Below are 64,398 nucleotides of genomic sequence, written 5' to 3' on the forward strand. Positions count from 1 at the left end.
CATAACCTTGATCGCCAGAAGCATCTTAAAAAGACGTAAGGCGTGAAGAAAATAAATGTTTAAATATGTATTTTTATAGGTTTTTTGCAAGTATTGTTGGGAGAAGAATACGACAGCCGGTTTCCACCTAACTTTGACCATGGTAAGCCATTTACTGCATTCCTTACCCTAAAAAAGTGCTTATGACATTATTCAATAGCGTAGCCCCGTCTTTCTCACATTGTCATTGGTTTAGGTTTTTAGATATGTTGGTCTTTTGCCACAATTCGTAGCAAACTAAATTTGAATTTCAACAGGAATGAGGTATATTTAATTCATTGAAATATGTAAAGAATGGATGAGATTTGATTAGACCAAGACGAACTGTGAGTCCAATTATTTAACTCTCAATACAGGACCATTACTGTACCTCAACATATGCAAACAACTCAAAATTGATTTCGGTATAGTTTTATATAACTGAAGGTATGAAGAACACACACTGTACCACTGCTGGCAGACAGCAATATGCGTTTGTTTAACGTTTCTCCCCCGAGAACAAAAAGTTGCTGTGTGCGACTACTACGTTAAGAAAATCAGACTGTGGTGTTGGAAAAGAATCTCTAGAAGTTTCGTACCAACCATTCACCTTTAAGTGAACAAACCTTTTCTGCAACTTAAGCTGCTTTTTGTAAGAGCGTGAGTTTAACAGTAGAGTTTGTGTAAAGTATTTCCCATGGTTCTTTCAGAAGCCATTTATCCCCCTTCAAATGAAGGACAAGCCAGAATAAATATAAACGCATGAGTACAATAGCCTATATTTTCCAAAAGGTCAAACTACCATTTCAAACAACTTAGGATAAAAAACTGTTTGTTATCTCATTACAGATAAACCGACGATTGTCGAATGTCAGCTTTACATATATAGTTTTGACTCGTTCTCAGAGGCAACAATGGTAAGACTGGATTCTGGTGTTTGCCTGTTCGTGATATTGTATTATATTTATTTGCATTACAACTGAAAAAGGTTTGGTTTGTCATACCATTTTAGCCATCAACATGTGAACAAGTGAAGAAATAATTCTTTTGATTGTTTATTGATGTTGTGCTGACAACACAGCATTTTCAGTATTTCTAGACCAGTGACGCCTTTTAAATTGCAATTAATATCATGGCAGTTTACATCAGTGCATATTATAACACTGAATTCTTCTTACCTACTTCTGTTTAAACCATGGCGCCAGGAGGCGTGTAAATAGATACTTTTTAACAATTTACATAAACAGAAATAAAAACCTCACTGAGGTAAACTGACAAGAGGCCGAACTTTACCTGTTCAGCGTTATGATTTCCAACTATGTCGATGCAGTGGCTGGCTCTGGTTTTACTCTCTGTGTTGTAGTCTTATGTTTCATGCTGTAATGAATGTCTGAGAACGTGTAAAATTGCGTAGTTAACCAGAGCACCTAAAACTGACGATGAAAGCTGCCCTAGTCGAAGGTCACATCTTGAAATGGCTTTCGTTATTAAGTTCAAGTGACAGAAATAAATTGACCATCAGAAACGACATCGAGGGTTCTAGAAGCATTTGTAGTGATTCATGCGAGAAAATAATCGGATTGTTGACCCAGGAATTCCAGAGAGAGAATTTGTCGCAGCGGTGTGATTCTGGGGTGACTGCTTCATCCAGAATACATACTATTACAGACCTGTGGATAATACAGTTTGTACACAGGGTGGCTTTTAACCTGTCTCTTGAATTGCTATCTTGGGTTGACATATACATTTGCATGACCGGACGGCATGTGATCTGTCATTACTTTCGAATTGCTATCTAATACAATAAGACAATAGAATCTGCCCACATTATACAGTACAGACTTCAGATCGGTGTAGTTTGCCAAACATCATGTACCATAAAATAGCCTGACTTGTCCGCATTCAGTGAAATTGTTTTAAGGACTTCTAAAACACGTCAACGTTTTCAGCGGAAAATTAATAAAATCGAAAGCGTCGCTCTGAAAACGCACCAGCCTAGCTAATGTCACGCGGATTTATGTTACCAAGCAGGTAAGACGAAAATGGATGTGGTCATTAAGTTTATTTTCATTTCTCTTCCGAAATAAATAAGGCTATGTTGTTTATTGTCCTTTACTTTAGAACATTTACTGTATAATGTGGGCTGTGTTGATAGTAAACAAAATGGCATCATATGTTTATGCGCCGGAAGCAATATGTCCAGCGGAGGACCAATGGTAATTGTTCAAATTCGTTTTACTCGTTAGTGTTGATAAAAATCGATGACCCGATCGCAAAACTCAATCATCCTGAAATTTTCTAAAGACAAAATCATTTGAACTACCTTTACACGTTTTGCTGGTGATGAATTGGCTACGATAAACTAAAGGACGTTTTTTTTCTGATTCACACATGTCAAGGGTTCTGAAGTTCATTTGATGGTTTAATGGAGATACTTTTGGGTTTGTGGGTCGACATCAATAAATCAATGTAGAGTATCGACAGCAGAAACAAATCATGCATATTACCGGTTGATGAGCTAAACTGTTATATGGACACATAATATGTATAAAAGTACATGTAATATATAGAATTCTGGCAATTTCTTGTTCTGATCGTAAACGGTTTTTCTTAACTCGGCTTTTTTCTTAATTCACCTTCTCTTAGTATATTCCAGGCCTGTGCTCCTCTAAGTTTCCACAATATGTACAAATGAAGGGTGATTTACACATGTTAACTCATGGCTCATTGATACAAAAAGATTGCAAGAATAGAGAAAAACTAATGTGATGAGTTGGAGAAACAATTACGTCAGTCATATCTACAATAATACGAGCCCTATGCACACGATCATGTCACTGGCAGACAAAAAGAAATCCTTGCTTACAGCTATACCCGCTTTTAAGCTGTTCATCCTGTTGCTTAACTCTCCACTAAGCTCATTCATTACTCAGGACAGCCCGTTTTCAGCTTCTTGTAGGCAAAGTTGTTACCTTCCGTCTTTTTTGGCAGGTTTACTTGCGAAGTTTTTGGAACCTGCTGAAGCCTTCAATTTTTTTTGACATTCTGATTTCAGGATTTTACTGTCAACATGTTTCTCAAGCAGCAGTGGACGGACTTCCGGCTGCACTTTCATGACCTCGTTCCCACCCAGATTTTTGAGCTGGACTCACGATTTCTCAGAGATATTTGGATCCCTGACTTGTATTTCGTCAATGGGAAGGGCGGTTCGATTCACGACATTACCACTCCCAACAGACTTATTCACGTATACAGAGACGCAAAGGTCAAATATAACATTAGGTAGGTACCAGCAATCAGCATCTGGAATAACATGTACCCACCTGCACAATATGCACGGTACTAGTGCATCACGCCTCATGATAGTGGACGAAATAAAAAATTGAACGGAAACGAACATTCGATTTTACAGTAAAAATTCAACCAGTTTTTTCCCTTACTACCAAAGCTTTTAAGAAACGTTAGACTCTGACACCACCCTGGCATTACACTGTATAATCCACTATTCCTATCTCCAAGCCGCGCAAAACATCTTAGGTCTTAAGTGCAGATAAAATAAGAGCAAATCCTGTCACCATATTGTTGCCGCACAAAACATCTCGGGTCTTAAGTACAGAACAAATGAGAGCAAATTCTCCTACCATTACAGCCAGTATGTGGAAGCTGAGACAGCTACAGGATACAGTTTGGTGTAAATCCTCGCATACTAGCTTTTGAGTTTGCCTCAAAATGGTGAATATCTGGAAACAGAATGATAACTATATCTTTTACAGACATGGAATATGCACCATTGAATTTACAAATTACATGTGAATCGGTTATTTTTTATGTGAATAAATAAACAATTTCGACCAATTTCACTGGTTTCTTCACTTTCGGTGACATTTTGGAATATTCCTGTTTAAAACATTGCCATATTTGGATTCAAGGAACTATATTTTATCGGAAGTAATCAAATTTGACTTGTTTTAGGATAACTTTTCCAAGAAAATGGTGCGTAGTTAACAGAATAGGTAACGTGACCTATTAATCATGACCACAAAAGTCTAATTTGCAAAGGGATGAAAATAAACAGTGCTACAAACGGTTTTGGGGAATAGTTTTAAGTATGTAGTCTGCTGTTTACGATGATACAATTTTAAAAGCATGACTGTAATATTTTTTATCATATAACTATCTGCCTATGTCATCCGATACGAGCCGTCTGATACAAAGTTTTGTATCAGCTGATGGTGTCAGCGCTCTTTCTGGGGCTTTGAACTTTCTGAGCTTGCCTGCGCCCTCTTCCAGGGAAACCCCTGAGCTATTATTGAGATTTGAAACGCTGAAAAACATGCGAGCAAAAAATATGTGTTTGGCGATCTTGCGAATTCTTTCCACGCTTAAATTTCAGCTTTGTTGAAAACCGCAGTAGTTTTTTTAGTTTTAGTCAAGTTAGTTCAGTTATGTTCCATTTTGACATCTGATTCGTTTGCGTTGTTGCTGTGAATCACACAGTAGTGACATTTTGACGTAACCGCCATGGTGACGTCAGCACTGTTTCTGGGGATCCCGTGTGGCGTAGGAATATCGATTGAAGACGTCAAATTGTTTAAAACTATGAGTATTCACTAGACATCACTAAGTTGAAAATTTTGAATTATTTTCGAATAGTTTTCAATCAGTTTTAATATCGCATTCACTTTTCGTTGCGTAATTTAATATTTATCACTGACTATGTTTGTTTGCGGTTTTACTAGTGACGTGATCCGGCACTTTGGTGCCAAGGTGGACGTTTTAAAGTCTGCCAAATCATTTTCGTTGATATCACTGAATAAAAAGGTATACATATGATAAATAGATCATCAAGACTGCGCATGTTCCGCAAAATTGTATCACGACCGACCTCAGACATCATGATGTTGAAACATCCTCGCGGATCACGCACTCTTATGATAATCTCTTTTGACTGGATAAGTGGTGCCAAATTTTGAAGAATAATAATCTTAGCATAAACAATAAGGCTGTAAGCCTGAATGTTTTGTATTTTACTACCACCGGTTTAATACAAAGAATGGGATTTTTTTATATGTGTCCTATCATAAAAAGGCAACATTGTTTTTATTACAATCCAGAGTAACAATCAAGAAAAAATCTTGTTTACTTCCCATAGGAATAATAGGAATAATATATTCTAGGAAGAAAGACTGTATTTATTAAACGTAATATTTCCTTGGAAATTGTACTGTCGTATCACAACCGTAGGGTCATTTAGTGATATCAAGATACTGAACCAGAGCAGGTATCACTTCACTGCTGACTATAGGTTCCAAGCAATAAAACATATTGCGTGACTCGTAGCTCGATGGTATTTTAAGATCTATGCAGGTGGTGTGTTATTATGGGTGTGAATTATCTAATGGCTTAATGGGCAGTATCACATACTTATAAATTCACCCATACTAAGGTAAGAGAACAATAAGCTGCATAGTTCAACCTCAGCCAATCAGAAATGTTTCTTGATTAAACTGATTCCTAAAAGAATCACCTTACGGTTACTTTCAATTTTGCCCAATCGTATGAATCTTTCTGTGTGGGAAGTAAGGTTTCATTTAGATTTTCAACATGTATTACAACGTACCGTATTCCTCCTCAGCCTTTTTTAATAAGAGTGAGTGAACATGGATTCTTATCGTCTGCAGTAATTTACTTGTCCGCGGTGCTCATGAAGTCTCCGTTTGGATATAACTGCGGAATGTCAAATCCAAACAGTACAATGAGAACAATGAGTAAGTCGGAGCAGTCGGCTGATGTACCTGTAATTAATTGCTAAAAAGTCGTCATTACTTTGAAAAGCCGACGTCAGAAATCGACACAGTTCTGTGTTCATTTGTCAAGTTTCAATAAATTTCTGCTGAGGCGTAGAATAAAATCGTTCATACGAAGAAACAGTTGTAATCTGGGAAACTGAGATTATTGACGAAGAAAGCTTGTGATTTCTGCGGCGACTCTAAGAATAAAGGGAAATATGAAAGCTTTGCTTTCTTTTGCAGAGTGTCCATGTCGTTTAGCTGTCCCATGGATTTGACGAATTATCCTCTAGACCGCCAAATCTGTTATATTGACATGGCTAGCTGTAAGTATATATTCAGATCAAAGAGAATGCTAATGGTGTCGAACATGTTGATTTCACAGGGCTTGTTTTGTTTTGCGACATCCTAGCGTATAGACATAAGGCCTATGTTCGACAAAAGTCTGGCACTCAGAGTCTGACCGTTGTAAAGCAATCGTAAATCAAGATCCTGAAAATAATTTAAAAATTCCTGGTTAAAAAAAACTTTAACCTCATACTTTTCATTTAACAGCGGAAATAGTCTGGTTAGAAAAAAAGAGTTGAAGACTTTATCCGGAATAAATTGGCAAACAATGTGCAGAACTGCTTGTTTTCCGTTTTGGGTGAAAGAAGTTTGACCCATTTTATCTCATTAGGAGAATTTTTGGCTTTGTAAGGGCACAGACGCTCATGAAGGTATCGTTAACCTATTTCCCAAGGCTCCGATCGATCACAATTCGTTGCGCCCAGTGTTATGTCGTTCGTTCAGTTTTTATATCGTACTTCCTATCATGTGTTTAAGTGTAGTTGAGCTAAACAAAATTTTTGGCTTTAAGGTGGTTACGTATTATTATATCTGATAGCAAAATTTTATTCCAAGGATGCTTTTTTTAGACCTGTTTAATCGTTTTTGTGTTTTCCATTCCTTCCACCAGTCGCCTACACAAAAGACAAACTTATATTCCGCTGGTCTCCAATACAACCGATACGAAGAAGTCAAAATATTAAACTACCTCAGTTTGAACTGATTGACATCCGAAACGCCTCCTGCGAACATTCCCTTGACGTTGGTGAGTATGTGGGCTGTTATCCTTAAAATTGTGCGGGTTACTCCGTCCCTAAAGCGGGATAATAACTATGTCAGAGACAAATAAAAACGGACTGTTGTTGGTTAAAATCGATTTTCATTTCCCCCTTCAATTATATATGTTTGTGGAATTTATTCCAAGAAATTAAGCTGTCTCATGTGAATTGGACATGGATTTCTATAATGTTCATGTACAAACTGAGTTCAGTATGGAATTCCTTGTAAATGGAGCTCATTTCGAATGATGCCACGACATCATTCTTGTTTTTTCTTGCAACGGTGCTTTAAACCTGATGGTTATGTTTATGTAACACCGGGTTGAGTCGAACGAGATGGGGGGAAACACCAGATCAAAGAATGGATTGCCCATGATTTTACGCGACTACAGCACAGGAGATCATCAAGGACTGGAAAGTAGGTTGAAGCTTGTATTTTGCGTGATTGCAGTATGCATTCGTGTCCACGCACAGGTAAATGACAATAGTAGCCCAATGTTTACAAAGGCCAATATCTGGATATATTTACAGATTTCATGTATTTGCGATGACGTTGTGGTGTCTGCAGTGGCATAGCACAGCTCCGGGTTACATATTTGGACCTTTCCCGACACGCGATAAGCTGTTGTGTATACATCCTGCTGAAGCCATCATGCGATGCGACATTTACAAGATTGGGCATGTGCATAAAGCATTTGGCCATCCCGGTTCCAGGGCTTCAATATCATAGCGTTTGCATTTGACAGGATCAGGAACCGGGGGATAGTGTGCACCATGACAACGTGGCTGAAGAATGAATTTTAATACAAAAATTCTCGTAGACAAAAACCAAAAATGACGCCTGGAGATGTATACAGTGCAAGCACCCGCAGCAATGGGCAAAATCTCCTTTTGGGAGACTTTTTTGTCCCATCACAGCATCGCTAGTTTCCGTTCCGCAATATCTCAACATATATAGAGCAGTGATTTTATGACACTTCTAGTCCGTGTAGGCCTACTTTGCCTAGAGCTGCACCATATTAACGTACTGCCTGGCGGTTTGACTAGTTCCAGTTATGATAGTGCATGCATTTTAAAAACGATAAGACGACTTTGGTCACATATTCATGACTCTTTGATGTCGGCTTGCCTCCCTCTTGTGCCTTGGTTCAACCACAAAAAGCTTACTTTGTCCTTTGATACGCCTGCTATTACATTTACAGCTGTTTTCTGATAAATCTGTAAAAACCTTTACCAAATCAAGGCAGATGAGCAGAAAAAGCCAAGCCGTAGGACGGTAAGGCTTGGACAATGAAATTCTGCATAATGCGCCGAGAAGCTTATGGTGAAGTCCAGACAGGCCGCTGACAGTATCAGTGTAATGTTCATCTCGGTACAGTACATGCTATAAGCTGTAACACGTCAATGTCAATGCTGAAGAGCTTATGTAGTACACTGCCGACGTCGACACATGCCTTGTGCGTTTCCTCGGAATGAATAACCTTTGGGCAATGTAAATGTCGCTAAATTCTCCATGTAAACCCTTTTCACGATGAATGGTCGAATTTCGCATGTCTTCAGTGAGCATAAATTTTATCTTCATAATAAATAAATTAGGATGGCAATGTCCTTGGCATGCTCCTCGCCCTCTCTGATCGCTTCATATTACTGCGAATACTAGCAAATTTTGAACAGAAATGTCCAATACCACCTAGGTTAATGGGTTCCCGGGAATGAGGCAGGAAGTGATACAAAGAAAAGTTTCGAAACCTCTGCGCCTATCTTGATGAAGGTTCGAGCATGAAACATGGTGAACGTCGGTTCGGCTTTTGCATTTAAAAGCTTCAACGGCAGGATGATTGGTTTTCTAGAAAGGGTGACTGCGGTATTCAGTGCATACCAAACATTAGGACGGGATGGAGTTGAGGTAGGCCCTACGTCAAATATTCCCCTTGGATATAAATGTGACCTGGATTTACGTAGTGTAGGTGCTTTCGATGGTATACTATAGATCTTGTCCAGCAGGAAAATGTTATAGGCTTATATAACTGGAGTCTGTGATCCTACTGTTTTGGTATACGTTGAATCCACAAGTTGCCGCGTTTAATGTCAAAACGTACACCGACAAACCTCTGTTATAACGGTAACAGCAATCCGGACCTTGAGAATTTTGAATCGAATCCACCTGACGTGCGTCTTGTTTCGTGCTCAAACCTCTGGCAAGTAAAAGAGAGATAGACTTATTTTTCAAGGAAAAAATAAAGCAAAACATTGTGAGGCCTAAATTCCGAACGAAAAGTCGCGTTCCCGTAAATTTTTGAACAGCCAGCTCTAGACGGTTCCGAGTTTGCTCTGGCGTTATATTTGTCTAAAGAGAATGGTCCGAAATTATCTCAGCGCGCTCTACTTAAAAACCTGGTGCAGTTGCCGTGGCAATTTGTGATGGCGATTGATACAAAAATTACCCATTAAATACAGCCTGAAAGTTCCATAAATTTACTTTCCTTGTCGTTTTATCTGTCGATCGCAAGCACAACGTCAATCGGCTATTTCCCAGGCCTCATGCGCCCAAGTTTCCGTGGTGATGCTCGAATCTACCTCCTGTATTATTAGCCTCGACATATTGGACATAGGCATACAGCTACATCATGTTTTAGTGGAGTGACATTTGCCCAGGAGCCCGTTCTACGAAGCAGTCGCAAACTGCGCTAGGTAGGACTGTAAGGGCAAGGTCTGTAGGTCAGAGATGCACTTATATGTAATATATAAATTCTGGCAAATATTATAATACTTGAGTCGGCCCCTATCTCTCAAACAACATGGTATCTCGTGCTGGTTTCCTCTCCGATTGTACGTGCGAAGGTCTTTCAGCAACCTGCGGATGGTTGTTTCCCCTGAGTTCTGACGGGTTTTCTCTCACCATAATCCTGACTACCGTCGTGTTAGTGATAATTTTTTGAGTATTGAGTAAAACTGTAATCATATAAATCATACAGTATGGCGCGGATTTCAAAACATCGCCTCCTCCCCCACTCTGTAATTATGTAATTAAAGCCGCACAGCATGGAGTAAATCCAGAGCAGCGACAACAGAGTGATAGCTGGCAAATGGTCACAGGTAACTCGTGAAATATGGCATCTTGTCAGTTTACCTGAGTTAAGGTTTTATTAAATTGTACATGGAATCCTGAAATAGTAGCACATCACTCTAGCACCACGGCTTAAGTAGAAATACTTATCAAAATTAAATGCAGTGGTGTTAATTTCAATTGATTAGACGCCTCTGGACTGGAACATATCCTATTACGCTTGAATTTCAAAAATATGTTTTTAATTTACTACTGTCCATGAAACCAACTAAGCCGTTACTATGACATTAATAGCATCATCTCGTCGTCGACACCTTTTTAGAAAAGTAACGTTGCCTACCTGTGGTTTCTGAAAAGTAACTAGGGAAACAACTTGAAAACTAATATTTCCATTGCCGCCTATGGGCCTAACTGCAACAACCTTCAGAATCAAACAGAGAAAAACATAGACCATAGAGAAGGACAACTTTCATTTCTTCGAATTCTCTGTCCGAGACCAGTTTTGAACCCGAGCCTCCTACATTCCAACGATTGAAAGGGAAGGGTCGCTATTGAATAGACTACGGCCCACCTTCCAATTATGTAATACAGCGCAGTTCTAGGACTGTATGCTCATTGCTGACCTGACCACCCATTTACAGTAGCATTCGTACAGTTGCAAGTGGTTTATTTTTCCTTCATTATATTAATATTATTTAGTTTTCTCCATTATGTGCATTTGTCAACGACTAAAATGCTATATAATAAAAGCATGAGCCACTTTCTAATATTATGGCTCTGCCTGATTTACGCTCACAAGCAATTCGTAGGGTGAAAGTTGCTCTATGTAATTGCATCGCTAGGGCTGCGCTTCGTAGCTCCGTATTAGATGACGGATAAAGCTGGTAATGCTGAAGATAAGATTCTTTCACGGTACTAGAAAATGGAAAAGATGATCTGGCTTAAGTAGTAGCGGGTTCCTGGGATTCGCTCCACAAATCCCCCTGGACAATTACTAAAGGCGGAAAATACGTAAACTGAATCAGGCTTAAGATAGTCGAGATGTATGTCAACGGAAAGAGTGAACTTCGATGTAGCTTCGTTGTCACCTAGCTTCGGTAATGTTTAAATCCATCTTCAAGACGTTAGTGTTCTTACCGAAACTAATTTGAGAAAAGTAGGTCATCAATATGATACACCGATATCATCACTGATAAACGGAAAACAGAATAAGAAACAAAGAAGAAACAAAAAGCGCTAAGATATTTATTTGTATATAAATACAGTCTGAGTCCTTTTGTATGCTGATTCATAAAGGAATCTTGACACGATACCTGGGGTGTGGTGTTAATTCCGTTAAACTATCTGCACTTCAACAGATCGTTACACTTATCTGTACCTTTGTTATGTCATATTGTGGGTTGTATACCATCTTTATGTCCACCTCAGGCCGTTGTATCAAATTACTAGATTAATTTCACAAAATATTACATAATGCCAACTTGGCTTATAAAATAGGTAAAAATTGGAAACATGCATCAACTTGCACAGAGCCTTCTCGTCACCTTTGACCGTGCTTATAGTACAGCATTCTGCTGAAAGTGATTGACACAAATCTCCTTTACTGATGTTATCAGACACATTCTGATGTTGTGTAACAATTCAGTCCAGGCGCGTTTCCCCCAAAAGGCACATCTCGGCGGCATTCGGCTTCCCGCCTCGATTAGAATTTCCTGAGCATTTCACAGTCTCATATCAATTCCAGAAGGGACCTGAGTTAACTACAGCTGTGTGGGAGGCCTCGTAATGCCTGAAAATACACGTAAATGCCTGTGGTTAGGTGTAAGTTTGTATAACATGGAAATCCCAGAATGGATCTAAAGTACTCGTCGGGTTTATTATCCAATCTCTACAGCTTTTTTCTGTCCAATGTTCACAAAGACCTCACATGGTAATTGAAATTCCGAATAAAACCTCCCAAGATTGCGAGCCACTCCTTTCTGCAGTCTTTCTCTTTTGAAGTCCAAGGCTTCTTCTTTGGTTATTTAAGGAGTGCCGATGGTATTAATATGGTATTAATTACATTGATAAAAAAGCATTATTTTAAAGAATAAATGAATGAACTCTGTAGTCTGTAGGTCGAGATATGAACATTAACCCTATCTAAGTCATCGGAAGCTCATCGGTAGTAGCTTGAAACAGTATGTATTTTGTCTGATACTAAGTAAACACATTCTTCTTTTACAGCCTCGTTTGCTGGGGATTTCAGCTGTGTCCGGGCGGAATTACATCTTCGACGTCAAATCGGATACTTTGGCGTACAAGTTTACGTCCCCAGCGCTTCAATCGTTGGCATTTCGTGGATCTCGTTTTGGCTTGACGTGGACGCCGTTCCCGCGAGAATCTCCTTAAATTTGTTGGCCGTCCTGACCATGACGACACAGTTTTCGAGCGTCCGTGACAAACTACCGAGTGTGATTTACATAACGGCTCTTGACATCTGGATGTCTGTTTGTCTGCTGTTTGTCATTTGTTCCCTTGTGGAGTTTGCCTTAGTCAATGTACTGGTCCGACAACAAGTCAAACAAGTGGGAAAAGTTAGCAAACGTCAACGCCTCAGCAAGCATAGTGACTCCACCAACAATGTTGAAACCATCGTAGAAAAGGTAAGGATATGCGTTTGTGACGAATGTGTTTTACGACGTCAACTCATTTACACAAATGTGCGGGTTCAACCCCGGTCATAGCTTTGAAATTTAGCCCTCGCTCTCGCTGTTGCTTGTGGAGCCTTTGTGACAATAAGGTGTGGACAACACTTCTGCTGTCGTTTGCTCATTCTAAAGTTTCTCGAAAACCACTTCTGTTCAACCATACCTGTATGTCACATGCCACAAAGTTCGTCTGTGACTGGTTGGTTACGCCGAGCACTAAGGTGTTCACCACCCATGAAACTCATGCCATCGTATAAATTATATAATACATGTATAAAAGTATAGCCTAAAGCAATAATCAAAATGAATAAATAAATATACGCACAAAGAGGCACCCGATGGCTTATATGTATAAAGTGTTCTCGCCACAGCCGACTGGCCCTGGACTCGAATTCAGCTCTGGTATGACAAGTTCGCATACACGGCTTGAAGCCAGTACATTTATCAGGTTCATATGGAAGTGTATTGCGGGCGTTCTGCTTTTGTCTACCTATATACCTGATCGCCGCATTGCAGGTGAATAGGCCTACTTCTAACAGCGTTTATATAAATAAGTTATACTTATTTCGAGACCTGTTTAATAACAGTGTTGAACACTAATAAAAAAACCTTAAATTTCAAGCTATCATTTTGAAATACTAAGTGCGAAAATATGACATGATTTTGTCAACAGCATGAATGTGCCCCAGACGAGACGTTCGTAAGCGCCACAGTGACAATTCTTCGAGGGAAGCTCAGAGCGAAGAAAGTTGACAAGTCTGCAAGGATCTTCTTCCCACTTGCGTTTGCTTTCTTCAACCTGGCTTATTGGTGCTCGTATCTGTCACCCTAGGCGAAGAAAAAGAATATGTCTACAAATGTGACCACTTTGCCTTAATTCTGGTTTCACAGAACTTAGTCACGGGAGATCAACGTTTGCATTATTACAAGAGGCCTTAACTGGTATTCATTGTTCGAGGGGATTTGTATCCTCAACGCAGATCACTGCCAGCAAGAACAATTATGCTGAACCACTGGAAATTCATACAGGGTAAGTGGTGTGTGTTAATTGCTGGCTTACGTCGCTTGATTTTACCACAGGCCTCCAGTGACTCTTCAGCAAAATATAGGGAAGGAATTCGCAAAAATATAGGCTAAATATAGGGGGAAATAGCATGAATATATGGCTGACATATAGGGTTAGTAAAAGTTAGCGTGCACATCTTACTATAGTAAAGCAACAGGAATATGCAACTGGGTGGTGTGCAAACAATTTTTTTAAACAGATCACCTACATTTTTACATGAACAAAGGGAGAAATCATTTGAGCCCCTTTCATTGTCCAACTTTAAGAATTCCAGCTACTATAACCTGGTTCTTTAAACAAGGCTGTGCAAATACTCTGCTTTGTGCAGCTGATTGTCTATATGAACCTGCAGATGCTGACCTGATGTGCACTGCTGACAGTTGCAGAGGCTTCTCGTGAAGTGCTGGGCCTTGCTAAAACCAAATGGGACTGAGTACTGCTAAATCAGATCTCTCATGAGGGGCTGCATGTTGCTTTACTTGCACAGCTCCGGAATTATCACAAGAAACTGGCTTGTAACACACAATGCAACAGCCCTTAAATTCTGGCAATACATCAGGTCCTCAATTCACTTTCAGTTTTATCCGGCTGGTCCAACCAGCTGCTTTGAAACTTCGTTTTTCTATGGGGCATGCTGACAAAGCATCAGTTTCATGCAGGCCTGGTAGTTTATAACAAAACCTATTATGACCAGAAATCACTCACTGTCCCATCGGTAACAATTACAAAGAGCATTTCTCAGACACGCACTTCTATAGCTGCTCTTTTTAAATTCACTTTAAAACCATAATTATCGATACAAATATATGCTCACATAGCAAAGCTGAGGCATTGGAAAAGAACATGGCGTCAAAATAATAAGACCATATATATTCCTGCGGAGCAGGCATCTGTGGTTTAAATAGTTTTTTTATTATGTTTCATTTATGCTCTGGGTAAACCTTGCTCTGCACTGAAAAAAGAGATATACAGCCTGAATACTGGTTAAATGCACATAAGTGCACAGTTTGTTACTATATATGATAAACAGAATGTTTATATAATTGGACAAACCCTGAGTATTTGTGCAGCATATTGGTTATAATTTGTATTGTCAACACATCATTATATGATGATTTTCAGAAATGTGCGATCCATTCTTGCAAAAATATAGGAATTATACGGTAAAATCGGACAAATTTGTGAAAATGTAGGAAAAAATGGGAAAAGGCTTAAAATATAGGAAAATAGGGCCACTGAGAGGCCTGTTACTACGGTGAGATGCTGAGGAACGTCTTAAATCATCACTTGCCTTTTCAGTTCAGAACCACTCTAAGCTTATTTATGCTATATATTGCTCTACCAAACGGCTTGACCTGCCATGACACTTTCGGTGTGACAACATTCAACAAAGCAGTCTCAAAAACATGTTGAAACAGATCTTTCAATCCGAACAAACGACACAGACCTGGTTTTCTAAAAATAATCAAGGAGAAGCTACAGAGGTGTCTCTGTACAGGTAGGGTTTATAAATCTCTCCGCGAAAACTCTTGTGGCGTGGTAATTAATGTGTCAGAGATGATGACAGATTGTCTCTGTTGCTTTCGTCTGTCCATGTCATTGAGAGTAAAGATAGCAACTAAGAGCAGTACAGTAGGACTGGAGTTGGCTGGAAAGAGCGGTATATCTCGTGATGCTGCTTGATCCTTTAAAGGAGAAGAAAATTTAAGTTTCAATCAAATAACATTGAAGAAAATATGCATTTCCTGGCAGGTGCATGCCATAAAAATTCTAATATGTACCTCAAGTTGATAAATTATAAATGCATTCCGCGCCAACATCCACTGTGGGCGACTCCGTTTTGCCTAAGAATTAGTCCTGAAGTCTTCTGTGTTAGGAGGAGAATTGTCGTCGGAAAGCGCCGAAGTGCAGTTCGTACATTTCCGGTAAAGCTCTTTTTCCGAACAGCGAACAGTACAGTTCTTTTTCCGCTTGACGATCGGGAAACCGGAATGTTGGACGTAGGTTCCGAGATTACAAGAACAAGCCGGCTGTTTTAACGAGTCTCATTGGATGAGAGGCAACATACCCCTAGCATAAATTACAGGGTGTTTAAGATGGAGGACGCGATGGACTGAGCGATTTATGCCAACTTTCTCAAATAACATACGAATTTAGCCAATAATAATGCAAAGGATGAAGCCAATACCTCCAGCATAGATTACAGGGTGTTAAAGATGGAGGACGCGATGGACTCAGTGATTTATGCCAACTTCGCCGTATTCAGGCTTTACGTGTATGGCGAGGAAAAAAATTGCGAAATTATACAGCAGGCACCACCAGAGAGAAAAACATGTGCTTTCCTCAGCCTGTAAATTCCTTGTGAATAAAAATTTTTTTAAACTCAGTCATTGTAATTTTTTTATTTCATATGGACTTGACTTTCTATAAAGTTTTGTTATCCAACAGACACTTTAAGACATAGGTTGGGGGATAATGTCTATTGACCCTTTCTCAAATAACATGTGAATTTAGCCAATAATAATGCAAAGGAGGAAGCCAATACCCCCAGCATAAATTACAGGGTGTTCAGGCTTTACCTGTATTGCGAAGAAAAAATCGCAAAATTATGCAGCAGATACCACCAGAGAAAAAACATATGCTATTTTCAGCCTGTAGTGCCATGTTTTTAACTTTTCTTCTCCTTAATGAACTGTCAAAAGTCCTTGTCAAGCCAGTGGAATTTTCCTGGTGATTGGTCTGGATTCGATTAATAGCCACTCCCATCATGGCGAGTCCTTAACCCAGCAGTGTATCGTGATCAGAATGTAGCCCATTGCATTGTTTTTATGTTACTGTTTGATGAAGGTGAGGACAGGATGTGGAGTAATTCTAGAATGGTGACGTCTAATGGAATAGCTACATCTATTTTTAAACCCGGTTCTGCTTAAGTCATTGCACTACAGGCGTGTAAGCTGTTATTATTTAAGCACTTACATGATTGAAACTCTTACGCCTGTAAATTGACAAGTCGCCAGTTATGTGTGATCATTTGTCAGCTGCTCGCTACTTTGGTTTTATGCTCCACCCTGTGTGTTTTATGTTATGATTTTTACGAAATCACAACTACCTGTGAATTTTACCTCTATGGTGGTCAGCTGTTGTGGGATCATGTATTTGTTATATAAATGTACGAGTGGCAATTCGACATTGTGGAATTGTTTATATTTGAATTCTAGCCAGTATACCAAAAGCATTGACCTTGTCTAACGTACAAATTAAAATCCCTTCCACGAGTGGACCCGATTCATACAAATAGATTTAAAGACTCTTCAAGATATGTCTTATATAATTTTCATTTATGTGTTATGGTGTAATGATGTGTATAAATACTCATGTGCACATACATGCAGTGTAAATATTTTAAAAACGTCCGTGTCAAAACACAGAGTACCAGCACCGTTTGTGCGTTTTCCTCGGAATTGGCGTGCCAATGTAAGGTGAACTTAAACTAGGTATACTTGAAACAAGACGCCTTTCCAGCTGTTTTCACATACATTTTCATAATTTAGGGTGGTACAAGAGGTCTGCCATATATTCCTTTCATCACGCACATGATCTTGATCTTCAAAGGTATATACTGAGGATTTTAATGAATTTGTAAACTGTGGAATGAATGAAAAATTCACTATCCGTGAAGGCCAAAATTAAAAATGAATAAAGATGTTTTTAAACTCAGTCATTGTAATTTTTTTCAATTCATGTGGACTTGACTTTCTATAAGTTTTGTAATCCAACAGACACTTTAAGACATAGGTTGGGGGATAATGTCTATTGACCCTTTCTCAAATAACATGCGAATTTAGGCAATAATAATGCAAAGGAGGAAGCCAATCCTGATGTCTACGCAATCTCAGCTAAATTTTAAGACTTGAATGATGGTTCATTGCGGTATGCTATATTTAGGAGATAGACTGGCCATGTTCCGGATTTGCTTACAGATTAACAGCTCAGGCACCGAAATTACGAAGCAGTTGATAATTGCGTCTGATATAACGTCCAAGACAACATATATTCATGAACGTCGCCAAAGTAAATGCGACAGATTTCTAAAACGGGCGCCCGAATCCTTGCCTTTACTAACCTGGGCCTGTGTCGTTTGAGTGAGTGAGTGAGTGCTTGGGGTTTATCGTTGTGTTTGAGGGAAAAAATTACAGGTTTATTTCAGTCCTGGAGTAACGCTGACATATGACCCTTCGTGCGTAAATAATAAGGCCTCAAATAAAGCAAAAGTTACCAGAGCATCGACTCTGACAGCATACGATCTTTGTTAACGGCGATTTCGAATAACGTGACAGCGCTGCCCTTCTCAACTTAATAGCACTTTCTGTTATTACGGTGGGAAATATGTTTTTGTAAAGTACAAGTAGTATACAAACCTGTGCCTTCTGAAAATGGATTTTCATATGCTGAATTCCTTCCGGCGTTTGTATACACCCTCGTAATGACAGCAAATTGTATTTGTGGTTGTTGCCTACATCTGTGTGCATTATGCTTGTGATTGGCTGCCATACAAATGTTCCCACTTGCCAACATCTGTAACTATGCTACAAAGTGGAATTCCTTTGAAAATGTCAGTTTATTCACCCAAAATCGGGATGGAAGCCGAACATTTCCACACATGACGACGGGGTTTCATTGATTATCACCTGGGCGAAGACAAAAACAGAAAAAAAGGGGATTATGCCTGGATTCGTGCCCTAAAAAGTAGGTAGACTTATAAGAAAGTGTGACTCCGCCAAGGGCGAGTATTCCAAATATATTCTAAATCGTGACGTCAGACTATTGTGCGAACTCCACATTATTTTTTTCACGGATGTACAATGTTGTTATTTTACTCTCCGGCCATGACTACACCTGCCCAGAGATGTACGCGAAGCGGCAAGCTAAAAATAGCTGACGTATCCTGCTTTTGGTAAAAGTCTCAGTAAGGTATAACATCCCGAGTATGGTTACAATTCTTGTAAGTAACCACCGCTATGTGATCGAACATGTCGAGAATAATGTAAGTATGATCAACCATGAGCTAAAAACTAGCAAATTAAAGAAATTACTTGTAGATCCGAGAATAAACCGAGAGTACGCATAGATGTCACAAAACAACCACTGGTGATATAAGTTGGAATAAACAGAGCATGGGCAGACGACACAGCTGGTCTGGATAACACCCGATTATCAATACAGCCCGTCAAGCAATATTCGAAAGGCGAGATAACCTCAGCTATATATGTTAATACCCGTGTTAAATATCCGATATTTAATTACAGATTGCTGATTATGCAATACTTATGGAAAAAAAAAAAAAAAAAAAACAGAAGACGAAGCTAGAAAAATATTCAACAACTTTACAACAAAGGGACTGACTTTTAAGTAGGAAAAACGACAATATACATGCCCATAATCTGAAGACAGATTCAATACGCATTCTCGGAACCAGGCAGTGTTGTAATGATTAATGGCTCTTGCTTTACAATCGGCAACGCTTTCAAGGCGAGCGTGTCCAAACAGACTATGAACAGAGAGATTCATCACACCATATTTGTAGCAGACGAGAGCGGTCTCCAAGGAAGGATGGGATACCCAAACGGTGACACGAGAGTCATCGACCACGTATTGTCATCACGGCCCCACGTGTAGAGAAAGTGGGGGAATTCAAGCTGGATCTGAACATTCGATCTCGTTGTATATGGTCCAACGATGGAAGAAAGAGGAGAAAGCCCAAAGCGTGAACTTCTGATGTGTGAAAAGCATTAACACGCCATCAAAATGAAGATTACCCAGAACACCGTTTTAATCCCACCAACAACTTTAAAAAGTTAAACTTTTAAATTCAATAAGCTTTTCACAAATGGTACTCGTTTATTACCTTTTATTTATGGCAAACCTAACATGCAAGACATACATTTATACCATTGGACGTACTACTTAAGCCATAATAGAACCATCACAAAAGCTATTCATGTCTGATCGATTGAAACAAGTGGCCTTTAATGACTTAATTCTAGACCTGTGATGCCTGATAAATTGCAGTTACCATCACTGCATGTTTTTTTTTAGCTAATTCTGCCTCGAGCATGATGTTGTCTGGCGGGTAATTTGCTGCTATTTATGCATTTACATGAACAGTTACAATAAAACCCTAATTGAAGTGAATAAACAAGAGGCAGCATTTCTCTAGTTACGTATGACCATTTGCCAACTATCACACTGTCACCGAAGTTCTTGTTTCTGTCTATGTCATGCGTATTTAGTTGTATTCATATCTAAATATTTTAGAGGTTACCTGTCGTAGCTACTGGAATGGAAAACGTGACATCAAGGTGTTGACACGTGATCCCGCTCAGACCACTGTTCTCACGGATTCTAACGGCCTTCTGAGATTCATGAGCTACATCATACACATCATAAAGTTGCGGGGGACATCTCCACTCCGTAGTTTCCTGAAAGTTCCCATTTCTCTCAACCTTTCCTTGAACGGGTGCTATGTCAAAAACGAACGCAGTGAAAATGGCAAGGGTAACTACTAGTCAATTCATCTTGCAAGAATTCTCAGCAGGGAGATTTCCTTAGGGACACCCCGGTCGTCGAGTTCCGGAGGCTGTGTAACGAAGGGTTCCGGAGGCTGCGTTTTCACTGCGGGTCACGTCTGATGACGTCATTTTCGCCTGCACAACACACAATGGCTTTTCTCACGTCGTGTTTAATGCCAAATTACTCTCATCCCAGTCTGGGATACACATTTATTAAGGAGAAATCCGTCTGAGGGGCAGTGTTATTGGTCGTTTTATTTCTTTTTATTTCTTTTTTGGCCACCAGCCTTCATCTCGCTATTTCCTTTTTTTGATCTTTGCTAAAACGAGAGACTGGTATCGTCTCTTTATGAGTGTTTAAAATTGATGATGGTCAATTGAAAGCGGATGTACCCAGACTTAAAAAAATTACATATTTGTACACTTACAAATAGTGACTTGATTGGAAATTGCAGTAACATATCATAGTTACCTGGTTAACACGCTATCGCTCTCAGAAGTCTGGTGTGGCTCGTCTGGCTTTGACTACGGAAAGAGAAACACTTTCTGTTACGATCATCTGTTGTCAAATCCCTGGTTTCCTGCTTTTTAGTTTATCTGTTAACGGAGTGGTTATGATAAAACACTGCGTGTTGATTTTGCAATTTTTGAGTGGGAAGTCTCATGTGCTCAACTGAATGTCAAGTTGAATGTCAAGATACACTCCTGCACCCACTCTTTCTTTCCCCATCTTTTTTGCCTTGTGATTTTTATTTAACAATCTGGTAATCGATCGTTTCCATGAGTGCACATCATCGAACACGATACATACATCTTACTCTAGTATTATTACCTGTCTCTATTTAAAAAATATGTAAACCCCTCATGCGTTTTGGGGACGAGCAGGTTAGCGTGCCATCGAGTAGTAATGGTCCAGAAGCCTCTCACGAAAGCAGTCGCTGCTCATGCTGGCTTCCTCTCTTGTCGCAGGAAGCAGGTTCTGTCAGGAACCTGCGGCGCACCCCGGTTTCCTACCATCATAATGCAGACGTTGTATAAGTTAAATATTTTTGAGTACGGCCTAAAACACCAATTAAGTTAATAAATAAATATAGCCACCTCCCGAGAACAACTTAGTAGTCACGCAATAATTTAACGGATCAAATGGAAAGGCGGTTCTTCCCCCAAAATCAGATTGCGGCTGTCTATATACATATGTATGATCACCAAGAAACTAAAAAAAAGCAATATTACTTAACCAATGCAAATTTTCGTGTTTGTTAAACTGCATATAGGATAATTAAAAACAGCAACATCCAGTCATGTAATTAGATAAGCCCTGTCCATAAATCTTATTTTAGTCGGAAGATCCAAGTTGAAAAAAACTGATTTTGTTTCCATTTTTACTTCACCAAAAAAAAAAAAATGACCACTGTGGTGTAAGTGAAATCCCGAGTTAAACGCCAATAAAATAAAGAAATCAAATTAATACAGCATTACGAGAGTCTCGGGTAATTTCTAATAAAACAAACAACGCTTCCCGCTCAACTAAAAATAATTCTTGACAGCAGTTTCTTGGTCAAGCAGTTTGTTACAGACTACATCTGAGACCAGTTTCATTCTTCCTGGTTCAGCTTTCAGAAATACAAATCTGTGCTCTTCCGTTCACTAACCCGAAACTCGATCTTTTCTAGTGTGCTTTCCGGGATGGCGTTAAGCCATAACCATTCACTGATTAAATATGCCATAGCCATATGCAGCAAAAAAAATATGTTTTCTTAATTAATGCGGTAAGTTTGTCTTCATATCACTGAGTTATTCGCGAGTAGTACAGACCATACCACCACAGTTATCAAATATGTACCACACAGATCGGCAGCCAGCCAATCTTTGCTCACCACCATGCTCAGCTCGAGTGAGTGAGTGAGTGCTTGGGGTTTAACGTCGTACCTAACAATTTTTCAGTCATATGACGACGAAGGAACCCTTAGAGTGCATGTAATGTGGTTCCTTGATGCATGACGGATTTCCAAATCTCTTTTATCTAATGCTGCTTCACTGAGACGACTTGCCGAAGGCAAGTAAGCCGCCTGTCCGAGCCATTATACTGATGGGGGTCAACCAGTCGTTGCACTATCCCCTTAATGCTGAACGCCAAGAGAGGAAGCAACAACCCAGGATTGACCATGGATCTACCTCTCCCGACGCAGATGCTCAGTTCGAATCGGTCGCACTCGCCATCGTGCTTTAAAACATGGAACGTTTGGATTTAAAATAAAAACATGTACAGCATTCAGAAGACAAATGGCAACTTGTATGTGTGGGCGTCTTAACTTGAATTTTTCTCTAATAATGAACAAGTTTATGAAGTTCTGATGCTGTCCTAATGAATGTGTCAAATGCATTTGTGTTATCTGCGATGTTATAGTCTGTATTATAGCTTTGGCATTTTGAGGACAGTACAGGTAAGAGTTCCAGATCAGTGAATGGAACGATTCAGAGCTGTAAGTTTTAAAGCTGAGCTTGGTATATGGTCAATCGATCTCGGAGCTAGTTGCAGATTACAGAAGATTGTGTTCAATCATTTATGCCCTGTGTCATCTGTACCACAAAGTAAGGTTGAAATTAAAAATTCGTGGAATTCCCGAGTTTTGAGAACCGATCCAGTCTGGTTTCTCATACTAGTACTGGCTGCTCTGTGAAAGATAATACGACAACAGTCACTCACAAAGGATGCAAATGAGGATAAAAACACACATATGCATCAAGGCTTGGTGGAGCAAAGGATAGAGAAAGGAATTTTGAGAAGTGCGTACATTCGTCGTCATAGTCCTTGCGCTGAAGATACTGCGTGGTAGATGGCCTTGTGCCACAATGACCCTACTTATTCTCACTGGACTGCATATTGAAATTCTGATGCAGATGATTTGTTGAAAAATCATAAAATAATGACCGAAATGCCCAATGAAGGTCTGGAAAGTAACTCATTACGGTTTCAAGCACGGGCGCACAAAATTATAAAAGTACGATTTTATGTAAATGAATAAATGAGAACGAAGTTCATTCAGATACCTTCTTGTAATGTATCAATGGTCAGATGTAAACTGTGACCAATCTTTACGACATATTGGCTATAAAGTAATCATCAATCTCATCCAAGGATCTGTGTTTTCCTGCAGTTTGTTGTAGTGCTTTATTCTTTAAAACATATCCACACCTTAGGAGAGGAAGCCTTCGGACTTTTCCTTAATCCCACTGGCGTGTAAGAGAAACTTCCTTAATGTGCCCCAAAACGCAGTAAGAGCTGGATTTGTAAACTCGACCTGGTTGTAAAATGGTCCATTGCTTGAATTGTTAAGGTCGGAAAAATCACTTCCACCCCCTTTGACACGTTAATGATTTGACAGTAATATATGTAGACCAGTAAAGCTGTTTGTTCTATAACGACCTATGCTCTGAAGCAACTATATAAAAAACATCAGTCCTTCCTCAAGCAGGGGTACGTATACGCACCTTTCCGTCACACCTCTAAACCACAACTTTGCTGGATTTCAAAAATGAATAAATCCTCTTACAAAGCTCTATTTATTGCGGGGTAAAGAAGCTGTACCATCAAACCTGTATCTACTCTCTCAACGAAGGCACTACAAGAGGTACAGCCATTCTGGAAAAAGTACTGTTGCGCAATTGCAAAAAGGCCAAACTGAAGAACTAGATGCTTAAATACGCGTATCGTATAGGGATATCTCTACGTGGGATTTCTCCTCTCTCTTCACTCCTATAGCTCAAACACATTTAATAGATAAAATTTCATCACTAATTGTATTAGTGTTCAACAAAACTGGTCACCGCTACATTAACGTCACAGGCAACAAAGCTTTTTTTCAGTTTCACTACATACAAGGATTACCTTTAATGGGATGTTGCGTTATTCATCTAGTTGCTTGGATTTCGCATTAATAACATATAAGTGAAATTGTGGGAAACCATATATTAATAGTGTATAGGTATTCCAATGGGTACAAATTGTGCCCCTATTGGGCTGACCTATTCCTGTTCTCATACGAAATATAAGGAAATAAGGCCCCTCACTGGGCCCGATATTCCCTTTCATTCACTAAACCGCATATTGATGATCTGCTACCTCTAAAAAATCCATATATAACACATTTTCTTGGAAGTAAACATGGACATGGATGGGCGTTCAAAATCTCTGGCACTTATCATCATGATTGTGACAAATTCAGCTTATCCTGGGGCTAGAGGTCGTCTATCCATCGTGTTAAATTAGAACGCCACATAGGATATATGATCAGCTGAAATCTTGGCCCATTCGTCTAGAACATACCCTGTGTCTTTCCAACATCACTGATGACTGATGCCTGTTTCTCTTTGCATGAATCCGTCTTATGTTCGTATTTAATATACTGCCTTAGTTCTTTAACAGTGTGTGTTAAACATCGTTTTGGGAATTGTCCTTGAGATTATTCACGTGGAACGTTCATTTTCGTTGACGGCTAGTATACGAATGTCTGTTTCAACTCATAGATTTTATAACATATATAAGTTAAATGTCAGGATAACATTCTCCGTTAAAATTGTTATTTCACACAGTTAGGTAGTTAGGTCAGGACAGTTAGGTCACTTTGTTATTACATTTTGATATTTCACACTCAGGCGCTATGACGTCGAAAAAAATAAACATTTGGTGTAATGAAATTATGAAGCAAGAACCCAGCGTCAATGTTACATTCCTGTGTCACCCAACATGAATCAAGGCGTCATATAACGTGTCTGACAACACTACATAACAACGGCTATATAGCTATATACTGTTGTGTATATAAAAACACTGTTTAAGTTGTTCAGATATATAAATTTTTGATACTTTAAATATTTAGAAAATAATATATAATACTGCAGGTGAAAATTGAATACCATAAATATTTTTCAAGTGAAATGTTGAAACTAACCCAATGTACCTTTTGCACTGGGGAGTAGCCACTGTTCATTCGTTATGTGTATGTGTACACCTATTGTGTGGCTGGCCCTCAAATCATCATGCGTGTAAAACCTTACATGTTCCTTCCAATGAGGTCATACCATGCCCAATTAAAACTGTAAACATGAGTAGAATAACAGTAAGTTATTCCTTTTTTTCTCTCTGTCAGATTCTGCCACCCTGGTATAATCAGATCATGTCTAGTACATTTGTTCGTCGACAGCGCCTGTCGTAGCTACCTTGTTAAGACGTCATCGGGGTGTTGACACGTGATCTCGCTCAGACCACTTTGCGCACAGTCAGGTTGGAAGCAGGGTTTTTGGTCGACTGCAAATTACACACAGGGTCCATTTTAACACAACTGTATACAGAAATGCTTACTTGCGAATAGCTGGCATCTTTTCCCCATAGTAAGCTTTTATTAAGTCATGTCTACTGTAAAGGAACTTTGTATGTGACAGATTTTTTTAATTTTAATGACATCAACCAAACATTGATAAGAGATAGAACATCCTACAACCATACACCTTAGTGGAGTATTAAAACCTTTCATTTCAATATGTCCACTTCTTAATAATTTTTAAAAAGAGACCATAAGGATATGACCAATCGCTGAGGATAACAAGAAGCAGGTGTTAAGAAAACTATTCTCCCCACACTACAACAAGTCATCTTTTAAACTCAAATTTCTTTAGCTAATTTAAGACTGCTATTACACTTTTTCAATTTTTTTCCCAGTAATTTGTGCTAGCGTTTGCAATGATTAATCACAAACCACCCTTGACAAGAGTGTTACAGGAGTTAACTAAGGTGTGAGCAACGGGAGTCAATTACAGGTAAACAAACCGTTTAGCGTGACACAACCAAACAACCCACAGGGCAGGCTGGTGTGCCATACCTTAATGACCTCCCCTGAGTAAGGCGGGAACACTATACCGTTTGTAGTGTTAACCGTGTACAGAGGGGAAACTGTGATCTACTGCAAACTGCGGCCTGGTCTTTATCAGCTCGCTTTAACATGACATGTGAACTCTCCCTCAGACGAAATCAGCTTGCAATTAGCCCGAGAAATACACCATTGGCAATGGGTATAAATCTTGTGTCGGTAAGGTAGAAGGTCAGATTGCCTCAGCACCTCAGGTGAACACAACGCAGAAAGGCTTAATAGAAAAACTAGGAACACCATGACTTTGTACACCGACAACTTGGCGATCACCACAAAGAGTCCTGATTCAAATGAGAGAACTTGTAAACAAGAGAAAGAAAGTTTGATTGAATCAGGTACAAAACCCTCTTGTTTACCGCAGGAAGATTTTGCCTACATCATAGACAAGGACGCTGCTTGTGCCGAGATCGAAAAAGCAAAAAAAAATCCGGAAACAAAACCTGACCTGTCTTATATCGCTCTCATCTCCATGGCTATTCAGAGTTCAGAGGAGAAACGATTGCTTCTGTCAGAAATCTACCAATGGATCTCAGAGAACTTCCCCTATTATCAGAGCAAAGACAAAAGTTGGAGAAACAGCGTCCGTCACAACCTTTCCCTGAATGAGTGCTTTGTGAAAAATGGGCGCAGTGAAAATGGCAAGGGTAACTACTGGTCCATTCACCTTGCAAACGTCGAAGACTTTGAGCAGGGAGATTTCCGTAGGAGACATGCTCGTCGTCGAGTGCGAAAATGCGACGAAGAGTTCCGAAAACTGACTTCGGCTTTGTGCTCCGATTCCAATTCTTCACAATGTAGCTCCGGGACAGTCGCAGAAACGTCGAATACTTCCCAAATATCTCCTCCTTGTAGTCCTTCTGTGCAAGGTTACGTTCCAATGACAAGTGTTATGACGGCAACGAGCGAGTTGATTGCTACTTTCGGGATAGACGCCATTTTGTCTGAAGAGGAGCAGCACATGTATTTTCAGAGATCTCCGCATGCCCAGAATTTCCAATCTAATTCACTGCAGTCAGGTCTGAACGGAGAATCATTTCACTGTGGGGCACATCAGATGACCTTGTTTTCGCCTGTAATACACACAGCGCCTTCTCTCAACTCTTATTTGATGCCGAATTACTCGTATCCCAGTCTGATATACACTTCTAGTCAGGAGAAATCAGTCTGAGCAACAGTATTTTTGGTGGTTTTTAGCTTTTGTTATATTTTTCCGTGTGATTTTTCATTTCCACGCTGCTTTTTCCTAATATGTTAATTTTCTATGTTAAATAAAATCTATTCTCCTGGTCTACATCATCATATCAGCGTTCATTTTTGGGGGGTGTAAAAAGCTCATGCCACACTGTCTGAATAATGTGTGTATGTATATGTGGAAACTGTAGCTGGTAAAGCCTTATTTTCTCTTTGAAATCTGCTCCGTGTAGGCAGTTTATTCTCAGCATTGTAGTTATGTCTGTTGCAATCACCAGAACTAACCCCTTTCTATAGGGCACTAGCTTTATATAATCAATGTCCCATTGGACGTTTGTCCAACAAGCGAAACATTTGGTTGGATTCAGTTGGATTTTTTTACCATCCATTGAATAGTATTCTGATTGCACAGCACATTTCCACTTGTTTGAAACTTTGGTAAAACGCGAGACGACGAGTGTTTTTCATAAGTGTTTAACATTGATGATGGTCAGATAAAATCGGATTTACCCAGTCTTCAAAAAGCATCTACAATCGCGACATTATTGAAACTCGTAGAAACCCGTCATAGCTACCTGGTTAACATGTGTCATCACCGTAATCCCTCTCAGACGTGTGTCTCAGAGACTGGTGGCAGAGCTTTGGGGACCAAATACTTACTATTACCATCATCTGTTGTCGAATCCCTTGCTTCCTACTTTTTTTTTATTTATCCTTTTATGGAGTAGTTATGATAAAACATTGTTATTTTGATTTTGCGTTTTGTCAGTGGGAAGTTTCACGTGGCCGTTTGAATATCAAAAAACACTCCATCCTAGCTGCCTTGGGAAGCCGCGCACTGAGAATTTAAAAAAAACCTGTGTACTGTTCTTAGTAAACACCAAAGGAGATAAATAAATAAAATCAAAGTGAATGGAAAGTCTCCAGATCAGATCAGTTTTTTTTGTAAGACAAACTGTCGCTTGTGAGTGCACAATTTCGAGCTAAACACAAACGCCTCCCTCTCTTAGTAAGATCTTTCAGGCGACTACAACCTTCTGGCAGTGACAGTTTAGTAGAGTAGTTTGTTACAGATGTGTTTTGAAAAGCAGATTGTCTTCAAGCACATGTCCAATATAACATCTGTAACTGAAATAAGGCCGAACTAAAATCCTGATGGAGTTGTAGAGTTTTAAGGTAACGTTATCCATACCAACTCACAGTTAAGAAGCATATCTTGCGAGGAACATCAACTACGACCTTTTCATTATTAGTAGCATACTATTCACTGAAAATAAAAATGGTATAAAAAATGAACAATATTCGGTAAAATACTAATGGGTTGTTGTGTTAACTAAAACAATGATAATGCACAGAAACTCCATAAAAGTTTGAAGCAGTCTCATTAAAAAGAAATGTATTACCTACTACACATTCACTTGAAGTGTATTTGTGGTATTTAACCTTTGCTATGTAATATCCTGTGTAAAAGCTATAAAGATACGTATTTTGTGGCTGGACGTCAAAATCCTCATGCATTCCATTCACTTCACTCGTTGTGGACTGTAAGTATAAATAGAACAATTGTGAGTTACTTTTGTTTGTTATTGTTTTTTTCTCTTTGATTCTACTATCCTGAATAAATTACTTCGTGTCTGGAATATTTGGTTACCACCAGTTATTACGCTTTAGCCGTTTTCCATATGTTCAGATGTCTGAGTTAGCTGTCGTAGCTACCTGGTTAACACATCATCAGGTGTTGACACGTGATTACGGTCAGAACACGTTTCTCACGGACAGGAAGGAACTAGGATCTTTGGTAGACTGCGAATTACACCCACGATGCATTTAAACACAACTGTATACGTTAATGTTTACTTGCAAATGCATGGCAAACATCTTTCAGCTACAGTTACTTATTAAGCCCAGTCTGCCTCATAGGTCCTCTTCATGTGAATAAAAAATGAGGACATCACTCTGAACGCAGTTGCAATGAATCATTCAAACACTGATTGTAACTAGAACAGCGTGCATATATGCACCATATTGTAGTATTAAACCAATCTTTTTAAACAGCGACCATGAGAATATTGTCCTCCACAAAAATATATATTTGGATTTGACTGATAGAGGAGAACAACAACATTCAGGTTTTAAGTTCACTATCCTCGCCACACTTCAATGAGAAAAGCCATGTCTTCAAATTCAATTTCTTTGGTTGATTTAAGACTAATTCGTAATGACGTTGAATGAATAATCAGAAAATAACCTTGCCAAGAGTGTTACAGGAGTTAACTAAGGTGTGAGCAACGGGAGTCAATTACAGGTAAACAAACCGTTTAGCGTGACACAACCAAACAACCCACAGGGCAGGCTGGTGTGCCATACCTTAATGACCTCCCCTGAGTAAGGCGGGAACACTATACCGTTTGTAGTGTTAACCGTGTACAGAGGGGAAACTGTGATCTACTGCAAACTGCGGCCTGGTCTTTATCAGCTCGCTTTAACATGACATGTGAACTCTCCCTCAGACGAAATCAGCTTGCAATTAGCCCGAGAAATACACCATTGGCAATGGGTATAAATCTTGTGTCGGTAAGGTAGAAGGTCAGATTGCCTCAGCACCTCAGGTGAACACAACGCAGAAAGGCTTAATAGAAAAACTAGGAACACCATGACTTTGTACACCGACAACTTGGGGATCACCACAAAGAGTCCTGATTCAAATGAGAGAACTTGTAAACAAGAGAAAGAAAGCTGGGTTGAATCAGGTACAAAACCCTCTTGTTTACCGCAGGAAGATTTTGCCTACATCATAGACAAGGACGCTGCTTATGCCGAGATCGAAAAAGCAAAAAAAAATCCGGAAACAAAACCTGGCCTGTCTTATATCGCTCTCATCTCCATGGCTATTCAGAGTTCAGAGGAGAAACGATTGCTTCTGTCAGAAATCTACCAATGGATCTCAGAGAACTTCCCCTATTATCAGAGCAAAGACAAAAGTTGGAGAAACAGCGTCCGTCACAACCTTTCCCTGAATGAGTGCTTTGTGAAAAATGGGCGCAGTGAAAATGGCAAGGGTAACTACTGGTCCATTCACCTTGCAAACGTCGAAGACTTTGAGCAGGGAGATTTCCGTAGGAGACATGCTCGTCGTCGAGTGCGAAAATGCGACGAAGAGTTCCGAAAACTGACTTCAGCTTTGTGCTCCGATTCCGATTCTTCACAATGTAGCTCCGGGACAGTCGCAGAAACGTCGAATACTTTGCAAATATCTCCTCCTTGTAGTCCTTCTGTGCAAGGTTACGTTCCAATGACAAATGTTATGACGGCAACAAGCGAGTTGATTGCTACTTTCGGGATAGACGCCATTTTCTCCGAAGAGGAGCAGCACATGTATTTTCAGAGATCTCCGCATGCCCAGAATTTCCAATCTAATTCACTGCAGTCAGGTCTGAATGGAGAATCATTTCACTGTGGGGCACATCAGATGACCTTGTTTTCGCCTGTAATACACACAGTGCCTTCTCTCAACTCTTATTTGATGCCGAATTACTCGTATCCCAGTCTGATATACACTTCTAGTCAGGAGAAATCAGTCTGAGCAACAGTATTTTTGGTGGTTTTTAGCTTTTGTTACATTTTTCCGTGTGATTTTTCATTTCCACGCTGCTTTTTCCTAATATGTTAATTTTCTATGTTAAATAAAATCTATTCTCCTGGTCTACACCATCATATCAGCGTTCATTTTTGGGGAGGTGTAAAAAGCTCATGCCACACTGTCTGAATAATGTGTGTATGTATATGTGGAAACTGTAGCTGGTAAAGCCTTATTTTCTCTTTGAAATCTGCTCCGTGTAGGCAGTTCATTCTCAGCATTGTAGTTATGTCTGTTGCAATCACCAGAACTAACCCCTTTCTATAGGGCACTAGCTTTATATAATCAATGTCCCATTGGACGTTTGTCCAACAAGCGAAACATTTGGTTGGAATCAGTTGGATTTTTTTACCATCCATTGAATAGTATTCTGATTGCACAGCACATTTCCACTTGTTTGAAACTTTGGTAAAACGCGAGACGACGAGTGTTTTTCATAAGTGTTTAACATTGATGATGGTCAGATAAAATCGGATTTACCCAGTCTTCAAAAAGCATCTACAATCGGGACATTATTGAAACTCGTAGAAACCCGTCATAGCTACCTGGTTAACATGTGTCATCACCGTAATCCCTCTCAGACGTGTGTCTCAGAGACTGGTGGCAGAGCTTTGGGGACCAAATACTTACTATTACCATCATCTGTTGTCGAATCCCTTGCTTCCTGCTTTTTTTTGTTTATCCTTTCATGGAGTAGTTATGATAAAACATTGTGTATTGATTTTGCGTTTTGTCACTGGGAAGTTTCACGTGGCCGTCTGACTATCAAAAAACACTCCATCCTAGCTGCCTTGGGAAGCCGCGCACTGAGAATTAAAAAAAAACCTGTGTATTGTTCTTAGTAAACACCAAAGGAGATAAATAAATAAAATCAAAGTGAATGGAAAGTCTCCAGATTAGATCAGTTTTTTTTTGTAAGACAAACTGTCGCTTGTGAGTGCACAATTTCGAGCTAAACACAAACGCCTCCCTCTCTTAGTAAGATCTTTCAGGCGACTACAACCTTCTGGCAGTGACAGTTTAGTAGAGTAGTTTGTTACAGATGTGTTTTGAAAAGCAGATTGTCTTCAAGCACATGTCCAATATAACATCTGTAACTGAAATAAGGCCGAACTAAAATCCTGATGTAGTTGTAGAGTTTTAAGGTAACGTTATCCATACCAACTCACAGTTAAGAAGCATATCTTGCGAGGAACATCAACTACGACCTTTTCATTATTAGTAGCATACTATTCACTGAAAATAAAAATGGTATAAAAATTGAACAATATTCGGTAAAATACTAATGGGTTGTTGTGTTAACTAAAACAATGATAATGCACAGAAACTCCATAAAAGTTTGAAGCAGTCTCATTAAAAAGAAATGTATTACCTACTACACATTCACTTGAAGTGTATTTGTGGTATTTAACCTTTGCTATGTTATATCCTGTGTAAAAGCTATAAAGATACGTATTTTGTGGCTGGACGTCAAAATCCTCATGCATTCCATTCAGTTCACTCGTTGTGGACTGTAAACATAAATAGAACAACCGTGAGTTACTTTTGTTTGTTATTGTTTTTTTCTCTTTGATTCTACTATCCTGAATAAATTACTTCGTGTCTGGAATATTTGGTTACCACCAGTTATTACGCTTTAGCCGTTTTCCATATGTTCAGATGTCTGAGTTAGCTGTCGTAGCTACCTGGTTAACACATCATCAGGTGTTGACACGTGATTACGCTCAGAACACGTTTCTCACGGACAGGAAGGAACTAGGATCTTTGGTAGACTGCGAATTACACCCACGATGCATTTAAACACAACTGTATACGTTAATGTTTACTTGCAAATGCATGGCAAACATCTTTCTGCTACAGTTACTTATTAAGCCCAGTCTGCCGTATAGGTCCTCTTCATGTGAATAAAAAATGGGGACATCACTCTGAACGCAGTTGCAATGAACCATTCAAACACTGATTGTAACTAGAATAGCGTGCATATATGCACCATATTGTAGTATTAAACCAATCTTTTTAAACAGCGACCATGAGAATATTGTCCTCCACAAAAATATATATTTGGATTTGACTGATAGAGGAGAACAACAACATTCAGGTTTTAAGCTCACTATCCTCGCCACACTGCTATGAGAAAAGCCATGTCTTCAAATTCAATTTCTTTGGTTGATTTAAGACTAATTCGTAATGACGTTGAATGAATAATCAGAAAATAACCTTGCCAAGAGTGTTACAGGAGTTAACTACGGTGTGAGCAACGGGAGTCAATTACAGGTAAACAAACCGTTTAGCGTGTCACAACCAAACAACCCACAGGGCAGGCTGGTGTGCCATACCTTAATGACCTCCCCTGAGTAAGGCGGGAACACTATACCGTTTGTAGTGTTAACCGTGTACAGAGGGGAAACTGTGATCTACTGCAAACTGCGGCCTGGTCTTTATCAGCTCGCTTTAACATGACATGTGAACTCTCCCTCAGACGAAATCAGCTTGCAATTAGCCCGAGAAATACACCATTGGCAATGGGTATAAATCTTGTGTCGGTAAGGTAGAAGGTCAGATTGCCTCAGCACCTCAGGTGAACACAACGCAGAAAGGCTTAATAGAAAAACTAGGAACACCATGACTTTGTACACCGACAACTTGGGGATCACCACAAAGAGTCCTGATTCAAATGAGAGAACTTGTAAACAAGAGAAAGAAAGCTGGATTGAATCAGGTACAAAACCCTCTTGTTTACCGCAGGAAGATTTTGCCTACATCATAGACAAGGACGCTGCTTGTGCCGAGATCGAAAAAGCAAAAAAAAATCCGGAAACAAAACCTGGCCTGTCTTATATCGCTCTCATCTCCATGGCTATTCAGAGTTCAGAGGAGAAACGATTGCTTCTGTCAGAAATCTACCAATGGATCTCAGAGAACTTCCCCTATTATCAGAGCAAAGACAAAAGTTGGAGAAACAGCGTCCGTCACAACCTTTCCCTGAATGAGTGCTTTGTGAAAAATGGGCGCAGTGAAAATGGCAAGGGTAACTACTGGTCCATTCACCTTGCAAACGTCGAAGACTTTGAGCAGGGAGATTTCCGTAGGAGACATGCTCGTCGTCGAGTGCGAAAATGCGACGAAGAGTTCCGAAAACTGACTTCGGCTTTGTGCTCCGATTCCGATTCTTCACAATATAGCTCCGGGACAGTCGCAGAAACGTCGAATACTTCCCAAATATCTCCTCCTTGTAGTCCTTCTGTGCAAGGTTACGTTCCAATGACAAGTGTTATGACGGCAACGAGCGAGTTGATTGCTACTTTCGGGATAGACGCCATTTTGTCTGAAGAGGAGCAGCACATGTATTTTCAGAGATCTCCGCATGCCCAGAATTTCCAATCTAATTCACTGCAGTCAGGTCTGAACGGAGAATCATTTCACTGTGGGGCACATCAGATGACCTTGTTTTCGCCTGTAATACACACAGCGCCTTCTCTCAACTCTTATTTGATGCCGAATTACTCGTATCCCAGTCTGATATACACTTCTAGTCAGGAGAAATCAGTCTGAGCAACAGTGTTTTTTGGTGGTTTTTAGCTTTTGTTACATTTTTCCGTGTGATTTTTCATTTCCACGCTGCTTTTTCCTAATATGTTAATTTTCTATGTTAAATAAAATCTATTCTCCTGGTCTACATCATCATATCAGCGTTCATTTTTTGGGGGTGTAAAAAACACATGCCACACTGTCTGAATAATGTGTGTATGTATATGTGGAAACTGTAGCTGGTAAAGCCTTATTTTCTCTTCGAAATCTGCTCCGTGTAGGCAGTTCATTCTCAGCATTGTAGTTATGTCTGTTGCAATCACCAGAACTAACTCCTTTCTATAGGGCACTAGCTTTATATAATCAATGTCCCATTGGACGTTTGTCCAACAAGCGAAACATTTGGTTGGATTCAGTTGGATTATTTTACCATCCATTGAATAGTATTCTGATTGCACAGCACATTTCCACTTGTTTGAAACTTTGGTAAAACGCGAGACGACGAGTGTTTTTCATAAGTGTTTAACATTGATGATGGTCAGATAAAATCGGATTTACCCAGTCTTCAAAAAGCATCTAAAATCGGGACATTATTGAAACTCGTAGAAACCCGTCATAGCTACCATCATCTGTTGTCGAATCCCTTGCTTCCTGCTTTTTTTTTTGTTTATCCTTTCATGGAGTAGTTATGATAAAACATTGTGTATTGATTTTGCGTTTTGTCAGTGGGAAGTTTCACGTGGCCGTCTGACTATCAAAAAACACTCCATCCTAGCTGCCTTGGGAAGCCGCGCACTGAGAATTAAAAAAAACCTGTGTACTGTTCTTAGTAAACACCAAAGGAGATAAATAAATAAAATCAAAGTGAATGGAAAGTCTCCAGATCAGATCAGTTTTTTTTGTAAGACAAACTGTCGCTTGTGAGTGCACAATTTCGAGCTAAACACAAACGCCTCCCTCTCTTAGTAAGATCTTTCAGGCGACTACAACCTTCTGGCAGTGACAGTTTAGTAGAGTAGTTTGTTACAGATGTGCTTTGAAAAGCAGATTGTCTTCAAGCACATGTCCAATATAACATCTGTAACAGAAATAAGGCCGAACTAAAATCCTGATGGAGTTGTAGAGTTTTAAGGTAACGTTATCCATACCAACTCACAGTTAAGAAGCATATCTTGCGAGGAACATCAACTACGACCTTTTCATTATTAGTAGCATACTATTCACTGAAAATAAAAATGGTATAAAAATTGAACAATATTCGGTAAAATACTAATGGGTTGTTGTGTTAACTAAAACAATGATAATGCACAGAAACTCCATAAACGTTTGAAGCAGTCTCATTAAAAAGAAATGTATTACCTACTACACATTTACTTGAAGTGTATTTGTGGTATTTAACCTTTGCTATGTAATATCCTGTGTAAAAGCTATAAAGATACGTATTTTGTGGCTGGACGTCAAAATCCTCATGCATTCCATTCAGTTCACTCGTTGTGGACTGTAAATATAAATAGAACAACCGTGAGTTACTTTTGTTTGTTATTGTTTTTTTTCTCTTTGATTCTACTATCCTGAATAAATTACTTCGTGTCTGGAATATTTGGTTACCACCAGTTATTACGCTTTAGCCGTTTTCCATATGTTCAAATGTCTGAGTTAGCTGTCGTAGCTACCTGGTTAACACATCATCAGGTGTTGACACGTGATTACGGTCAGAACACGTTTCTCACGGACAGGAAGGAACTAGGATCTTTGGTAGACTGCGAATTACACCCACGATGCATTTAAACACAACTGTATACGTTAATGTTTACTTGCAAATGCATGGCAAACATCTTTCTGCTACAGTTACATATTAAGCCCAGTCTGCCGTATAGGTCCTCTTCATGTGAATAAAAAATGAGGACATCACTCTGAATGCAGTTGCAATGAACCATTCAAACACTGATTGTAACTAGAACAGCGTGCATCTATGCACCATATTGTAGTATTAAACCAATCTTTTTAAACAGCGACCATGAGAATATTGTCCTCCACAAAAATATATATTTGGATTTGACTGATAGAGGAGAACAACAACATTCAGGCTTTAAGCTCACTGTCCTCGCCACACTGCAATGAGAAAAGCCATGTCTTCAAATTCAATTTCTTTGGTTGATTTAAGACTAATTCGTAATGACGTTGAATGAATAATCAGAAAATAACCTTGCCAAGAGTGTTACAGGAGTTAACTAAGGTGTGAGCAACGGGAGTCAATTACAGGTAAACAAACCGTTTAGCGTGTCACAACCAAACAACCCACAGGGCAGGCTGGTGTGCCATACCTTAATGACCTCCCCTGAGTAAGGCGGGAACACTATACCGTTTGTAGTGTTAACCGTGTACAGAGGGGAAACCGTGATCTACTGCAAACTGCGGCCTGGTCTTTATCAGCTCGCTTTAACATGACATGTGAACTCTCCCTCAGACGAAATTAGCCCGAGAAATACACCATTGGCAATGGGTATAAATCTTGTGTCGGTAAGGTAGAAGGTCAGATTGCCTCAGCACCTCAGGTGAACACAACGCAGAAAGGCTTAATAGAAAAACTAGGAACACCATGACTTTGTACACCGACAACTTGGGGATCACCACAAAGAGTCCTGATTCAAATGAGAGAACTTGTAAACAAGAGAAAGAAAGCTGGATTGAATCAGGTACAAAACCCTCTTGTTTACCGCAGGAAGATTTTGCCTACATCATAGACAAAGACGCTGCTTGTGCCGAGATCGAAAAAGCAAAAAAAAATCCGGAAACAAAACCTGGCCTGTCTTATATCGCTCTCATCTCCATGGCTATTCAGAGTTCAGAGGAGAAACGATTGCTTCTGTCAGAGATCTACCAATGGATCTCAGAGAACTTCCCCTATTACCAGAGCAAAGACAAAAGTTGGAGAAACAGCGTCCGTCACAACCTTTCCCTGAATGAGTGCTTTGTGAAAAATGGGCGCAGTGAAAATGGCAAGGGTAACTACTGGTCCATTCACCTTGCAAACGTCGAAGACTTTGAGCAGGGAGATTTCCGTAGGAGACATGCTCGTCGTCGAGTGCGAAAATGCGACGAAGAGTTCCGAAAACTGACTTCAGCTTTGTGCTCCGATTCCGATTCTTCACAATGTAGCTCCGGGACAGTCGCAGAAACGTCGAATACTTCCCAAATATCTCCTCCTTGTAGTCCTTCTGTGCAAGGTTACGTTCCAATGACAAGTGTTATGACAGCAACGAGCGAGTTGATTGCTACTTTCGGGATAGACGCCATTTTGTCCGAAGAGGAGCAGCACATGTATTTTCAGAGATCTCCGCATGCCCAGAATTTCCAATCTAATTCACTGCAGTCAGGTCTTAACGGAGAATCATTTCACTGTGGGGCACATCAGATGACCTTGTTTTCGCCTGTAATACACACAGTGCCTTCTCTCAACTCTTATTTGATGCCGAATTACTCGTATCCCAGTCTGATATACACTTCTAGTCAGGAGAAATCCGTCTGAGCAACAGTGTTTTTTGGTGGTTTTTAGCTTTTGTTATATTTTTCCGTGTGATTTTTCATTTCCACGCTGCTTTTTCCTAATATGTTAATTTTCTATGTTAAATAAAATCTATTCTCCTGGTCTACATCATCATATCAGCGTTCATTTTTGGGAGGTGTAAAAAGCTCATCCCACACTGAATAATGTATGTATATATATGTGGAAACTGTAGCTGGTAAAGCCTTATTTTCTCTTTGATGTCTGTTCCATGTGGGGAGTTAATTCTCAACATTTTAGTTACATTTTGTGTCTGTTGCGATCACCAGAAGTAAACGGTTTCTATACGGCACTAGTTTTATATAACCAGTGTCTTATTAGGCGGTTATCCAAGAGCCGAAACACTGCAATTTGTCTTGTGCAGTTCATCAGTTAGATTTTTTTTACCATGCGTTCAATGATGTTCTGATTGTACACCCTACTTTTCCATGTTTGAAACTTTGCTAAAACGCAAGACTACTATTTTTCTCATGAGTGTTCAAAATTGATGGTGAAATATAATCGGATTTGCCCAGTCTTGAAAAAATATTTACAATCGTGACATCATTGGAATGGGGGGGCTCCAGCAGATTAATCCGGCAGTGGCGCTTATGCCATAGCAGTGGTCAGGATGTCGTCTGGGACGCGGCAAGTACGCTCGATGGACTGTTACAAAACTACAATCCGAGCTTATAAAGAGATTTGCGACAACTGCAGGCCGAAAAACAGAATTGATTTAAAGGTACGCACTCGCATAAACTTTTTTATTCAGTAATAAGCACGTTTGGAAGTAATTACCGACAACCGAACGTGTTACAGTAAGATACTTTCAGTACGTCAAAATGACATTTTAGCTGATACGATGAAAAAAGTACGTCTTTGTAAAGAAAGGCGGTTTGACAGAGTTGTTAAGAGTTATGAAATGTAAAACCATATTCACTAAAATTAGCCCGTTTTATTTGTGGGGAGGGGAGGTCATTGTTAGGAGGAGGATTATGTACATATCTTTCAACGTAGCAAAATCATAAGTTCTCATCACCATGTTGAGGTCAGTAGAACATCTAAAATAATTCTGTTGTGGCCGCTGCTGGTGATGGAATAATTTAACAGTAAATAATGAACTTATAGGGTATAACATAGAAATATTATATTAAACTGACAGGTTTGCGTGCATATGGCAGAAATCATGATTTTAGGGCCCCTGCCTTTCAGATACCTGAACCGCTTGAGCCGGAATCGTCTTCAACTGGTCTTCAGCAGCTTACAGCACAACATGGGGTTTTGTTCTCTCCGGTGACAATGGAGCATATTGAAGGCTACTTTTCCAGGATTTTGTACAGACCGAAGAACAAGTACAATGGTAAATTTTATGTCACAGTTCGAGAGGATTGCTACTTTGTCAGTTGTCTGGGAAAAGTGACCTGGATTGTTCAGAAACTAATAATTGGCAAGTTTATATTTTATGATATGTAAATGTTGAAAAATTTGAGTGATTAAATATAATTGAATTTCAAGTGACTACAATGGCAGATGTAATTAAGTTTTTTTTCTAATCTGGAGAACTCCTCGGATAGTATGATTGCTTTATTTATTTGAGTAGTGTTGAAAGCTGTATTGAAGAACATTTCACTACAGAAAGCCAAAATCATCAGGGGTAAACCATTGTAATACTTGACACACCTCCTGTCTTAAATCCACACCCAAAGCAGGGATTGTTGTGTTCAAACAGGCGACCTTATTGGTTAAGACCCTGACAGTTGAAGTGAACTAGTGCCTTCATACACCTAAGTGCTGAAATTCCCTGAAATGATGACGGCAACGAGTCATTTTATTTTGCAGGATCTCCAGTTAAGGCAGAGAAATTACCTTGCAAGAGGAAATTCTCTGGCAGAATGCTGGATGACCCAAGACCTGCCAAATACAGGAACATGGGAGGATTTAATGATCACGTGAGAAAGATGAGGATTAACTACGGCTCCATTTCATCTGTAGATCTTGCCATGAGGCATCTTTATCCTAGAGCAAGCTTGCAGGCCTCAGCTGCTGACCATGATTACCTCCCTTTGCCGCACACAGATAACTGGGTGGACGCAGCATCTAGGGTAATTTTCTTTTAGAAATTACTAGAATCTTTGAGTGAACTATCAGATCAGAAAGCCGTCTGCAACATGCTTTTGTCCAGTCCGTTTGAATTTTAGATTAGATAATATTTAAATATGCAGTAGGCAGTTGAAAAATTGAATTATTCCAGGTGCTGACATAACTGTTTAAGCACCATTTTTACAATGAAACATTTCTGCTTTTCTTGATAACCACCTCGCAGGCCGAGATTGTGGAATGTAATACAAGAAGTGCCAGCCAGACCTGGTATTGGGAGATGGCGTCGTGCAGTTTCGCGTTTTGGAGAGATCATCGAAATGACAAGCCGCAGAAACAAGCAAAATTTGTGTGCCTCCTTTCTTAGAAGACAGCAAATCACAGCAAAAGCAATGCTTCACGGGAAACAGCATGAAGGCCATTTCTGAGTTTAAGAAAAAATTAGGTGTGAGAACCCGTAGAGCGGGCTTATTTATTTGTGTTGATTTGCCTTACTTGACACCGACACCAGACGCCAGTATTATGGTCGGAGAAAACCGGGCAGAGGCCAATGGAAATCCACAACAATCCGCGGGTTGCTGGCGGACCTTCCTACTGGTGCTTAATACTATACTAAGATTTATTCAAATAAGTACATTGTAAGCAGTCTGGTTTATATGGAGAGGAAACCTCACAGAGTTAAAGGGGTACTACCCCCATTTGCCAGGTACCTGACAAATCTCCTGAGGTAAAGCAGTAGTAAAACCATAAGAGTCACTTGTGTAAGAAATGGAACCTCTAGGAGTGCATCCAATCACTGTTTTAAGGTGTTACGGTGTTTATAGGAGGACTAAGTTATACACTGTGTATCAACATGGGAAGGTTTGTTAATTGGGGTTTCTGTTGCGTCTAAAATGACCCCTGTGTTTCTAAAGTTCCTCTCAAAATCATCAGTAATGAACTTATCTATTACCTCGGACGCTTTACCAACTGTGTGTCTGGAGAGAAAAAAGCAAAAGAAATCACAAAGCAACAGGAACAAAAGCAAGAAGCAAAATAACAAAAATTAAACCTCGAATTTAAATCAATATAAGAAGTTTTTGACTTGGATGAAAGAGTGCTTTATTCAATACTAAATTCTGAGGACAGGGAGATCATTTAATTTATTACTTGGAATTTAATTTAGTAATTTATTATTTGGAATCCTATTTACAATCACTAAGTGGAAAAAAGGTTTAAAAGTAATTGGTATAATGACCATTCTGTTTGTACGGTACATTTTTGTTTGTTTGTTGCCCGGTACAGTACAACAGTGTTTTTGTACTTCTGAAAACAACCACCAGAGCAACAAAATAACAGCCATATCCGACAGGATTATTATCACAAAATTCGCCGTCGAAGAAATTCTGCGAGTCGGCTACATTTTGGTTAGTGGTAGAACTGCAGCAGCAAGTCTTAACGAATATATTTCACAAAGAATTTCCCACGGTTACCAACCTAATTTGCACACTACGTCTTTTACTCCAGGTGTCCAAAGCTTTTTTGTTGTGGGATTTATCCCCCAAAGAGCAGCTCTGCATTTCAGTTGAAGGTCGGAATCAAGTGGATACTTATGTCCAATAAAATTTCTACAACATCGTACCGAACAGTACTGAGGCATGCTTAAACAATGTTGGCAGTGGCTGTCACTTCCATTGAATTTCATGCACATCCGGCAACACAATCAAGCGCGAACCACTGCTATGACACGAACGCCATCTAGCGAGAAAATTCGTAACTACCTGGTTAACATTTGTCGTCACGGTGTTGACACGTAATCCCTCTCAGACGTCTGTCTCACGGGCTGGTGGCAGGGCTTTGGGGAGAGAATGAAAAACACTTACTATTGCGATCATCAAATCCCTGGCTTCCTGCTTTTTTGTTACCTGTTATTGGAGTACTTATGATAAAAGATTGTGTATTGATTTTGCAATTTTTTCCTTGGGAAAGTACGTTTATTGTACTTCATGAATGAAGATGAATAAAATGGGTTGTTGTAGAAACTGCATGAATTTGTGAAGCAGTCTCATTAAAGACAGGTTTACGACCCGCTATTTGACTTGTTAATACCTAGCAAGTATAAAGAGCGGTTACTACATCTGAGTTAAGACTTTTGAGGCATCACGTGATACCCATGATGACTGCTCAGGTAATAAATGTTAGGCGATATACCCTAAGAGTCGCAGATTACAGTTTCATTTATGCAGACAAAATGAATTATTGTACTCTCTATAAGAGCAAAGGTCAACCCACAGTGACTATTGCTAGAGTTATACTTTGACGAGGTAAACTAACCGGATTACACCAATAATACGTTTGATATTGCGTGTTGGTTGGCCTTGCGTGTTGGTGTTAGGTACAGCGTTTTGGTTGCTCTAGTGATAAAGAAAACCGCGTGATGGTTGGCCTAGTGGTAGATACTGTGTTTTGGCTGGTATTTGCGATACAGATACTGTATGATGGTTGGCCTGGTGCAAGATACTTCATTTTGGCTGGTCTCGCTCGCTTTGCCGGTACCCTATGATAGCTGGCTTAGTGTAACAGCGACATGACGACCCGCTGTGAATATAACTCAAAGAAGTTATAACCACTGGATGTTCCAAGGTGGTTGTAACAGTGCAGATATGTACACTGTATCAACCATTGTCCTCAAATAAATTCCATTGTGAGAAAATTACTGTATTCCTAAATAAATCAATAAGAACAAACTCAATTAAGAACGGTGAAAACGATATCCCACTGGCCGTTTTGCGTCGCGTCGATTGGGCTATAGTTTACACCTTTTATTCGAAAAGAAGTTGTATTTAACCTTTAATATGCATAATCCTATGCATAAGCTATATGCATCCCTATTTTGTGGCTGGACGTCAAATGCTCATATATTCCATCCTCTTCACTCAATCTGGCTGTGAACATGAATAGAACAATTATTAGTAGTTTCTGTTTGTTTTTATTTTCTGTTTTTTTTTCTCTGATAGATTCTACTATCTTGAAAAAATTACTTCGTGTTTAGAATGTTTGGTTACCACCAGTTATTACGCTTCAGCCGTTTCCCATATGTTCTGAGTTACCTGTCGTAGTTACCTGGTTAACACGTCATCAGGATGTTGACACGTGATTGCACTCAGAACACGTTTCTCACGGACAGGAAGAAACCAGGATCTTTCGGTAGACTGCGAATAACACCAACGATGCATTTGTCACACAACTGTATACATGAATGTTTAATGACAAAGGGCTAGAATTGTTTTCCTAGTTAATAATTAAGTCCAGAGTACAGAAAAAGTACTCATGATGTGATAGAATCATGAGGACACCACTCTTTACGGAGTTCCATTGAATATAAAATAAAACTGTTCAACGCCCAGCACTATTTTGAATTTTAACATCATTCAAAAATTGATTATAGCTATACGCCACAAAAATATATTTAGATTTCACCAATCCACAAGTACAAGAACAATCAGGTTTTAAGAAAACTCTCCTCGCCACACTACAGTGAGAAACGCCACATCTTAAAACTAAATTTCTTTTCTTAATTTAAGACTGTAATTGAACTTTTTTGCTGTTCTTGCAGTAATTGCTAATCACGTTTAATGATTAGTCAGAAAACAGCATTGTCAAGAGTGTTACAGGAGATAACTAAGGTGTGAGCAACGGGAGTCATTTACAGATAAACAAACCGTTTAGCGTGACACAACCAAGCAACCCAGAGGGCAGGCTGGTGTGCCATACATTAATGACCTGTTCTGAGTAAGGCGGGAACACTTTACTGTTTGTAGTGTTAACCGTGTTACAGAGGGGAAACTGTGATCTACTGCAAACTGCGGCCTGGTCTTTATCAGCTCGCTTTAACATGACATGTGAACTCTCCCTCAGACGAATTTCACTGGCAATTAGCCCCAAAAATACACCGTTGGCAGCTGGTATAAAACTTGTGTCGCTAAGGTAGAAGGTCAGATCGCCTCAGCACCTTAGGTGAACACAGCGCAGAAAGTCTTAGTAGAAAAACTAGGAACATCATGACTTTGTACACCGACAACTTAGGGATCACCACAAAAACTCCTGATTCAAATGAGATAACTTGTAAAGAGGAGAAAGAAAGTTGGACTGAATCAGATATAAAACCCTCTTGTTTACCGCAGGAAGATTTTGCCTGTATCATCGACAAAGACACTGCTTGTGCCGAGATCGAAAAAGCCAAGAAGAATCCCGGAACAAAACCTGGCCTGTCTTATATCGCTCTCATCTCCATGGCTATTCAGAGTTCAGAGGAGAAACGATTGCTTCTGTCAGAAATCTATCAATGGATCTCAGAGAACTTCCCCTATTATCAGAGCAAAGACAAAAGTTGGAGAAATAGCGTCCGTCACAACCTTTCCCTGAATGAGTGCTTTGTGAAAAATGGGCGCAGTGAAAATGGCAAGGGTAACTACTGGTCCATTCACCTTGCAAACATCGAGGACTTCGAGCAGGGAGATTTCCGTAGGAGACATGCCCGTCGTCGAGTTCGAAAATGTGACGAAGAGTTCCGCAAACTGACATCGGCTTTGTGCTCCGATTCCGATTCTCCACAATGTACCTCTGGGAGAGTCGCGGAAACGTCGACTACCTCTCAGTTTCATCCTCCCTGCAACGCCTCTGAACAAGGTTACGTTCCAATGACAAGTATTGTCATGCCAACGCGCGAATTGATCGAAACCTTCGGCATAAACGCCATCTTGTCTAAAGAGGAGCAGCAGATATATTTTCAAAGACCTCAACATGTTCAGAGTTCCCAATCCGGCCCATTGCAGTCAAGCCTGACCGCAGAAGCATTTTACTGCGGGTCACATCTGGTAACGTCATTTTCGCCTGTAAGGCAATCACTAGCTTCTGTCGACTCCTGTTTAGTGCCAGATTACTCTTATTCCAGTCTGATATACACTTCTAGTCAGTAGAAATCCGTGTGAAGAACAATGTTGTTGTTGTTTTTTTGTGTTTGTTAGTTGTTTCTGCGTGATATTTCATTTCCCGCTTTATATTTCCATAATTTGTTTTCTATGTTAAATAAAATATTTGTCTGCTTTATATTATTACGTCAGTGTTGATTTTGGGTGCTGTAAAACGTTTCTGCCACAGTGTCTTAATACTGTGTGTTAAGGCGTACGTGAAAATTGTAGCTGGTAAAGCTTTATTTTCCTTTTGAAATCTGCTCCCTGTAGGCAGTTTATTCTCATCGGTCTAGTATTTTACGTCTGGATTACTAAAACTAGCCGTGCCCATACTGCACGAGTTTTAATTAACCAGTATCCCATTAGATGTACAGCCAACAATTGATAAGATAATTAGGATCTTGTGCATCAGTCTGATTCTTGTGATCATTCGTTCAATCATCTTCTCATTTTACACCATATTTCCTCCTTTTTGAAAGTTTGCTAAAACGAGAGACTATCGTGGTTTCTCTGAGTGTTTAAATTTATAAATACATGTAAGTAAGAGAGGAATCCATTAAGTATTTCGTTTTACCTGCGAAGACTTGACAGACTTCCTTAACGCAAGCCACAACAAAGCATCCAGAACTGGATTTGAACATCCATAAAGGCTGTAAAACTATCAACAGTGGACGGAAGTTGGCGATCGCTTAAATAACTGAGGCTTGGAAAACCAAAGCGAATTGAACAAAACATCCTGGTTTCGACATGTCATTAGTTACATTACCTTACACATGTTTATTCATTATTGGTATAACATGGCTCAAGAAGTTCCATCTTAGAAATCATGTGCATGTGAAACCCGAAATGCCCGCCTTTGACGCAACCTATTGTTTACATAAACATTAATAGAACTACAATAAAACCAACCTTATGCCACTCGAGTTTTTTTACTGTATTTCTGTTTCATCGACTGTGCTGTCTTCATGCAATCACTTATTGTGCAAAATGTTTGTTTTGTAAACAGTTATTACGCGTTAAGCGTTTACCATACGTCAAGAATTCGGAGTAACCTGTCGTAGTTGTTAACACGTCATCAGGGTGTTGACACGTTCCCGCCCAGACCAATATTCTCACGGCTGGGTTCAGAGGCCTTCGGCAGATGTGAATTACATTTAGGAGGTATAGCACCGTAAACTTACGGGGACATTTTCATACAAAGTTTCACGAAAATGACCTCGAGCTCATATTTCTTTACGATGTATATATTAAGTATAAAACTTAAGTGCCCTTAGATCTCTTTTAACCTGTATTCCCTCATGCCACCCAACATAAAAGTACTGGTAACGTGATAAAATGACGGTGATAATTATCTCCACGTAATTCTATTTCGAATAAAATTTAAACGATAAGGTAAATCTTCCTAAAACCTAACCTTCCTAAAAAAAGATGTCAAAGTCCTTTAGATTGCTATTTTTTGGTTTAATTTATGATCGTTATTGGAATTATTTACTTACTTATGCTATGTATGGTTGATTCCCCCGAGCTCTGCCCGATGTCCTCCCACCATAATGCTGACCGGCGTCGCAGAAGTGAAATATTCTTGAGCTCCGTGTAAAACACCAACGAAATACAAATAAATATTTACTTATGTGATTGCAATGACATATCCAAGAGGCAACAGTATAACATTTCATTAAAGTGTGAACAACGAGAGCTAATTAGAGGTAAACAAACCATTTTACGTGACAAAGTTAAACCCGGATGTGCGTGTGGAATTCGTCTGGGCTAGATTTCACATGTCATATTAAAGCGAAGTGATAAAGACATGGCCGCAGTTTGCAATGTATCACAGGTAACACCAAACACAGTACTGTATCCTTGCCTTTACTCAAGGGAGGTAATTAAGACTTGACACACCAGTCTGCCCTCTGGGTTGTTTGAATCAGCCACACAAACTTGTTTATTACCTTAATGGGTTGTTAACCTGTAGTTAGCTCCTTTTGTTCACACCGTAATTATCTCTTCTAATACTCTTGACACCGTTTTGTTATCTTTTTTTTTGATTCGTCAATGTCCACGTCATATAAAATAATTAAACAAAGATTCTTCCCATACAAGCACAAAACGCCGAGATGGACTTGAATAACTGATTCAGTATTTAAAACATGTCATTATAAAAATATACTTTTTTGGCACAATTCGCAAAACATTCTGATTCACATTACATGGAATAGAATGATGTGCTCACCATTTTATTATGTTAGACAGTACATATACGGAAGATTGTTATTTCAGCTTACACAAGGGACAAAATTCTATCGAAAATGCCATAACCAGTTTCACCTTAAAGAAATACAAATACGTGGCCATTTTCATGAAAATGTGTCTTCATAATGATTTCCTCATTAACATAAAAGTGGTTTCTGAGTGCAACTCACAGGAGACCGTTAGAACCGTGAGAATATTTGTCTGAGCGGGATCAAGTGTCAACACCCTGATGACGTGTTAACCAGACAGCTTCGACAGGTTACTCCGGCTTCTGGACAGATAGGAAACCCCTAACGCATAAAAACTGGCGACCAACAAGTATTCTAGACATCGAGTCATTACAGTAGGGCAGCCCAGTTGACTAGAAATACCCGTGATAAATACCATAGTTTGTTTCTTTTAACTCGGGGAGAGGGGTGGGGGGGATGTTATGTGGTTCAGTTGGTTAGCGCGCTAGCGCAGCGTTATGACCCAGAAGCTTCTCACCAATGCGGTCGCTGTGAGTTCAACTCATGCTGGCTTCCTCTCCGGCCGTAAGTGGGAAGGTCTGGCAGCAGCCTGCGGATGGTCGTGGGTTTCCACCGGCTCTGCCCGGTTTCTTCCCACCATAATGCTGGCCGCCGTCGTACAAGTGAAATATTCTTGAGTACGGCGTAAAACACCAATCAAATAAATCAATAAAATTCTTTTAACTCGTCACCTATATTCAGCTCGCTTCAAAATCATTCATAATCACTAGGAAAATTTCCTTTGAGCTCCATATATTGATGTGCTGGACGTGCATATTATTGTAAGGAAACGCAGTTAAAAATATGTCTATTTCATAATATTAAACTTCATCAGCTTTTTTCGCGAGAAAGACTTCATTCTCTTGGGTATCGTCAAAAAGAGTTGGAATGCTGGATAATTGACGGATTCCAGTATACTTTGATGGAACGCTACACCAGTTACATTCGACACAGCCATCTTAGAAATTGTTTTCAAGTTTTAGAATAGCATAGCTTGAATAAATGAAATTAAGTTTATTTTTTGTAGCTCAGTATATGACCTCATGAGAGTAGTGCTTCAGATTTCAATGTTATGAACTTGTGTTATAAAAATATAGTATATTTGCGGAGATAATAGTGCAGCATTTGTTACTCTGTGGAATTTGTTCCAACTGCATGCTATCCTGCTGTTCTAATACAGTACACTTGAAATGCCCGGTATCCACCAAACCACTGGTTTTGTAAATAATCATGACGTGACCTGAGGCAGTGAGTTGTTGGTATGGAAAAAAGCGTCCACTTCCAAAATGGCTTAGAAAAGCAAGGTTCTCAAAGTCCCAAAGTGTAGTCAGTGTGCCATACCGTAAAGACATCCCCTGGCTAGGCGGGTATACTTTACCCTATGAAAGGTTACCTGTTGATACAAACATGTCTTCCTCTCCGGCCGTACGTGGGAGGATCTGCCAGCCCGGGTTTCCCCCGGGCTCTACCCGGTTTCCTCCCACCATAAGGCTAGCCGCCGTCGTATAAGTGAAATGATCTTGAGTACGGCGTAAAACACCAATCAAATAAATAAATAAATATAAAAATGTGATGTACTAAGGTCAGATCTTCATCGGTTCACGTAAAGAACTTATGGTGGGAGGTGAAAAAACTATTTGCACAAACATTGTCTGGAATAGGTACCAAATCACATGGCATTATGTTACGTCATGCTTTGTTTAAGCTGCTTCGTTAAGTGGTAAACGTTTATCTAAATCATTACTAAGTTGAGCATAGCTTGGAACTGATTCCTACAGGTTATTAAGCGTAACTTTTATTGTTGTAATATGTACAACACTGTATATAATTTAAGGTTAAGAAACACATGCCACAGAAAAAAACATCCACAACATCTTAAATCTGCACGATATGTAAGTCATTTTTGTTATTTTGCAGGAGAAAAAATACAACTTTGTGTCGATTGTTAGAAGTCAAAATGTAGAAGACAAAACATACTTGTTCATTTTGATGGCACGAATATTAAGATAGGACGGCGTGACAAGGTATTCAAGACGAGTGTGAATAATGACGGTTTCTTTTCCAGTGAGATTTTCAAGGGATGATGATGTACATGGAGAAAATTTTAAAAGTTGCCGTATCATTAGATATACGGGATGTTTATTGAACACATGTGACATCCCATCCAGATCCATAAACCACCGTCTTCCCATCCTTGACCAGCTTTATTCCTTGGTATGTGGCATAGTAGAGGCGATAGTGGAAGGCTCTGAATACGCGCCCTCCCGCCCGGCCCACTTCCCTACCCAGATGCCACACCTCAATGTCAAGGCCGTTTACACCCAGGGTGACCATCACCCTAAAGGCCTTGGTCTCTGCCTTCAGCAGTACTGGGCCGTCTTTTCCTTGTGACCAGACCACGTCCCTCTGGGAAATGCACAATGCTGTGAAGATGGAGCCTAGCACAATTTTTAAAGAATCCAAGCTTTTATCCAGTGGTCCCAGTAGAAGTTTACGGTACATCGCAGTGAAATCGTCTACTTCCTGAAAACATAGAAGGAAGATCACATTTTTATACTGTTGTTAGTAATTTATTGATTTATATTAAATAGTCTTTATTTTAAAGACTATCGCCGTATACATTCAGCCAGACAAACTATGCAAATGTTTAGACCGCCGCATTGTTGTGTAAAATAACCCATGAATTGTTTGTTCTGATGTATAGGCAAGGCAAATATACAAAAGTTTCCTTTTATAAAGCCAAAAAGAGTAAATTCAAAGATGTCTTTTTTATTTTGAAAAGTCTTTTCAGATTACATGTATTTAAACTCCTCACAGGCACTTATGCAAACAGCAAAATTCAGAAATGTTGTAAATGCATCGCTTGAGTGAAGGACTGGTAATGTTTGTAGTAGAGCAGCTATAAATAGGCTACAATTGCGATTATTAAATGTTCACGACTTGCCGTTCTGGTTGATGTCAGAATGATATCTAAATCTAGCGATCTGGTGAAATAAATCTTCTATACCTGTGTGCATCAAGCGCACGGTTAAACTCATTTCACTTACACATTTGGAATATATTTCTTCCTCAACACTAGGCTCTCCACGTCCGGTATACAAGACAAGGGTTCTAGCTGAAAAGAAAATCAGTGTATATTGCTTAATATTAATTTATTCGTTTATTTATTCACTTAAACTTTATTTAACGCCATATTCAAGAATTTATCACTTATACGAGGTCTTACGGATAGAGGAAATTGGAACGTTCGACATAAACCATTAACCTTTTGAAAGTTACTGAAGAACTTTCCCACGTGTTTACTCGAATGGGTTCTACGGTCTTTAACGCCTTTGTCGGTCCGATCATTTATAAATCTGCAGAGGTATAGGACGCCGACAATTAGGCGAACAGTCATTATGTTGTAACGTAGATCTGAGATTTGTTTCATTCTTCCAAGCTTAGCTTACAGAAATACATATCTGTACTCTTTCACTTGGCCATTCGGCGTATGCTGTCCTCAACGTGTCAAAGCTGTAACAAAAACATGATTTGTTGCCTACCCGTCATACAGAAATATTACAACTTTACTGGATTCCGAAAATGCATAAATCCCCATACAAGGCTTGATTTATTGTGGGTTCAAGAAGTTGTACCACCAAACTCTTGTCAACCCTACTTACGAGACCGTTACAAGAAGTAAAGTCATTTTGGAATAAGTATTGTTCTGTCATAACAAAAAATTCAGGTCTCAACTGCATGTGGATTCTTAACAACTCCAAACGTCGTACAGAAGAACTTGATGCTCGTATGCATATACCCTAGAGAGACGTATCCACATGGGATTTCTCTACTCTCTATACTAAAAATTCCTCACAAAGATCTTATTGAAAGAATATCGTCGTTAATTGTTTCGGTATTTACTAAAACCGGACACCGTTACATTGACGTCAAAAGCAATAAGGCTTTCTTTAGTTCTACTATTTATGAAGGTTACCACTCATGGGATGTTACATTATTTATTGAATTACTTGAATTTCTCATTAATAACATCCATGTGAAATTCGGGGATACCATTTACCAACAGTCCATAGCTATTTCAATGAGTACCAATTGTGAGCCTCTTTTGGCAGACCTATACCTGTTTTCATGTGAATACGACTATATGCAGAAATTACTTAAAAGCCATATCTTTTTTATTTTTTTTTTAAAGCTCGATCCTTTTCATTTACCAAGCGGTGTATTGATGATCTACTGGCGTTAAATAACCTTCATAATGCTGAAGCGGTGAAGGAAATCTATCCGCCTTCATTGGATTTACAGGAGACAACAGATAGTCCTGATGGTACATCTGATATGGATCTATATCTGTACAAAGACGAACAAGGTTTCCTTTCACGCCGCCTTTACGACAAAAGGGATAATTTCAATTTTGATGTTGTAAATTATCCTTATTTGGATAGCAATATACCAAAGGGTCCTGCATATGGCATACACAAATCTCGCCTTGTAGCATTTGTCAGATCTTGTGTAAATTGTGATGACTTTGATTTGCGTCACAAGTTGTTAGTTCAAAAAATAGTTTGTCAATTATACTCAACCAAACGCCTTCATTCTAACTTTCTCAAATTTTACAATGAGTATAACACTCGTTGGCAGGTAGGCCTATGGACAGAGCGTTCAGAATCTCTGACGATCTGCATTGTGATCAACCACATAGATGGCGCTATTATCCTTATGTACATATCTATCGTGTACATGGTATTTAACAACATAGATGGCGCTGGGTGCCGAGCATAACGGTCTATTTTGTAGACAGCTTTTATACAGACCAGTGTGTCATGTGTAACATCATAGATGGCGCATCTTGTAATATGGGATCCTTATATATTAACGGGAAAGACGTTATCGTCAGTTACTTTTGAATCACAATCTGTTCGGTTAAGGTCTGTAACGCTCGTCATTTTCGAACTGTATCTAATACCCCTTAACCTGGGGCTAGGGGTCGTAAAGGCAGCAAATGCTCATTACATCTGCATGGTGCCTTTATGAACAGTTGCAATCAAAGCGTGGCTGAGATACTCAACCAAACGCCTTAATTCTAACTTTCTCAAATTTTACAATGAGCATAACACTCGTTGGCAGGTATGGACAGAGCGTTCAGAATCTCTGACGATCTGCATTGTGATCAACCACATGGATGGCGCTATTATCCTTATGTACATATCTATCGTGTACATGGTATTTAACAACATAGATGGCGCTGGATGCCGAACATAACGGTCTATTTTGTAGACAGCTTTTATACAGACCAGCGTGTCATGTGTAACATCATAGATGGCGCATCTTGTAATATGGAATCCTTATATATTAACGGGAAAGACGTTATCGTCAGTTACTTTTGAATCACAATCTGTTCGGTTAAGGTCTGTAACGCTCGTCATTTTCGAACTGTATCTAATACCCCTTAACCTGGGGCTAGGGGTCGTAAAGGCAGCACATGCTCATTACATCTACATGGTGCCTTTATGAACAGTTGCAATCAAAGCGCGGCTGAGATACTCAACCAAACGCCTTCATTCTAACTTTCTCAATTTTTACAATGAGCATTACACTCGTTGGCAGGTATGCACAGAGCGTTCAGAATCTCTGACGATCTGCATTGTGATCAACCACATAGATGGCGCTATTATCCTTATGTAAATATCTATCGTGTACATGGTATTTAACAACATAGATGGCGCTGGATGCCGAACATAACGGTCTATTTTGTAGACAGCTTTTATACAGACCAGCGTGTCATGTGTAACATCATAGATGGCGCATCTTGTAATATGGGATCCTTATATATTAACGGGAAAGACGTTATCGTCAGTTACTTTTGAATCACAATCTGTTCGGTTAAGGTCTGTAACTCGCGTCATTTATCTAATCTAATATCTGTGTCTAATATCCCTTAACCTGGGGCTAAAGGTAGTAAAGGCAGCAATGCTCATTACATCTGCATGATGCCTTTATGAACAGTTGCAATCAAAGCGAGGCTGAGATACCCTGTTTAATTGTTATTTAACCTGGAACTCATTCATGGACTACGAATTTGAACTTTGATATGGAATTCATGCCTGGAATATCCACTGTCTGCCCGCCATCATTGAAAACTGATGACCGCTTCTCTCTTGTGTCTTACCGGCTTTATTTCCTATTTGTATAATTTCTTACATACCTTTGTCTTTGGGAGCTGGTGTTAAACGTTGTTTTGGAAATGGATCTTGCGATTATCGACTTGAAACGCCCTTTACGGACTACGAATGGTATATGAATGTCGGACATGACGCTTATATTCAGTAATTCTTACTTTAAATCACCTACTTATTTGTGAGTAATGAAGACCATAATGAACAGAAATGAACTATAATCAATTATATTGAGAAAAATTAGGATCTTAATTTTGTGAAAAGCCGCAGAATCCACCCCACCAAACGAGTCACGCGATTTGAAAATGGCGGCTTGTTAAGTTCTGATGGTGTACGAGTGGGTGCGTCGGTTACATTTATGTTTTTTGCGATGTTATAGTCTTTATTATTCCGGCATGATGAGGTAATATGAATTCAAAATTACTTTGTCATCAGAGGACACCTCATTTGTGGCGTATAGCGTTGGTTTTGAAGCGCAGGTGACAGGACCGAGTTCCAGGTTAATGAATGTAACGGTTCAGAGATGTTAATGTGAGGGCTGAGCTGGGAACATGACCAATCAATCTCAGTGCTGCTCATAATGGTGACGTTATTCAGTGTTTTACATGGGGATTACCATCATCGCTATCTAAACTCACCTGGTTTTGTCACAAATTCCAGTTCATCCGGTGTTGGAGCAGTAGTCAGCTGTAATGGCCTCAAGCACATTGGCTCATTTAAAATGGAGGCACCTGAAGGATGATCAGACAAAGAAGAACATAATGCAAAACTAATGTAAGTCTGTAGTTCTGGGGCCACTTGTTCAGTCAGGCTTAAATATTTATACCAGTGTGATCCTGATAGTAAATGGCCCACTAGCCTGGACTAAAGTTAATACGGGGCTTAAGTCTAAAAAAGACGTTTGAACAACTGGGCCCTGTCCCAGCTAGAGCCGACACAAACAGAATCTGCATATTCATGTATAAGATTTGTTTTTATTTATTACGCTGTACTAAGAAAACATTTCACTTATACTACTGCGATCCACGTATAAGAATGTGATACTTATTATTTTAAACAATCGTTAACCAGTATGTAAATTAGCGTGTTTTTTTTTTCAATTTTACTCACTTAAATAGTGACCATAGCATTAGACATCGTCCTATTTCTATTTAAAGATGGTTCCGATGAATTAAACTAAATAAGCTGATGTAGCGTTAGAAATACCGCGAGTAGAACTGCGCAATTGATAACATCGCCTCCATAATACAATGTTCTCGATCCACACACGGTACGGTAGACGAATTAACATTCTTTGTCCACTTGTGAAATAAGACTAATAATTTTAAACTTCAGCATGAATTTACCTGGTGGTTTGTCTCGAAAGCAAAATGCTATCACTAGTCCAACTGTTGATCCGATGCAACAGGAAGATATCGCCAGTAAGCCGACCACGTCACCTGAAAGTTTAGCCTTAATCATTACTCGAGGCATTTACCACAACTCAGAGTCACCTACACTTGTCAGTAAGAGTAGCGCTAAGGAATGCGAATGAGAGAACTGAAAGAAAACGAAAAACCATGTGTATGACTCTCAAATGGTGAGAGTCCTAATCTCAGATCAGGCCGTAAACTGGAAAAACAACAACTGAAATTCCTTTAAAAAAACATCATTAATAAAATTAGCATCACAATCTCTTAAAAAATATACTTATGAATAATTCTAAATTTAGACAGTGACCTGGAAGTGGATAGTCATAAAACAATTAACTCGAATGAATGACTACAGCGAGAAATACCTGCAAATAGCTTCCATACAGAATTATATGTAGTCAAGAATAATTTACAGTCATCTACGAAACCTCTGTGAGACTTTTGAAACATTATCATACCTGAGAATAACAGATTTGTCAGGATTGGGTTCACTTTAACAGCCAGTGGACACAATTCCTCCCACCATGGCGGTTTAGGTTGAGGAACCGCCAACATGTCTCTAGCAACTCGGATCAGCCAGTCTATGACGCCCTCCGGTTTAGGCTGGCACCTTTACACAAATATATGTCTAATAAAGCGCATGATTGTGGTAGTATATGAGTACTAATAATTACTAAAATGACTTTTTAATGGAAAGTCTTAAATAGTTAACTTTGGCATTTCAGAATGTCGTTGTTTTATTCAAGAGGTGGTTCGTAAAATTGGCGAATTGGGCTACATTACCATTGATCTGTTGAAAATACAATATAAAAGACTATACAGAATGAAGAGTAAAACTAGACAATGTATGAAGAGTAAAAAAGGCACACCAATTTGGTCCGTAGGATAATGGGATATTAATACCGTGGCTCTTACACACTAAGAACGTATCTTACCATTCGTCCAGAATTTCCAGGAAAATCAGAGAGAAATACGTAATAGCACAGAGTAGAAGACTCCAGAAGACAATTCCTGTCGTCTTCATGGTTGTACCGTTTGCTAAAAGCCAACAATACTGTGTTTCACTACACAATGGGTGACGTTAGATCACGTCATCAACCGTGACGTCATTTCTCCTTGCAGATGTTTGTTGTGTACGACGTCATAACATAGCTACATGGTGTTGTCAGCGTATTGTGACATCGAGACGAAGACGTCATTGGAATTCCATTATTGCGATACGATGTTGCGACAACAGAGTGACGTCCCTTTGTGAGGTGACGTCAGGACATGGTTGGGTCAGTCTGCCATTTTTAACATGGGTGGTATATAGAATATACAAAACAAAATTAAATTATTCTCATGAAATATGTTTATGGACAGGTTTTGGTGTCAAATATTCCAAAAGTAATAGTTTCCTGCTGGTAGTTTATCTATTCTGCTGTCAGGACTTTGGTGAGAGGAAAGCGGGCAGAGCCCGGGGAAACCCACGACCATTTGTTGGTTTTCTCAAACACTTGATTCTAGTGATTCAAATAAATATGTTTATTAAAATTGTGGCTTTAAAACCTATCTGCTCATTTTTTAAAACCTTATTAAAATGAAAGGCTAGTATCGATTCTCACCAGATTTTAAAAATGAACGATGATGATAAGGAGACAGCTATGCCCATACGCCATAGCTACACGCAGTCCCTCTCAGATGTCTGGTCTCACAGGCTGCTGACAGAGTTTTGGGGACGGAGTGAGCAAACACTAACTGTTACGATCATACATTATCAAATCCCTGGCTCGAAAACTAGTAAGTGTGATGTATTGCCAAACAGAGACTGTCTCTCGGGGGAATAAAAATAATTGCTTGTATGTACAGGCTGCATACAAAACAAAAAAAAACATGAAGGAAAGGTGGGAAAATTGAGGATCAGTTGTGCTTGTGGAATGTTTTCTCATTGATGACAGTCTGGATTGCTATGGTAACCGTTTTTTTATAACTCAACCGCTCACCGATGACTTCTTCATATCCAGTTATAATAATGATCTTGTAAACAATATATAGAAGCGATGCTACAGGCCTCAATACCCCATACGACGGTTCCCTTCTGTTCCTGCTTTTTTGGTTTTAAGAAACAAATTTACACTGAAATAAATTGATAACACATGGATTACATCTTAAAAAGGCCGTTTTTACAAAAAAGATTTTACGCTCTTTAAATAGATTTTGGCATTACTTTTATGTTTTCTTCTCCTTTAAAGTCAAACAAGGCTAGGAAATTGTTTTTGAGGAAAGTTTATTGCACCTATTCGCTCAGGCGCAAGTAGTATAGAATGTGGGTTTGGTTCGGTTTTGAGGATCCATTTTTGTGGTTTTGAGGATCCGTTTTTTTGTGGTGATGTGGTGGTGACGTCACACCTGCCAGCCCGAAGGGTTGGCGGCAACTTGGGGCAGGTGTGACGTCACCCCTCAGTGGTGGGTTTTTTCCACGCCGCGGGGCGTATGTGTATAGACTAGTGTGATATAGTGTACAGTATAACAGTATAGGGAAAAAAGAGAGAAAAAAAGAGGCAAAACGTCGGCTTGTAAAGTCGAGTGGGACAGCTCGAAAAGAGCTCCCGGGCGCCAAAACGGGCCAATGGGTGAGCCGGATTTGCCCCAAAACTGCCCAATGGGGGGCCCGCAAAACGGACCAATCAGCGTGCAAGAAGAGGTTACGTAAGAAAAAACGAACCAATCAGCGTGTGGTGAATTTCCGCGTGTCTCAGGTACAAAAAGACAGGTGCAGCAGTAGCAGATCACTTCACCTGAAGACACCAACCGAGCGAGCGATCGAGCGACCGAGTAAACAAACGACGATGGATCAAGAGGATTTCGAGGTTAATATGGAGAAGAAGACGTTGGAGGAGAAGAAGACGGCGAAGCTATTTACCTGGGAGGTGTGCGATCGAGGATTCACCCGACGCGATAGCTGGCGACGCCATCAAAAAACACAGCACGGCGATAAGGAGAAAAAGAAGAAGACGGAGAAGTATTTTTGCCGGGTGTGTGCCCAGCATTTTACCCTGCGGAATAACTGGCTCCGACACCAGCGGACACAGCACCAGCCCCAGACAAACAAAAGATTCACCTGTCCGACCTGTGACCGGGCGTTTTTTCGCCGGGCGAATTTGATCCGCCATCAACAGCGACATGGCAACAAACAAGAACGTGTGTGGCATTGTGAAGACTGCGAGGAGTCTTTCTTCCGGTTGTGGGATTGGCGGACCCATCAACGTGGGAAACACGGCTCGGTAAGTTTTTTTTATTATTTTATTTTATTTTTCGCCGCCCCAAGCAGCAGGTTGAGTGACCTACTAACCCACGAGCCACCACAAACCTCCCACGCATTCCTCACCCTCTTCCCCTTTTTCCCCTTTCACCCGTTCTCCCGTTCTCCCTGTCTTGGGTGGTGACAATGTATTATGCTGTATGTTATGACGTCATCATATCCCTTTCTCCCTTTCCCCCTGCCTTGACTGGCGACAATGCATTATAATGTATTATGATGTCTGTTATGACGTCGTCATATGTAAACAAACATGTACGGCGATCGAGTCATTGTGTCCTGCTCGGGCTGAGTGACCTACTAACGGGTCGGTTATATACCTTTTGATTCTCATCAAGAATGTTATTTATTTTCTGGGTCATTTATGCGCGTACATCTAGGCCGGAATATTCGACCTTATAGACGGGTCGATTGTATGAAAGAACCCACAAAGAACTAACAAAACCAGCAGAGCGTTATAATCCTGGTTTGTTGTCCGTGTAGACGAGTGTATACATCAGACTGATACGGAGTTTGCTTGACTTCAGTTTTGGATCCACTGTCTATACATCAAAACCTGAGTCTTAGAAAAGATAGCGCTGTAGAGTGACGTACCACCGAGGTGATCGGCCTTTTATAAGACAACCCCGGCTTGTAAAGTTGGAGGGAAACGCGGGGCGCGGGCCTAAGTGAGAGCACTAAAAGTGATGTATCATTGGCGGGCGTGTTTTCATATATCCATCTCAGCTACATTTTCCCGCGCGTTTCATCCAGAATCCTGGCAGTCCCTGGCAGAGATGTGCGCGTGACGCTACATTGTTGTCAGCCGGGGTTGTGTTCACCTCGCCTGCTATGTATATATGTAATATATGTATATATGTCTAATACTGACAAGCCTACCCTACACCGACTGCACCGACTGACCTGTCTGCCTACCTCCCAACCAGCCTGCATTGAAAATACATAAGTAACACCAATACATTATACATATACACAAGAAAATTTGGTGGGTTTTTTCCACACCGCGGGGTGTATGTGTATAGACTAGCGTGATATAGCGTGTAGTAGACTAGAGTACAGTATAACAGTATAACAGTATATGGGATATAGATATAGATAGATAAATAGAGAAAACAGTGGTTTGTTTGTTTCAGGCTGGGTGTGAATTAGGCAAAGTTTTAAGTAACTCTAAGTTTTAGGTATGAATTAGGTGGAGTAGAAGGTTAGGAAGACTTTGAGGATTTGAGATAAAAAAATATCAGAACAAGTACAATTGTACAATTAAAAAAATGGGAAGACTGTGTCTGGTGTGGGGCTTCTTTTCTTTCTTTTTTTAGTGCTTAGATTGAGAAAGTACTCTTTCGGGAAGAGTTGGGTGGCCCTGAAAAGGGCCGTTGGAAAAGTGCTGTTTCTTTTTTTTCTTTTTTTAAACAGCCATGTTTCTTTTTTTTTTTTTTAAAACAGCCAGCTGTTTTTTTTTTTGTTTTTTTTTTTTTAACAAACAAATTCACAACATGAAAACGATTAAAAAAACGAGACATACAATTAATAAAAAAGACGAACAACACGTAAAATATATAAATTACAAAATGGACACCGCTGGGGGTCGAGTCTGCGGGCACACGTGAGACAGATCGCCGCATGCCCGCAGGGTAGGAGGCATGCACTCGACGGTCTCTCATAGCAAATCCGACATGTCGGAAAACCGTCGGATACATGTCCCCTACCCTGCGGAGATGCCGCAAGCCCCTCACCTGCGCCCGGCCCAGGTGAGACAGGTGGTGCTGCTGGTGTTGTCGGTGGTGGGGTTGACTCTGGTAGAGTTGGCGTCAATGGCAATGCCCCAACCGCCGCGGGGATGAGAAACCATTGTAGGGGCGGTTGAGCTCTTAAGCGATCTTCTATATCTCTAACCATGGTGTTCCGCTCCTCGCTAGTCAGATAATTATGATTCCCAATCTCCGTCGTATGAAACGCCATGTTGGGGTGAGCTCTAACCGCCCCTACTTCCCTAGCCGGGGTGGAAGGCAAAGCCTGGGCTAGGGTGATGATAACCGGCCCTCATCCTCACGGCGGGTGTCCCGAGGTTGGGGTGGGACACGGGGCTGTAACACGGGCTCGCGCCCGACCCCGGCGCGCTGTTAGCCAGCCAGGTGACCGGGGGGCAGGTGATGGTACAGGTGAAGGTGCAGGTGACGATACAACCCGACCCGGGCTCGAACTCCCCTCCTCCAGGTTCAGTTGCCGGGGGAGTCCCCGACCAATACCCCGCCCCACGGGATCCCTCCGGGTCGTAAAGCGCTCCATGAGCGTTTGGGTGAGGCGGGGTGTTTCTGGGGTGTTGTTGTTGTTGGCCGGGGTGGTGGGGGTGGTGGTGGTGATGCTGGTGGTGGTGGTGGTGGTAGTAACCGTCCCCCAGCTGGTGAGTATTTCCCGTAGTCTGTTGATATAATTCCCTCGCCCCATCCCCACTCTCCTACCCGCTCTCCTATCCATGCACCGTGGGCAGGGGCAGGGGCGGAGGTCTCTTCGCTCCCCGTTGGGTGTAATATCGCTCTCCTGGGGTGGTGGTGTGCTCGGGATGATGATTGGGGAGGCCGGGGGTGACGGCGTCCATGGTTCTTCATCCTGGTTAGAAGACTGGTCTTCATCACTGGTACTCCTACTCTCACTCTCATCCCATCGCCCCTCCCCGGCACTCCCCAAAAAATCGTGGAACTGACGGTTCATAGTATACGCTGTGGGCAATAGCAAACGCCGTAACAGCCTGACCAACTCAAACCCGCGGTTATGTTATATATACTAACAACCCTAGCCTGGGCGAAAGCACGACAAAAGGAATTATCAGCCCACTGATTGGATGATGAGTGCGAGCGGGGTTTTATGTTTTTCTCCCGCCCGTTTCATACAGAATCATCAGCCCGCCAGAGCTGTGCGCGTGACGCACAGCTGTGCGTCAGCCGGGTCAGCCGGGGTTGTGTTCAACTCGCCTGCTATGTATATATATATATATATATATATATATATATATGTCTAATACATCGGCTGGTGGTTGTGATTTCTACGTGTATGAGTGTCAATTGAATAAGTGGTCATTGTAGGCTTAGATGTCTTCTTTCTTTCCTGAACCCGCTTTGCTTCTTGAAAGTTAATTTAAGACAGTAAGAGCTATCGCATGTTACATGTTTGTAACAGTATATGAAAAGTATAAAAAAACTTCTTTACTGGATCATATGCAATAAGACATGCTGCATTTCATTGCTGAAAATGACTATTCACAGCTGAGATCGCTAGATTTCTTATTGAAATAACAGTGGTTTTAGTTCAATATATTTAAGGATGGTTGTGTCTTTTAACAGATTGTAACTCCAGTAAAGCTAGATAGAAAGCTTGAGTAGCTTAGAGGATATTTCCTTATGTATTTCGTAGTAGAAATCCACGAATGTGTGCGATGTCAAATGTATGTAAACAAGGGGGATAACTCCTGATGGAATACGCTTAGCAGGGGCGACTACTTTTGTTGGAATAATGGAAATAAGGGGCATAACTCTAAATGTCAAACGAAAATACGTGTCTGGAAAGAGTAATATATGGTAATTTTCTTTATTTTTTTTGTTCCAAAACTGTATAGGGGTTTTGCAGAGTTAACAATTGTATCAGTATATATATATATATATATATATATATATATATATATATAGATTTATTTCATTTAGTTCATATTTGTGTAAAGCAAACTTATGTCACAATTCATTTAAACACATTGTATTACTTTATTTCACTTAATTTACAATATCCCATGAAAATTAATTATGATTTGTTGTTATTTAAATCGGGCACTCATTTACCATCCTTGAGACGATCGCCAATAGTATGGGTCAATGTGTCAGTGTGTCATGCCAGGGTTGCTATCTATCGGAATGGCTCCTATGTATTATATGTATTATATAAATTTTTAGCGGAACATACGTACATATGCACATATGTACAATAGTATGTATATAGAGTATGTCTAGGGTTTGGTTATAACGTCTACACCCTTCTATGTTACAGAGACCTGTTTCATCTACCACCACCCCAATGAGTAAAGCTCAAGTGAGTTTAGCGGGGGATGCCTCTGAAAGAAGAAGAAAAGAAAAAAAGTGCAACGAGCCAGTTCGAGCCCGACCCAGTACAACCTCACGAGGCTGTCTTGCCGAGCCGTGACAGTGACGTGCGGGAGTTGTACCAGCGGTATTGGCGATCGATCAGGACGCATTTCCATCGCCACAAACCAATTCAAGACTGCTATAATTACCGACTGAGTGATCTCCGTGCTATCCCAGCCTATGTAGACGAGATTTACGAAGACCAGCCGACTGCTTTCACTATCAATTACAGTTTTGGATATATCCTCCGCCACAAAGAGACGGGGCAGGTGCGGTATTATTACCCGAGCACCAACAACACCCGAGTACTCGACGCACCGTACCGCGTGGCGAGTCGGGCTGACCTGCGAGGATTCCACACCCAACATCTCCTCACCCAAGACCCGCTTACCTGGGCTCAAAAACAACGCCCCAATACGAAATGGACCGTCGACCTCATCACCAACGTGCTGTTTTTCGTCCACAAACTGCCGCATCAGCTTAACGGTAAAGGTGGGGTAACATTACCCTCTTACCTGAAAGGAAACAAGGGGCTTCACACGTTGGTGGGTGGAGATAACGGTCCTTACAGGGACTATTTGTGTTTGTTTCGGTGTCTGGCCGTCCATCTAGACCAGGCCAACCCCAATAACTGCGAACGCCAGGCTGGGGTGTATTACCGCAGGTATCTGGAGGAAATGGAGATGGAGCCGAGGTATTTCCGCGGGGTACCGCTCAGTGCGCTGGACACGGTGGAAAGCCTGTTTCAAGTGAATATTCAAGTCTACCAGCTCATCCCCATGGACAGGTCGTACTCAGCACAACTCATTCACCGCAGTGCCGAGCGCTATTCTACACCTACCCTGCGGTTAAACCTGTACCAGCGGCATTTCAGCTATATCAAAGACATGGGGCGTTATGCTCGATCTTTCACCTGCCAGGTGTGCCAGAAGAGTTTCCCGACACTGTGGGAGTTACGACGGCACGGTCAAACGTGCACCGACGCCATTCGACGAAAGTACCCGGGGGTATCTTCCGCAATCAGCCCACCATTTTTGAAACGTTGGCGGACATGGGGATCGAACTCCGGGACGGTGACGACGGCATCTTCCCGAACCGAGCATGTTATGACTTTGAGGCGTACTTGGCTCTGGTGAACCCGGTGGACGATGCGGCGACTGCCTCGACGGAATGGACGGCTCAACACATCCCCATGAGTGTCAGCGTCAACTCTAATGTACCGGATTACGAACCAACCCGTGTGTTTCATCTCCACCGGCGATCCCCAGGCACTCATCGAGGATATGATGGCTTACCTCAACACCATCAGCGAGATCAGTGGCGCCTATCTCCACGAGCGTTATGCTTACATCCTGGACGCCTTAGACGAGCGGATCGATCCCGACGAGAAGAAACCGTCTTACACACGCCGAGTGCGGGATAGATTCGCGACCTATATGGACCAACTCCCCGTCCTCGGCTTTAACTCGGGTAACTATGACCTGAACTTAATCAAACAACAGCTTTACCCCCACCTGGTCCAGAGCGGTGATTTGGAGTATGTGATTAAGCGGAACAATAATCACATGGCCCTCACCACACCGCAGCTGAAATTTCTGGACATTCGGAATTATCTTGCCCCGAATTACAGTTACGACAAGTGGGTGAAAGCTTAGGACTGTCACGTGACCAAAGGGAAATTTTGTTACAGCTACATAGACTCCCTGGCCCGGCTGGAGGAAACCACACTGCCACCACAGCATGCTTTCGACAATGATCTCACCCACCAGCCGTGCACGGACGCAGAGTACAAGACCTTACAGACGGTGTGGCGAGAGCACGGTATGCGGACCGTCAAAGACTTGTTGCGGTGGTATAATAACCTAGCTGTCATTCCCTTCATGGAGGCTGCGGAGAAGATGTCGGTGTTCTACCGAACCATGCATGTGGATGTCTTCAAAGACTGCATC

The 64,398-nt window shown here is 40.3% G+C and overlaps 6 protein-coding genes across 6 annotated transcripts; all 6 read left to right on the forward strand.

Annotated features, from left to right (window-relative positions):
• Nucleotides 1–2,213: 2,213 nt before the first annotated feature.
• Nucleotides 2,214–13,502, forward strand: LOC135473595 (glycine receptor subunit alpha-2-like). The gene is made up of 6 exons (XM_064753453.1): nt 2,214–2,234; nt 3,074–3,300; nt 6,051–6,133; nt 6,766–6,900; nt 12,207–12,625; nt 13,344–13,502. The coding sequence occupies exons 1-6, from the start codon at nt 2,214–2,216 to the stop codon at nt 13,500–13,502; spliced, it is 1,044 nt and encodes a 347-aa protein (XP_064609523.1).
• Nucleotides 13,503–26,470: 12,968 nt separating this feature from the next.
• Nucleotides 26,471–27,400, forward strand: LOC135473596 (hepatocyte nuclear factor 3-gamma-like). Its single transcript, XM_064753454.1, has one exon. The coding sequence runs from the start codon at nt 26,471–26,473 to the stop codon at nt 27,398–27,400; it is 930 nt and encodes a 309-aa protein (XP_064609524.1).
• A 2,676-nt stretch (nt 27,401–30,076) lies between these two features.
• Nucleotides 30,077–31,006, forward strand: LOC135473597 (hepatocyte nuclear factor 3-gamma-like). The gene has a single exon (XM_064753456.1). It carries the CDS (start codon nt 30,077–30,079, stop codon nt 31,004–31,006), a length of 930 nt encoding a protein of 309 aa, XP_064609526.1.
• Nucleotides 31,007–33,682: 2,676 nt separating this feature from the next.
• Nucleotides 33,683–34,612, forward strand: LOC135473598 (hepatocyte nuclear factor 3-gamma-like). Its single transcript, XM_064753457.1, has one exon. It carries the CDS (start codon nt 33,683–33,685, stop codon nt 34,610–34,612), a length of 930 nt encoding a protein of 309 aa, XP_064609527.1.
• A 2,575-nt stretch (nt 34,613–37,187) lies between these two features.
• LOC135473599 (hepatocyte nuclear factor 3-gamma-like) lies at nt 37,188–38,117 on the forward strand. The gene has a single exon (XM_064753458.1). It carries the CDS (start codon nt 37,188–37,190, stop codon nt 38,115–38,117), a length of 930 nt encoding a protein of 309 aa, XP_064609528.1.
• A 6,152-nt stretch (nt 38,118–44,269) lies between these two features.
• Nucleotides 44,270–45,187, forward strand: LOC135473600 (hepatocyte nuclear factor 3-gamma-like). The gene has a single exon (XM_064753459.1). It carries the CDS (start codon nt 44,270–44,272, stop codon nt 45,185–45,187), a length of 918 nt encoding a protein of 305 aa, XP_064609529.1.
• Nucleotides 45,188–64,398: the final 19,211 nt, after the last annotated feature.

Source organism: Liolophura sinensis, chromosome 8 (genome assembly GCF_032854445.1).
Source record: "Liolophura sinensis isolate JHLJ2023 chromosome 8, CUHK_Ljap_v2, whole genome shotgun sequence".
In the NCBI taxonomy this organism is placed as follows: domain Eukaryota; kingdom Metazoa; phylum Mollusca; class Polyplacophora; order Chitonida; family Chitonidae; genus Liolophura; species Liolophura sinensis.

Excerpts from the sequence above, each read along its gene's own strand:
- LOC135473595 (XM_064753453.1), top strand. The coding sequence starts at position 2,214 with ATGTCCAGCGGAGGACCAATG. Across the intron at positions 2,235-3,073 it reads TGTCCAGCGGAGGACCAATG|GATTTTACTGTCAACATGTT; the intron begins GTAATTGTTCAA and ends TTCTGATTTCAG. Across the intron at positions 3,301-6,050 it reads AAGGTCAAATATAACATTAG|AGTGTCCATGTCGTTTAGCT; the intron begins GTAGGTACCAGC and ends TTTCTTTTGCAG.
- LOC135473596 (XM_064753454.1), top strand. The coding sequence starts at position 26,471 with ATGACTTTGTACACCGACAACTTGGCGATCACCACAAAGAGTCCTGAT.
- LOC135473597 (XM_064753456.1), top strand. The coding sequence starts at position 30,077 with ATGACTTTGTACACCGACAACTTGGGGATCACCACAAAGAGTCCTGAT.
- LOC135473598 (XM_064753457.1), top strand. The coding sequence starts at position 33,683 with ATGACTTTGTACACCGACAACTTGGGGATCACCACAAAGAGTCCTGAT.
- LOC135473599 (XM_064753458.1), top strand. The coding sequence starts at position 37,188 with ATGACTTTGTACACCGACAACTTGGGGATCACCACAAAGAGTCCTGAT.
- LOC135473600 (XM_064753459.1), top strand. The coding sequence starts at position 44,270 with ATGACTTTGTACACCGACAACTTAGGGATCACCACAAAAACTCCTGAT.